The sequence below is a fragment of the Petromyzon marinus genome, chromosome 27 (genome assembly GCF_048934315.1).
Source record: "Petromyzon marinus isolate PM22_M1 ecotype Great Lakes invasive population chromosome 27, UKy_Petmar_22M1.pri1.0, whole genome shotgun sequence".
In the NCBI taxonomy this organism is placed as follows: Eukaryota; Metazoa; Chordata; class Hyperoartia; order Petromyzontiformes; family Petromyzontidae; genus Petromyzon; species Petromyzon marinus.
In genome coordinates, this window is record NC_133693.1 from 820,813 (window position 1) to 892,901 (window position 72,089).

The window sequence follows — 72,089 nt, forward strand, 5'->3', positions numbered from 1 at the left end:
GAGCATTCACGGGTGAGACATTTCTGTAGAGCGGAATTCCCGGCTTCCGGTTCACAAAACGTTCCACATGAACGCGTGGAATTTCCTCACCGTGTTCATCAAATGCAAGCGCGGTCACCACTCGGCGTAGGGAAACGGGGACCCGGGGTTTGTGAGTCATCGATTGGATTCCGAGTTCGTGGGACGCGCGCGTTGCTCCACTCGCTCGCCCACCCATCCCACCACCGGCACCGCGAGGGAGAAAGCACCCCCCAAACCCAACCAACTGGGTAGCGTGTTTTGTGTTTTAGTTTTTTTTTGCATCGGGAAGTCAGCTCCGAAGTGGTCAGTTCCGCACAGTGCTGCTGCTCACAACGCCGCCCTTGAGTCATCGCCGCATTCTGCGCCCCCCACCCCCATGCCCTCAGCTGCTCGTCGGCAGTTCATCTGAACTACAGACACGGGGACACGGTGGGGACGGCGCGGAGAGAGGAGGCGCGGGGAGAGGAGGCAGCAGGCCCCCACGTTGTGAATATGTATTTTGTTAATCTACTGCCGAACAAAGGCCCTCTCGCCACGCGCATGTTTGTTGTCCTTCCTTCGCGCCGTAAGTAGCCTACCGTGCTAATCAGAGGTGCGGGTGAAGGATAACAATACTAAACACAAACATAACTTCTAAAGAAATCAGTTGGTGGAGGTGGAAAGGTATAGACTAGATATAGTTGGTCTCAAATCCACACACAGTATTGGCAGTGGAAACAAACTTCTCGATCGCGAGTGGTCTCTCTCTTATTCCAGAGTCACCCCTGGTAAGAGGGCCCAGGCCGGTGTGGGGATACTCACTAGCCTCCGGCTGGGTGCTGTTCAGCTGGAGATTGTCCCAGTGGATGAGAGGGTCGCCTCAATGAGACTTCGGGTCTCAGGAGGGGAAACTCTGACTGTTGTCTGTGCTTATCCACCAAATAGCAATTCAGAGTATTCGGCATTCTTGGAGACAGTGGGCGCAGTGCTTGACAGAGTGCCGCCTACCGACTCCACAGTCTGACTGGGCGACTTCAATGCTCACGATGGAGATACCTGGAGAGGCGTGATTGGGAGGAATGCCCGCCCCCCCCCCTGATCTGAACCCAAATGGTAAGATGTTATTGGAATTCTGCGCATGTTTCTAAGTGTGGAAGGAAAAAATCGGATGACCCGGAGAAAAATCCACGCGACCACGGGGGGAACATGCAATCTCAACATATACAGGCGTCAGGGTTGGGATCGAACCTACGACCTCCTCCATACCAGGCGAGGGAGTTAACATCTTGTCACAGTGGCGCTCCCAATTGCAGGGCTGCGCCTTGACATTTGCCACGTCCAGACCTGGAAGTAAGTTCGCTCTATGAGGATTGTTCACTTGTAACAGGTTTTACAGTTTTAAACTGGCACATTAAAAAAGAAACACATTAATGCATCGCCATACTTATGCATCTACATGGATGCACATTCCTGTATTGTACTCGTTGGTAAACGTAGTGATACATTTGGCGACTTTGGAAGGTCAACCGAGCGCGACATCTAGCGACTCTAGCGTTGGTGTACGGTGCGACATCTAGCGTTGGTGTACGGTGCTTTTTCAGGAATATTTTGATTTTTTTTTTCCTGGATTTTCTGTTTCCACAGTCACATAGTCACTTTAAGATGTTTTCTTGTTCATGTTTTAGTTTTTTGTTTGTTGCGGTTGCACCCGATTCAAGAGCCGAATGGCTCACAGGGCTATACCAAATAAATGGAACTGAACTGAACTGACTCGTTTGCGTTCGTGGCGACTCCTCAACTTGGCACGCCGCGCCCAGCACCAGTGCGGTTGTTGTTGTTGCTGCTGCTGCGCCAGGCGGCGGCGTGATGCCGGAATCTGGCAGAGCGATCCAATCTCCATGGCTTCGGGAAAGCAAAAAAACCCGAGCGGAACCGGGCGCGGACCATATTAGGGCATGGCCAATGAAACCTCCACAGATATTCCTCGTTTTGCTTTCGAGTAAGAGAAGGAGACTTGAATTTCCAGGACTGGGAAATTTGGTGGGTTGACCCCGCCCCCTCGCAAATCACCCCTTACCCCCCCCCCCCCCCATTGTGCCCCCACCACGGTGGCACAGCCTGAACGAAACTGGTGCCCCCACCGCGTGCACATGCAATGGAAATCGGCGCATGTGCATGCGAATTGCTCGCAGCGCCCTCTACGCAACCTGTGTTGAGATGCTAATCGGGCGATAGAGGAGCAGAAGCAAGCCCCGTTCAGTGACGTTGCCGCGCAGGTTTGAAATCAGCCGCGGGGGTTGGGTGTCGTTTAAATACATAATTACATTTAAATACATTTAAATGAATCGGCTGCGTTGGCAGTCGTGCACAAGTAACATTTTATTTTCTGGGTCTTTCGGTAAATCCACGTAGATAGGTTCAAAGAAATTAACAAAAAATAACAAATTAAAAATGTATTTAATACAACGTAAGTAATTTTCACTATGTGTACGTGTGTTGAACTTCTTTCGCACTGGACCAAATTAGCCACCTTGGAAGATAGACAACAGCATTAAGTGATTGTCCTCGTTCTGTGGTTGCTGCGCTCACACAACACGGTAGCCGTGGAACTGGCTACACAGGATCACCCATCTAACAAACTAAAACAAAACTCAATAATCAGTATCCATAGTTAATTCATAACTGGGTGAAAGCATTTCCAGAAATCGATATACATTACATATATAACATATTATTTTAATCCAATTGGCAACAAGGGAGATTAACTTAATTCCCACTTACAATAACATTAATAATACAATTCCCGGCCACAATCGCTGCGCTAATTTCTGCCCCAACCCTGCCCCACCCCTCCTCCTGCACCACGCGCGCGTACGGGGCGCTGCTGAATATTCACGAGCCAAGGGGGGCGCGCCTCCACACCCTGGTTAAATCCCGCACGCCGGACGCACGCGCAGCGCATTCACGCTCTGCCACCACCACCACCAGCACCACTGTAGTCGACTCTGCAAGCCCCGTCCGCCCTCTGCATATTTCTGTGATCGTGGTCTCGGCGCGATCTCGTGGAATCGGATCGGATCGGATCGCATTGGATCGGGCCAGCATTCTTCGAAGACCCAACTCGGAGCATCGTCAGCTTGCCGTGGGAATTTTTTTGGAGAATTCGTGGCTCGCTGCTGCTACACTCGCCGGTAAGTGATGTGATGGATGTAGTTGCCGATTCTACCGAGGGTTTGATGGCTCCTGAGCCGAGTGATTGTTAAAGGTATGTTCCACGCTGGCCACATGTCTGCAGTGGAAGCGGCGGGCTATGTCCACGGCGAGAGTGAAAGCCCTGCAGCTTCAACGTTGGCATCGCCTGCTGCCGGTGCGTCGGTGTGGAGTGGTGGCACAGTGGTTAACGCACCGCGCTATGAGCTCAGACAGACGACCGATTCCCGGCCACGGTTAACATCACTGGCGAGCGATCGGTCCAAGGTCCCTCACCGCACCCACGGGCATTCTACTACGCACTGACCAGCGTGGTGAAGTATGGTCAAAATATTGAACAATGTTTTACTTCATTACCAGATAAAACTCACTCGGCGAAATCGCTCTTTTTCAGCAGCGACATGGCCACAAATGATAGCTCAACGAAGTGCCTTGTCATGTGGAAATGCATCGTAGTAGCCACATACTCTAAACGCATGGTCATTCTAAATGTGGAGGGGAAAAAGCGGAGGACCCGGAGAAAAAAATCCACGCGACCACGGGTAGAGAGACGCGCGTCAGCGTTTGGCTTTAACCCACGACCTCCCGTATACTGCTGGATGTAATTACCAGCGAAACGTCGTCCTCCAAATTGTAAATGATGTTGATTCACTCTTTAACACACCGGTGGGATAAGGTAGTGAACTATTTGCCTTTTGTAAACGTGAAACATTTTTTACTGTTTGGCCGTGCCGGGTGGTGGAGGGTAACGACACTTTTAAATAACGCGATCTAACCCAAAACCCTTTATTATGCATAATATTGGTCGCGAAAGCCTCCCACGTGTTAAACAGGCGAGGTAGTTGACGTCTCGCCACCGTAACGCCCGAGAGTAGCCGACACGGGGTGGGAAAGATTTTATTATTCATCCAGCAGTGGATTGGCAAAGGCTGCTAATTATTAGTGGACGGTTGCTGCTATTACGGCGCGTTTGAAAATAACGATTTGTCAAACTGTGTATTTACACGGAACGCGTCCTAGAGTTCGTACGCTAAGGAGATGGAGCAATGACATTGGATCACGTGCAGGTGCTGGGTGGGTGGGTTATCGCAGGGCCGTGAGAGGTGGCTGTTGTTTGCACGCATGCTGTATAGTTACGTAACATCAACCATGAGTTATCAACGTGTGGCTCAAGGCCTGCTGCGGAATGTAGCGTGTCTATATCTCTCGCGGTCTCGCAAGGCAACGATCCATCTCGCTCCTGCGCACGATGTGATTTCGTCGCTCCATCTCCGCGGCCGACGGGCGTTGGCTCCGTTAGCTGCCACCCCGCGCTTAGTCTCGACCACGGGGTGGGGGGCATCTTAGCTTCGCCTGCTGCCCCAAACACGCTCCACTTGCTCTGACAATACGACGCCTCGGACTTGCAGAATATGGAAACAAAAATATAGGAAATAACTTTCGAGTTCATTACTTTATATGTAATTCTAGATGTATAAATCGAAGCGGTACCGTCGTCGTGACGAGTGAGAGCAATCTCTGCCAAAGCCACCGGCATGCGTTATTCAGTGGCAACGCATGGCGATGCTGTCCACCAAGCGCCCACTTTTCTCGGCGTGCAATTAAAGTGGGAGTAGAAACATCGGCTAGCGGGTGACGCTTTAAATCCGGCGACCAGGATGGATCTTATGCAATTTGAAGTCTCCGATGAACTCGAATTCCCCCACCACCACCGTCCAGGGGTGCTGGGCGCGAGCGATGGAGCAGGCACTGTCCGCCTAATTGCGTGACGAGCCCCGAATGCCGTGGCGGGGCCTCTGTCACCCTTTGCGCTACTTGGCCCTGGGCCCAGAGGCCTCCAGCGCCCCCTTTTGGGGCGCGCGTCTCTCCTCCACTCTTCTACAAAACTGCGCACCGCTCCCTTCACGGAGCGTTCGCTACATTAAATATCCAGTTGGGATGAGAGATTTTGAGTTAATAATAGTTGGAGACTGCACCAATCTACTATAGGTGCCTGATACAAATTGTAGCGATTTAAGAGCTTTTGTTTCACTGTCAGACGTAAACATTGTATGCAACTTTAAGTCAAGAGTTATCTGGGTGGTCAAAATCTTGTTTTAAATTAAGGGTGTGGGATTTAAAAATGAAAAGTAATTCGCTTCGAAAAATCGATAGAAATTTCGTCTGGATTCTTTCTATGGAATTTCTCCTTGCTCCTTCCCCCATGACCGCTGGGGCATTGAGGAGATTCAGGGATGCACTTTCACTTGGCTCTCAACTTCTGCATTGCGTTCATCTCTAACGTAACTGTCGTTTCTTTCACGTTGTCGTCGCAAGACGCAGATTGCAGCACCGTTCCGCATCCACCCACGGGCCCTGAATCCTCACCCCGCACGGATTTTCCGCCGCCATGGGCTCGGAGCACGTCTATGCTCTGGACCGTGCGCTGGACGTGCAGAAGCTCCTCAACTGTGACGGCGTGGAGCAGGAGGACTGCAGCCTCTACCCCTTCATGGCGCACACCGACACCATCGACACGTGGAAGCGGTTCGAGCTGCTGCCCACACCGCCGCTCTCGCCGGGCTGCACCGACTTCGAGCACGAGCTCGGCTTCCTGTCCACGGACGGCTGGGACCCGGGCTCCGACTTGCTGCCTGGCTCCGACACGCTGGAACTCGTCTCCGAGTTCCTGAGGGAGCAGGAGGAGCAGGAGAGTGCCGAGGACTTCATCAACGACCTGCTCGCGGAAGGGTCCACCGTGGTGCCGGGCCTGCGGCAGGACTGCATGTGGAGCGCGTTCGACGCCAGGGAGCAGGCGGAGAGGGCGACGGCCGCGGCCGTCGAACAGCGGCGGCGGCGGCCGGAGGCGGCACAGCCGCCCAGCCTGGTGCACGAGGAGCCGGCCGTCCCGCCGCCCGACACCGGCCTGGCCGCGCCGGCGACTCCGGCCACGCCGACGACGCCGAGCGGATCCGAGCCGTGCTTCCCCGAGCCGCTGAGCCCCCGCGTGATGGAGCCGCCGATCCCGTCGACGCCGTCGAGGTTCAGCCCCTGCCCAAGCCAGACGGAGACGGAACCCCCCACGGACTCGGGTGAGCACCCCGACGAGGTGCGCGCGGGTTGCCTGAACGATGCGGCGGCGGTGGCGCCAAAGTTGGCTGCGTAGAGGACACGGAGCCTGCGGCAACGCAGAAATGTTTTAAAGATAACACGTTCCAGCCATTCACAACCTGGCGATAATTCAGTTGGTGTCAGTCGTAATGTTATTTTCACCCCGCGGTGGCCAGTGTGGGTTGCTAAAGCGGGGGCGAGTTCTGGTATCACTCATCACCGATGTTAGCGCAGTGGATTAACCGCTCAAATTAACATGAATGTTGTTGTGGTAGAAGCGGCAATGCTCTGCGGTCAGAGACTTTGCCCGGCAGTTTTGTTATTAACTGGCTCCCGTTATCCACTCGGCTATTATCTCGGCAATACCAAACCGGCTGAAATAATTCCTTTGAAGTTGGCTTTGGAGGTTTGCCGTCCCTTGAGCCCCTCCCACCCCCCCCCCGGCGCGGTGAAAACGTAAACTGCTGCCGTCGTTAATTCTGCCGCCGCCGCGGTGGAGGACAAAAGTGCGCAGCAGCCCTTTTACCTAGGGTCGCCGCCACGCGTTGAGGTCATGCGCAGTGCCGCGCTTTACGCCAGCCCTGCGACAGATAAAATGTGGTGCGCGTTCGAGACTGGATGGCAGCCAGAGGGTCCAGCGGGGAGCGCCGAGGGTTCAGCGGCTTGGCCACCGTCCTCTCGCGGACGTCACAGCCCCGGCAATTCCTAGAAAGCAAGGCCTGGCACGGCTTGGTGGGCAGACAAGGGCATGGGTTTTGGGTGTGCCGAGTGGATCCTCCTGGCTGCTGTTGAATCTCGAATACACACTCAAGATTCCACGAGATATTTAGAGAAATTCGTGTGAGGTGCCTGGGGTAATCCGCCAATTATTGTTTACAGCTAAAATTGTACCGGTACGAATCGCAATTCTCTGCTTGGGAATGGTTAACAAAAAGTCCATTAAATTAACGTAGATTTTTCCATTCCGGATTACAAATGTTGCCGAAGCACTTGCCAGACGCGGGCTGGGGCGCCGGCTACACACGAACGCTTGCGTCACGAGGCTCTATAACCGTTTTGGCGGCGCCCTTTTTACATGCGCAGGACACGCTGCTTTACCGCCACACGTGACCGCGCGCCGGCCTCAACCTCCCTCTCTCCGTGGCGCAGAGGAAGAGATCGACGTGGTGACGGTCGACAAGAGGCAGCCCACGCCGTCGAGACGGCGCACGCCGTGCAGCGTCGCCGTCAACACCAACACGGCCGGCACGCGGCCGGCCCGCTGCGAGCCGTGGGGCGCCGTGCGGCACGGCTGCCACATCCCCATCCACCAGCAGCACAACTACGCCGCGCCCAGCCCGCCGAGCCCTCCGCCGGTCAAGCGACCCCGCTGGGGGGCCTCGTCGCCGGCGGCCGCCGCGGCGGCGTCGCGCTTCGCGGCGAAGCCCCGGCCGTCGGCGGAGCGGTGGGGCAGCCGAGGGCCAAGCAGCGCCAGCAGCAGCAGCAGCAGCGGCGGCTCGGACACTGAAGAGAGCGAGCGGCGGCGCACGCACAACATCCTGGAGCGGCAGCGGCGCGACGGCCTGCGCTCGAGCTTCGTCACGCTGCGGGACTCCGTGCCCGAGCTGCGCGCCAACGAGCGCGCTGCCAAGGTGCTCATCCTGCGCAAGGCGGCCGAGCTGGCGCGCTCGCTCGGCACGGACGAGCGGCGGCTGGAGGTGGAGAAGTGCCGGCAGGAAGCGAGGAGGAGGCACCTGCTCTCCATGCTCGACAAGTTGAAGAAGTTCTCCTCGTGATCGTGGCGCACGGACGGTCGGAGAGATGAATGGGATGAACTCTGCAAAAAAATCCCCAATTCTGCGACGCCTTGAGGCGTGCTTGCATTTTCATTTACTTGACCTAAGGTGACAATATTTGCAGGGTGTGTGTACTGCTTTGAGTACGTTTCAATAAGGCCGACGAGTTTAATTTTTTTTTTTTATAATGTATCCTGCACTTTCTTTGTAAGCTGCTGCTTCACACTGATTTCATGCCGGGATACACCTCCGTCGGGGTTGCCTGACATTACATTTTTCACCGATCAAGAGAAGAGGGCGCCCGCCCACCTAGCCGGGCACAGCGCTACGGCGCCGTTGTAACTCCGGCAGGCTGCCCTCCGCACGCTCGCGCCGTGCCCTCGCCTCCGGCAAAACCAAATCCGGTACAGATGCCCTGCTCGCCGTTTTTTTTACCTCTGCACAACTGTCACTTTACACTTTTTTTTTAAATAAACGACAATCATCGGTTTCCTCCTCACTACCCCGCAGCGCAGCCAGCGCAGCGGGACCATCAGGAACTGTTACTGCCTCGGCCGGGCCGCCAACCCGGGCGGGAAAATCAACCCACAATTTTACATTTCCGGTTGCTTTTTTTCACACATTGTTAGGGGTATTTAAAATGCTTTATATTTAAAACAACGTACCAAATGTCGTATGCCGCCTGTATGCTTCATTTGTTTTTATATATAAGAAAAACCTGAGAAATGTACCATTTTTATAGTTCACAAGTTAAAGATTTTTTTTGAGAATTTTTGTTTTTCTTTACTAAACAGCTTTTTTTAAAAAATGACGGGCTGCAGTTTTTGATGAATGAATCCCCCACCCCCCGAAGCGAGGTATGTGGCGTCGCATTGGGCCCGTCTCGTGTGTGCTGTGTACACAATGTATCAATCGCCACTACCACACGGACACTGCCATTTGCATTGTACAATGCAACACAACAATAATAAAACATTTGCTCACATCGAAAGGCAACCGAGAGGAGACGAGCGATGCTCAAATCCACTAAACACCACAGTGCTGCTTTGCCCCCCCCCATCACCTCCGAGAGGCTAGGCTAAATAGGGTCAATGAGCCCCGAAGCCTCACGCACAAGGGGGCCTCGCAACGCGATGTCCTACCCCAGGTTTCTGGGAACCCCTGGGCGGGCCTTGCTTAGATGGCCAGCTGCTGTGGCAACCGCACATTGCTTTCTCGTGAGATCAGCTGCTCCCTTTGCGGCGGCCTGTACACGCTGTGGTGGAACGAGAGGGCGCGGAGAGGGAGAGAGCCGAGGCGGCTCGTTGGTGGCTTGTTGGCACATTGAGCCGATCGCAGGGGAACACTAACTGGTTGTGAAGGTCACTCGTCCGCAAAGCAAGAAAAGTGAGCTGAATAATCGGTGGGCGCGTTGGTAAGACGTGTGGCTTCGTGCGAATACTCAGGGCCAATACTATAGATGCAAGGGCTTCTTTAAGAGCATATTTTATTAAGAACGTATTATGTTTGCAGTTTTATTTTAATAAACCATAAAATCGTCGTTAGATCAATTTGAGCAAACGCACAGTTTTACTTGTCTGTTCATTCACAATTTGCTTCAATAATAATAAAAAAAATTCCTTGTGGCGTGATGAACGTGCTCCCGTGTCGGTTTGCAGTTTGAGAGCGAAACGCGGAAACGGCCGTTTCACGCAGCCACCTCCTTCCCGCCTCATTCCCTTTTTAAGTTGAGTGTTGAAAGGATCCGCATAATCATCGCACACTACAGTACTTGTGCCCAAGTCGTGCAACGCGGAGATCACGTGGCACGCAAGGCTTGACGGGAGTCCTGCTGCTTGAGCAGCACAGCTTCGTGAGTCGTGACATCGACTGCTCCCAGGTCGGGCCACGTCTCGGTGGGATTATTGGCGCGAATACAAAATGCATCTGCATTCCACCTCCTAAAATACGTAACAAATGTATCGGGATGCTTTAAATAGTTTAATTTTTTTCTATAATTCATGCACATTGAGCCCCTTGTTGAGATACAAATCAGTTCTTTTTTCGTGTGGTTTATAAGAGGAACTACTAAAGATTCAGATGTTGTAAGTGATGTCCACTCAATCACAGGCTTTACAGGTGCTAATCGAAGTGTGCGCGTGTTTGGAAAAGACAATGATCCCATGCGCCACCTTCATCATTCCTCCCCCGGCAACACGTGTGGTGTTGCGAGACAGAGGTGTCCTAGGGCTGGTGTGGTTACGCATGGCCAGAACACCACATCCAGTATACCCCTCAATACGACTGTGGCTACTAATTGTATGACACTCAAGTCGAGAAGCGACCCGGGAAATATCCAGTGAGCGCTTTAGCACCGGAGGGCGCACACAGCGACACTGGTTACCACCACTGCCTCACGGACCCGGCTGACCGCGAGTAATATGTGGACCGGTCCTTTACGTCGACTTGTCCTTGAATGATTACCTGGTGCAGTCTGCAAAACCATGAGCACCACTGAGACGCTCCTTGGTCGTTGTCAACACCACTCCCTCTTGCGCTCGCCCCCAACGTTCAATCAAATAAATGCCACACTGGGGGGTAATGTTGTCTCTTGGGCTCCACACAGACTTTTAAACAACTTTTATTGCCGCCAGCAGCAACAGCACTGGAGGCGATTCCGATATAAAATACACGGTCGCCAGCAAATAAATAAACAAACGCTATAAATCCACGCGCTGTGGCGTTAAATACCACGCGCACAACACGAAAAAGAGTCACGTGGTGGTGGTCATCGCGCACGCCACGGTGACGAGCGAGCGCTTCAGAAGGTGAACACGTGGGGACCCACACGGAGGGGAGGGAGACGACGTGAGTTATCATTATTCAAGTGGTGCCACATGCCTGGGATGCACTTCCGTTGTCAAACCGTGCCACCCACCGTTTTCTGATAACAGGTGGGGCTCTTTATTTATTCTCCTCCTGTGGTGTGCGCCTGCTGAAGCTTGCACCGCTGTGAGCGTCAGCCGGAGGTGGCCTCCAATGGGAGAGACCAAAAACACCGACAGCGGCACCCGCTCCTTGGCCGTGCCTCGACACCGCAGTGAAGGCGTCTCGCATTCTTTTCGTTATTTCTTTCACACCCGTTCACTCGTGTGCTGTGTGTGCTGTGCCAAGACGTGGGGGGGGGGGGGGGTGGCTCGTGACTGAGGAGGAGCGTTGTGCCCCGATGGTTCGTGTTCTGCTTCCCCTGTTTGCTGTTTCACATCGGTCATTACTGAAAGTTAAATAACTGCACTCCCTCCCGCATTGCGAAACTGCACGTCTACCGTGCACACGAAACGTTGCCGTTTGTCTACATTCAGCGAATTATTGGTTTTATTATTTTACGACATTACTTTTGCACATCCCGTGCACTTTGTCTGCAACAGCGCAGAAAATTCGATCCTTCTGGATGAGCGACAGAGACAAAGCCCTCCCAGCGGCCCGCTGCCGTCACCCTCGCTCTCGCACACAAAGCGAATCGTCGCTCCCGCACACAAAGCGAATCGTCGCTCCCGCACACAAAGCGAATCGTCGCTCCCGCTCACAAAGCGAATCGTCGCTCTCGCACACAAAGCGAATCGTCGCTCCCGCACACAAAGCGAATCGTCGCTCTCGCACACAAAGCGAATCGTCGCTCCCGCACACAAAGCGAATCGTCGCTCCCGCACACAAAGCGAATCGTCGCTCCACCTCCGCGGTCGCCGTCCGCCCGGACGCTTTCTGCCTCCACGTGCCATCCACGAGGCCACCGGTTCTTCACTTTCACTGTAGCCTGCACCCCTTTGGTTCTTAATCGTAAAAAAAGTATAATATTAACAAATGCATAGGGATTGATGAAACAAAGTAGTTGTACTTGCGTGTCCTTGCTTAATTTGTATTTTCGATTATTTAAAAAACAAAATCTGGAATATCTCGCACCCCCCAAAAGGACGTCTCGCAGCCCCTAGGAGTGCAACGCATCCCAGGTGAAGAAGGGCCACTGCACTCGGGACATTGTCCCCAAGCCCATTTCCTTTTCACGAAGCGATTTACCCATTTACTGATTTCCGCCACGATCGTCACTCGGACATTAAACTCCAAACGTGAACCACTGCGCCCGCCCGCACCGCGCGCGGCTTAGCCGAGTTTTGGGAAAGATCTGCATTGCGTAATCGTTCAAAACGGGAACTGCGCGAGTAAGCTTTAACAGACCTGCCTTTATTAAAATAACCCAAACAATCATCGCCGTATTTCCCCCCGAACGTTGCGTTTTCTTGAGCTGCGCCTTGGCCGAGGGTGTCGTCCACGAGTGGGACGCCGTGCGTCGCTCGACAGGGACGCACGCCGCCTTCGAGTGCTGCCGCTGCGTAGCGGCAGCCCTCTGCGGGGACTTCCTCTCCGCATTTCTCGCCCGCCGCGGTGCCACCTCGGAGCGCCGAAATGGAACCGCCACGGCCCCTTGAGCCGTCGGCTCCAAAAGTTGACCTCTCGGGTACCGCCCCACGGTGGCGAGGCGGACGGCCGGGCAGCGGTGACGCGGCCCGGCGCCGTGGAGGCCACGGCCCTGGTGGATCGCCGATGCCGCGTGCACATTCGGGGCGCTTGCCAGCAGAATGCGGTACAGCAAACGTCAACTCCGTCTGTTACATCTAAACGAGCGAGTGTTGCCCCCATGGCACGTGTGGCTATTCTACCCGCATGCAAAGACTCATTAATCGGCCAAGAACAACTTCCTATGTCGAGGACTGCAGAGCGTTTTGACGGGGAATTGGTGCTCGCTCACAACATGACCGCTGCCTTTCCCACTTTGCGGTTCTCCGTCTGTGAGAGCGAGCGAACACTGCGCGCCACGTGACACGTTGACATGATGGCTCACAAATGATTTTATTGAAACGTTATTTCTCTAGATGACAAACGGTGGTCACCGCCGTAGCCTTTTCTGAGAGTTAAAAAGGATACCGCAGCACTGTGCACTTGGGAGAGAGAACCGTCGGTTTCGAAATTTATTAAGTGAAATGAAACATCTCCAGCACATGCCAAGAAAGAGGAAGTGCGCCTATAAAACAGCTAATATTTACATCCATGGTGAACACTGCCCGTGGTGAACACTGTGAGCCCTGTCCGTGGTGGACGCCGCCAATGCTGGACATCTCACTGCTCACTGTGAAAGCTGCGGAAGGAATTGTCTTCATTTCTTGACAAGTCACCGACAGCGCAAATGGCACACAGTTCGAGGAGAAAATAAAACCATGACGATCGTGTGAATGTAACCTGCAGCATAGACACACATGGGAAACCCTACACCTCATCATGTGCACAGTTGACCTTTGCTTTAATTTCCATGTACGTATTTGAAATCTATAATCCATGTATATTTAACGACACGTCTTTAGAAGCACACATACATGTGTATTTATCTTTACGCGTGCAAACATTTTTAATCACATTCATATCTGACGGAAAAAAATGTATTTATTTCATAGACTAGAACCTGACTTCTAATAAATGTTTATTTTTTGTACCATTCGTGTAAAAGAAAATATGAATAGCCAGTGAACATAACACTGCCCACTGTATTCGTGTGGCAATACAGAAGGCCAGGCAACATACCCTCTGATACTCAATTGGCCTGACCAAGAGGAGGGTTATTATTTTCTTCAGGGATCGTAAAGATTTAGTGTTTACCTGTGGGGTTGGCTATAGAGTATACAAGCAGTGCACCTGCAACACTACTGCGGATAAATGAATTTCTTCAGTAAATGAAGCAGCCAGCAGAGATGGTCCCGAGGTCAGAGCATTGAGCCAGCACCACTGAGATCACGGGTATTGTGTGTACGTACGTTGAACTTCTTTCGCACCGTTCGTAGTCAACCTTGCAAATCGGAGGTGTTGAATCTGGGCAACCACCCCTGACGAAACCGGGTGGCATCTAAGCCCAGTCACCGACGACAAACGAAAACAATCACATTGCATTTGGTTTGGCACTTTATTTGGCTAATTTACAGCTGGTACAAATATATATGTCGGTTTGACTGCCACGTGACAAGCAATTTCACAGCAGAATGTGTGGGAAAGTGCCACCCTGCTTGCGTGGAGGATAAAAAAGTCCCCTTGAAGCAGTGTTCAGAAGTGCTGTGAACATTCTCTTCCATAGCCTCTGAACTGCTCTGTGAGATTTTCAAATATAGATTGTGCGTCTCATGACATGACACAGATAATGCAAATTGGAATACATTGGCGAAAAAAAGAGACCCAGGATGTGAGGCGGACAGCACTGCAACGCGTACTCGAGTGGCTATCGCGTGTGAAGGGCTCTGAGACACTGCGGTTGTGAAGGGCGCCCAATCAGAAAACAAATCATCGCGATTCTTAGATTATTCTCTCGCATTCCTCACCAACACCTCGAAAATGATTCCTATCGTAAGGGTACACATTGACCGCCATTTTATGATTCAATACAAACATTGCATTTTCATTGCTGGGTTTTCCGCACATCGAAATCACAATAAAAGAAAACCTGTCGCGTCATTTGGCGTGGGCCGTTTAAAAAAAAAACGGCCACGCGGTGGCATTTAAAGCGCTGGTGGCGGCGCGCGGTGCCAGGGGACATCCCCCGCCTCCAGGTCGCCGATTAAAGCGCCGGGCGTTTTGTCGCCACGACCCGCACCAGCGGCACAAACGGCAGCGCGCGTTGTGAGTCCGTGCTCTATTATTGACGCGCTCGGCCGGTGCTTCCTGTTGTTACCACCGTGTTCCTGCTTGTTCATGTTCGTGTTGTTGCCACCGATAGGCGAATGTGCGCATTCAGAGCAACGGCCGATTAGTCGCTGCGTCGTAATCTGAGCTCTGCGGTCCCAGTCACTCTCCATGTGGCCATGTACAATGATGATGCGGGCGATGTGGCTATAATCGGCGAGACTAAAAAACAACGCGGTGATCGATAGCGAGATGGGTGCTTTTAGTTCACGTGCAGCGCACGCTAGATGCAGCGGGTAAAGCATTGGGGATGTCGGCAGACAGACGCTCTGTGCGCAAAGTTAAAGGTTTGTAGATTAGATGTTTTTTATTCACTGGTTCGTTAGCAAATAAAATGCGTGAACATTCATCATCCAGCCCAGAAGAATTCCCTCATCAATACACTACACCATAGGGCTCATTGCATCTCCGACCAGCACCACCTAACCAGCGAGCTGGAGCACGTACACCAAGCCCTCAAGGTGAATGGATATTCGGACCGCACAATCCGCAAAGCTGTATCCCCAACCATGGGTAGAGAACCATCTGAGGACCCAATCAAAACCATCACCTTGCCACACATAGCAGGAGTTACCAAAAATATTTCCAAAATCTTGAACAAACACAATATTCAGGTTCGATGCAACACAGTACACAAAATCCGTGACCTAATCCCATCTGTGAAAAATGTGATTCCTGACATGCAGTACCCTGGTGTCTACAAACTAAGTTGTGTCTGCGGTAGCAGTTACATTGGGGAAACGAAACGACATGTCTCGGACCGTGTTTGTGAACACAAGGCAGATTTAAAACATGGCAGAACCAATACCTCTGCCGTGGCTGATCACTGCTTGAACGCGGTGGGCTCGCACGATATTGTTTTTTACGAGACCAAGGTACTCTGCAAACCTTCGGGCTACCATCAAAGATTCGTTCATGAAGCCATCCAGATATATAAACACAGACACAATTTCAACCGAGAAGATGGGTACAAACTGAGCAATCATTGGAATTACGTTATTAACCAGTTTAGGTCATAACTGGCGGTGATGTTCCCTTCCTACCTGCCTATGTAGGTAGTTATTTGCGACTCTGAGTTACATTCACTAACAAAGCGACCGCCGTTGCTTGCTCCGATGTGGCTGTGGTTGTTTCCGAGCTTTTTACGATCTTACATTTACATGCAGTCCTCGATGTGACGGCGCGCTGCGAGCTTACATTGACGTGCTAATCACATTTACACTGTACATTTACATGCAAATTTCTCACTTTAACATCACTTGCCTCCACCCCCCCCACTTTGTTTATGACTCTGGGGCTACGCCAGTCTCTAACCTTTACAAGCAGCCTGCATCAGCAGCTTCCCTCCTGATGAAGATTGCTTGCGTTGCGATCGAAACGTCGTGAACTATGATTTTTTTCTACCTACGTGACTTTACCGAAAGAACCAAAGAGTATGGATTCCTGCAGTCACGAAAGCTTCAAATCAAGAGTCATCAAAGGATTCGCCTGATGGTCGCGTCGTTAATTAACGTGGCCCTGCCAGAAGACGCGGATTGACGTAACTTGCTGCGCTCATCAGACGGAGCGGCAGCTGTCTGTCCCTTTGTATTCAATAAAAATAAATTCACCCGCGCTGAGTGTTCAGCACCCGGTTGCCTTCACGTCACACATCTCACTCTCTTAAACAAAACAAACAAATTTAATTGGCAAGTGAGTGAACGTGGCCCGAGGCTCTTGTCCCAGCAGTGTTGTGGCAGCGCGGGACTCCTCCTTCGCCTCCAGCGCGTATCGTGGCTACCGCTCGCGTCCCCATTTGCAACGTGAGCTCGGCAACCCGCAACTGCTGGCTTGCCCTGATGAAGCTGCTCGCCAGCTGCGCACCACAAGAGTTATAATCTGTGTCTCGCACTCAGCGATGGGGGAGTCTGGTGGAGTTGTCGGTTCAGGCATCGCTTGTGCACAGCCAAGCCGGCGGCGTTGTTTTCCTGCGGTGTGTTACAGACTCGGGGCCAGCAGCCCAGAACTCATTGAACCCTCGCTGCGGAGAGAAGTGGCCCAGTGAAGTGGACTGGAGTTGTTTGTTTCTGTTTTGGTGAAGCTCGCAGCGTGCACGCATTGCTGCGGTTCCTGCAGAGATGTTTGAGGCCGAGTAATTTGATATGAACTTTATGCATTCTCTCGAATAAAATGAGGTGCCAAGACGCCGTATAAGAGCGGAATATTCTCTCGAGCATGCCGGGTGTGTTGACCATGGTGCGCATTGTCACTGCCGTTTGAAGGGCACCTAAAGACGTTCTTGTATCTCGATGATATAGACACGCACACTTTATTGTGCGCTGTATCGTATATACGAGGTTTGTATTCTCGGTTTTGCAGAGTCCTAAGACCTACCGTTTGGAATCCTAAAGTTGACATGTTTCCAATTGTTTCATTGCCTCTCGCATTTTCAGAAATATTTTGGTAGATTGTCAGGATTTCTTGGCAAGTACCCTGTGCATTAAGAGATTACAATGCTGAACCTCTACAAGACCAGCTCGTGTTCTATGTAACATTTCCAAAGCCACGTTTTTGCCCTTGGTAGTTGCAAGCGACTGCATGGTTACTGCACAGTGAATGTCTCCTGCAGCATAATCGCACTTTCGATACTCATTAAGCACTCAGATTTGATGATATAGATCACTTATTGCTACTATTGTTATTTATGACGTTCTATGATCGTCATGCACGGCATAAGTGTTCATTTGTCGGTTCCCTATCCTGTGACTTGTGCCGTTTGTAATGCAACAAACATGATATGTTGATGTATGCTGAACTTAGTTTGCAGCATACGTGGCCAAACGGAGATGAATACAAATGATGGTGTTACCATTGTTACCGAAGATTGTCATTGTGGTGATGAAGGATCCTGATGATGATGTTACCACTCTTATCGAGGATTGTGATGATGAACACAAGGAATGGAGAATGATGATGAAGATTATGCAGTGTCATCAAACTCAGCGGTAAAAGTGGAGTGTTGCCACGTTTCGTTTTAACCTTCGGTACCGCAAGCCAATATTCAAAGTTCGTTATTGTACTTGATACATTTTGTTGGGGCAAAATATAGGATCGTAAACAATTTTTTTTAAAGTTTAGCCGTTATATATATGCGTGTGTTTTAATCAACAGCCTTCCGCTTTAATCGGTAGCGTTGGCAGGTACAATGACGAGGATGATGATGGTGATGACGTGTTAATGGATCGTTTTACTCTCAGGGGAATAACCCCTCACGCCCCCACCTCCTCGGCCTGTTGATGGATTGTTGCTATTGAGAGCTGCGTTTTGACTTAAGATTTATTCACTTCTTGTGTTCTGTTATTCCGGTGAACATGGATTCCCACGCCAGCCGACGCGTGTGTCGTGAGCTTAAATAACATTCATGAATGCATGCCCTGTACCGTGAAATACCCCAAGTGGATGATGCATGCTGCACCCTAAAACAATTGGAAAAAATGCGATACATGTTAATTCGTGTCGTATTAAACGGGCATTCGGGGTGGGAGGGGGGGTACAGTCTCCCGCAGGGCCATCAGGGACGGCGCTTGATCCATCAGCCGTGCACGTCCCCCTCCTGCAGAAGACGCCCCCCGGAGCGGATGGCTATTTCCACTATTTTATTTTTTTCACTTTACCAGGTAAGGCCCCACTGAGCTATACAGCTCTTTTCCAGAAGCGACCTGGCCACAAATGAGAAATCAACCAAGTGACGTATCACGTGGCAATGTAAAGCAGCCAAATCCTCTAAACGCGTTTTGACTCTAAATGTGGAGGGAAAATCAGGAGGGCCCGGAGAAAAATGCACGTGACCACGAGTAGAACATGCAAACTGCAAATATACGGGCGTCAGGGTTGGGATTGAACCTGCGACCGCCTGTATACCAGGCGAGGTAGTTAACATCTCCTAACCACCGTGGATGAGCGAGGAGGCAGCGTCCGCTCCTCACCGTAGACACAGCTCTCGTGTTTTGGCTGTGGCCGGGATGGCTCCACTTGCAGCAGCCGACACTGCCGTCTGGAGGCGGCTCAGGCCTGGCCTACAGATCGCCCGTGGTTCTTCTGGCCCCGAGCGAAGAGTCTCCGCTACTCGAGCTCTCAGCAGTCGCTGATGCCGCTCGCAGTCGTGCGTTGCACAGTTGGAGCCGTGCTCCGAGGAGATGAGCTGAAAGGTTCCCTGGTGGTGAAACTCTGCTGGCCGTAGGCACATGGACGGCTGGGATCTGTGGTCTGGCACGAGCGTTCTGCACAACTCGCCACCATTCATCTGATGTCCCGGGGTGCGATGCCAGCCAAGGGGTAGAGGCTGTCGTTATTGGTTGGGTCGAGACTGCCAGGAATGCCCCTGCAGCATTCGTTTATCACCGCTGGGCCGATCTCTCGTGCACGTATGGATCTCTCCCACGCAGGGCAACGCACATCCCGTGTGCCCTGCGTGGGAGACTTCAGTGTAGCCCAGGACCTGTGCGGTTATCGCTCGCCACTGATGTTCGCCGTGGCCGGGGAGTTGAACCCTTGTCGCCGGATTATTATCTCGGTGCGCTAAACTACAAAGCCACCACTGCCCATACGGTAGGCCAGGCACACCAACACAGCGATCCCACAGACAGTGGCAGAGATGCAGGGGAGGTGGGGGGGGAGTTCTGTCTGCGAGCAGGAACCTTGGGCGGTGAGCAGCACTCTGAGTACGCGAGGATCTGGCGCAATAAAGAACGGACTGCCGCCTTTGTCTCTCCGGTTATGTTTCTAAACACTGCACCAGATAACAATATTTGGCTAAGTCAACCTAGGAGCGACCCAGGCCAGATGTTTATAAACCAGGATTGTGTTGTGAATCCACACACAAGATGTGTGTACGTGGCTGGTATGTGATACTGTATTTCTACAGGCCCTTTAAACACTGCTATCTGTGATATGCACAGCATGGATTGCACTCCAAAGTGTTTTACATAAAACCAAGAGATTGTGTAAACTTTATAGGGTACAGTACATACTTGGGTGTAACATTAGATAAAACAAGTCATGTTCGTCTATGACCTCAGACCTTGCCACTGTGGTAAGGGGAGTGTGGTCCTTGTAAGTCTGACTGTATCGTTAGACGCGCACACACGCACACAGCGCTAAAGCTGTCGTCAGAGGCCTACGTTGACGTTACCCCTTGTTGGTGGGGGAGTTGGTGGACGACGCACATTTGTGAAACCCACAATCTCGCTGGGATGTGAAGTGGCCACGAGAGGACGCTTTAGAAAGTGGATTCTTGATTCCATCTGTGTGGAGATCCCCATGAATGGAATTGGCTAAACATTCAAATGCAAGACCCTGCTGAGAAAGTCCTTGATGAAAATTAATCATTAGTTATTATCATTATAATCAACATCAAATGTGATGAATCCATTATCAGATGTGATGCTGTGTGTGTGTATGCCTCACAGAAGCTGCGTGTCTGATGTCAAAGGTGCCAACGGAATTCAATGTCAGTTGCAGAGCAAACAGAGAGAACATGGGACGTCGACGTGGGTGGCGGTTCGCTGGACAACCATTTGGGTCCACCTCCCCTTGCAGGTGTCGCGTGGATGATGGATCGCTCGCAATGACAACAACAAAATAACCCTCTCGTCATGCCGACTTGTCGCGAGTGGCGTATCGACGCGCACAAAGCTGCCAAGGATCGTTGGCGAGATTTCACATCCATCCCTTTCCTGGGTGACACTGCGCTGTGCTCCCCCCCCCCCTTGCCCCGCTTCTTAAAAGTTTTCACTTTTGGGTGCTTGGCGCACGCAGCTTCGCGTTGCCAATGTGTTGTGCAGATGTTGGGCTCGAGAGAGGATCGGGTGTCTCGGTGGCACTGTGCACGATCGGAAGTGTGTGCCCCGAGGTTCGAGGCTTCTCTTCTGATACTTATTTTCCTCTTTTTCTTCACTGGAAGATGAAAGCTCCAGGCGGCGCACGCATTCTAACATATTAATTTCGGCGTGACCACTTGCTCAACTGATGGTGACGATGAAAATCCCAAACCCAGCTGCAGGTCCCGTCGTGGGATTTCTGCTTTTCAAGCCGTGTTGTTTGTGTTGATCGCCAAGGCAATTGGTTAGAAAGCAGACAGCTGTTTGGAGATATATTTACGCACAGATGCAAATATGTGACCGCAGAAAGTTATTTCTTGACTATGTTTACTCTGCGGGGTAATTTGAGTGTATATATATAAATGTCGTGTTTCATAAGTGGGAGGTTATGAGTAGAGCTGGGATATATGATTATTTAAGTACTTAATTACTTTCACAATTATCAGTTCGAGTACTCAACGAATCGGATAACACGGAAACCGTTTGAGAAGAGTCTCACTACAATTCTCACGTGTGTCGCTGGACGGGAGGTGATGGGCGGGGTTTGGCGACATCATCGGCTTCATTGGCTATGTCACTCTGGGCGTGGCCTGTAGGGGGTTTCCTGCCTTCACGAGGCGGGATGTAAGAGTGGCCACCGTATTGAAAGGACCCAGGGTAATGTACCCTAAAAAGTAGATTATGTTTTATCGATTAATCAAATTGTTTAGATTGTCCCAGCTAGAGTTATTGATTTGAATCTTTAGCGAGATGTCACCCCGGGGCTAGATGCATCCACGTTGAGCTGGTCGACGTTACGAGAGAGGCAAAAGTTATCTGAGACTTGGCAGTGCAAGCAATACCGCACTGTACTTTGCCATATTATTTCACACGTGACCTGCATGTTGGTTTTATTTTATTGGAAATCGGCCCCGAGTGAAACCCTATCTGCAGCAGCAGTGGCGGTTTGACTTTGCGTGCCAATCGCTGCCCCCTCGCCTTCCCGCCACCTCCCGATTGCACAACGGTCAACGGGAGAGCAGCAAGTCAGCACGCGTGACGGGGCAGACGCCACCGTTGCTCTGGTCTGAATGGGTCTTTGAGGCGGCGCGGAACGGCGTTGACACACGCCGGCAGGAACCGCACCGCTGAGATTTCGCTTTGGCGGGGGGAGGGAGAGGGGGGCATCCAAAAATTGACGGCACTCTTTGCACGACGAAGACTTCACGAATTAAACGTTTTTCTTCTGATTTATGGAAGCTGGCATCTTTAAAAGGCCATTTAGAGTTTACGTGAACTCAGTGGCAAGTGCAAAAAAAAGCAGAAACCGGATAATCATCTTGGAAAATTAGTTTCCGGTGGTCTGTTCTGCGAAGGGCTGCACAATTCTACGAAATGCACCGCGTGTGAAGCCGAACGTGGGTGGAACAAGCTTTGCGGAAGTTGTATTGTTCATGGGCTTCTGGGGAGTTCCAAGTGTAGAGAGGGGGCAGTGAGGGAGGTGCAGCTAAAGGCCGGGGGGGGGGTCATGGTTCGCGGTGGGGCCTACACTGCCCCCCCCCAACGCATGCACACCGGGCTGAGCTTACCTGTGATGTAGCGGTCCTTGTGGTAAGAGAGGCACATTGGCACGACACCTGACTCGACTACCCCTGCTCTTTAAAGGGCAGCGGCTTCCAGGTGCCAGCTGAGAACAATTTTCCAATCGCTTTAGGAATTCTATGCGTACGCTAAATTGCAAATGCACGGTTTCAGATTGTGTCAGATTGAAGTGCGCGTGATAATGCATTGAACATATATTTTTTGTCGTTATAAATGGTAAAGGTGCAGCACTGCAATTTCTTACTCACGTCACTGCGGGCAGTAGGGCCTCCACTAGAAGGGAGCTCTGGAAAGCCCATCCAGAAGGTATTGTGACCTACTTTTTCACGCTGGCCTGACGTCTTAGGAGAGGTAGGAGCATCCACATTTTGCTCCCATCGCACGCGACCTGCCGATTGATTGACTGCGGCGAACCCATCTACAGCGCTGGGTGTACAGAGGTGGGATTATTTGATAAATAAATGTGGTGCCTTTGTCTCAACTGCCGTGCTGGGAAAACAAACCGGTGGCCTCTGAGTTCATGACGATAACCATCACACCACGGTAGCATCGAATAATTATTCTTATGATACATTTTACAGCCGGGTAAAATGTTTTAAATGATGTCTTCTTATTTTGCTTATCGCAGCAGTCGCTGTTGTTGGCAAAAACAAAACTGTATCGGTTGTAATAAATACGAACATTTGTTTTATGTTTTCCCATTACAAGAGAAATGCTAAAAGAGTGAGAGCCAATTGTTACATAACCTTGCCTTCTATTTAGCATATTGCCATTGTGCACATGCATGCTGTTTTCCAAAATTCATAGAGATCCTTATTTGTTTTACCGGAGCACAAAGGGCCATTGGCATGTGCGGGCAGACGCCAATGTTTATTGAAAGCACATGATGAGAATTTTCATGGAATAATGCGGTGTTACAATTGGTGATTTAGCACAGCAAAACAGTGAACCCCGCGATGATCCTGCTGTCAGGCGCGTGCCCAATGTCATCGAAATATGGAGGCGCGTGTTTGTACAGCTACTCAGGGCGCACACTGCTCACGGCGATACTAAACATAGCAGCAGCGGCAGAGCACAAGGACGGACAAACACATTGCACAATTAATAGAGGATGCGCGTTGGCATGTTATGAAAATGAACAATAGTTTATTTGTTTGGCAGAGTCAGCCTCTGCCTTGTGACACTGGGGTGTTTGAGTTTATTTGAGTATTTGACGGTTGCTGAGTTCAGGTCCGCAATGCCAGGTGACCAGCATCAAGAGACCCCATTACGGTGTCATAGAAAAGCTTCAATGCGTTGCTTGAGTTGAGCGATGGTATTTTAAGAGCTTGGGAAGAAGAGGTGATGAGAGGGAATTCCAAAGTGGAGCAGTGCGAGGGAAGAAACAGAAGTGTGGTGACATGCAGCGTGGCGAGTGGGTTGGTGAGTGTGTGGAGGAGGTTTGTGAAGGGGGTTCCTGGGCAGTTGGAGACAGTCGCCCTCAAGTAACGATGGAGGGCGGAGCAGAGATGCTCAGAATAACGAGTGGAGTGCTGGGCAGCTAAACACAGCAGGTTGGGAGCACAGGTAGTGCTAGTCACCTCGGTAAGTCAACCCATAACACCTGGGTTTGTCCCGTGAGCTCCTGCAAATGAGCCTTTAAAACTTCACATGACCTCAAAGCGCACCTAGCCTGATACAAGCGTTGTGGCGACGTAACCACCACTTAGTTATGGATGACGGCTTGTTGTTGTTGCGACTTGCAATGTGTGGTGGCAGTTGAACACAGGCGGTGGGGGTGAGACAAAACAGCGAGTCCCGAGACAACGTCTTGTAGATCGAGTCCAGTAGACTAAGTCCTCTAGACTGCCTCCTGTAGACTGAGCCCTGTAGACCGGGTCTTGCAGATCGAGTCTTGTGGACTGTGTTCTTTGGACCGAGTCTTTTAGACCAAGTGCTGTAGAGCAAGACCTGCAGACCGGGTCTTGTAGATCGAGTCTTGCAGACCGGGTCTTGTAGATCGAGTCTTGCAGACCGGGTCTTGTAGATCGAGTCTTGTAGACAGTCCCCCTCATGTCTACCTCGAGTCCTCCTTGTGTCTAACTCGACATTAAAATGGCCGTAATTGATTTGTAAACTGTTACAATCAGCACCGTGGTGTTTACAAATGCGTAAAACCCTCTTCGTCGGACTGTGAAGGCAGAATTCATTGCTTAGGGTCAAGGGTGGCCTCCTGCGGTCTGTGTGTGCGAAACAAATATTCAACAGGCATAAAAAGCTTTTGCTGAAAAGCAATGGCAATCATCTGGAAAGCTGCAGGCAAACTTTAAAAACTTTAACTCTTTCCACCAGATTTGACTTTTACTCGACCATGATGTTGCATTGCAGGGAGGGTTGTCTGGATACGACACTTGTCGGCACTACTGTGTGTTGTCTGGAAGGCTTGCTATCATACTTGGCTGAAAGCGGGATTTTACAGCGTGCATCTCCTTAAAACCTAAAGCGACTTGCAAAGGAGGTTTAAGACAAAAAAATATGGGTGCAGATTTAATCCTCTGTTGACTCGATCTTGCGTAATCAGATGTGCCAATATTTGAGAGGAGCTGTCTTGTGGAAGGACACGTCTTGGTCATGCCAAAGCAAATACACTTTCAGCTAATTATATCCCCTGGAGGGAAGAGGGATGGGCTGTAAATTCTGGTGCCGGTTACATCTTGTTGCCGCTCAGTTCATATGCGTTAAAATTTAATGTCTTCAACCGCATTCAGTGATTAAAGGGTAGACATAAAAAAGCACAAGGGATGGACATAATGTTACATATGATTTAATACGGTAATTTATATGATTATTGCTTTGCTAGATTGTAATACAATTGTTTTGTTATGTTCACTACAGCTGCATTATCATAATTATTACTTGCAGTTCTTTGTCGATTATTTACTGGATGAAGGGCTGCCCTCGCCCTGTCAGTTGTGGCGATTGTTGATGCGACAGCCTGCACTGATCGCTGCTGGCTGTAGGAGGTGGAGGCCCAGGGCCGGTTTGCAGGTCACTCGCCACTCACGTTAGCCCTGGTAGGAAATTGAACTCCGGTTGCCGGATCCACAACAGAGCGCGCTAACTACTTCGCCGCTTCTCCGCTTTCAAATCGGCTTCTGTAACCCCTTCATCTTATAACTCGTGTCGTCGTCGTTATCATCATCAGCAGCAGCCTTGGTCAATGCACTGCCAGATGAAGGCTTCTCGCTACTGCTGCTGCCATCATAATTCAGCGCTGCGGTTGGCTTGGGCCAGGTTGGGCGTGTGACTGACATTGGGTTGGTCGCTTGACACGAGAGCGAGCAGCGGCGGCCGTAGGTAGCGCATGGGACCGCAGATGGATGCGTCATTGATGCATAATTACACCTCAAAATTAAAAAAACTGACGCGCCTTAAACATGCCCAGGCCCGGGCGGCTCCGGTTGCCATCGCTTGCAAAAACCTGTCATTAAAACAGCCTCTTCGGCTCAATTAGCAGCAGCTGACTGCGTTCGTACAACTGGAACACGTGCGTTTACTGTTGCAATTGTGCTCCATCTATTGAGACTTGAAACGGAGTAAGGCGACATAATTACAGCTGTCATTCGCCCTTTTAAAAGGTTGTAATGATCTTTCGTTTCAAATCCGTTACGTACAAGGGTTTGCGCGTGACATGTGAAATATACATAATAAATACAGGTATCAACTGTGTGGGAAACATTTAAAAATGTAAATAAAAAATGCAATATCGTTAATATACTTTTGAGGTTGTATTCGTCTATGGCGAAGGCAGTTCAACAAGTGGACGAATCACCATCTACTTCTATCTGTACAGGGATGGAGTATTGGCCCCTTGCACCTGTGGGGGTATTCTTCTCGTGCCCCGGTTTCCTCCTACGCGGATAATAAACACAAATCATCATTCATCTCTTAAAATAAATAAAACCCAAGTCATGATCCTCCTGAAAAAGTCCTACGACTCGTGGATAAATGCGTGAAAATGTCTTTGTTACAAATTGTTATAACAGTGACGGAAAATGGGAAGCTGTCTTGGTGCTATGCATGGAGGTATTTTCCCCAAACTGTGCGATCATTAAAATCCCAGGGGAAGTCCGTGGGCTGCGCGCGTGGCACCCGCTGGGCCCTCCTCCACCCCGGTGCAGGTGTCCGCTTGGGGCCTCGTGGTGCGGAGTCGCAGGGGTGGGTAAGAGGGCGGAGGGGGGGGCTTTCGAGGGACGTTCGCTGGGGACCCAGGTGGCCTCGCGGTCGCCCAACTCGCCACGCGCGTGTGGAGGTCACCGCTTGATCCCTGCAGCTGCGCCGTGAAGGCGCGCGGCATTGCAGAATTCCCGAAAACGTATTGTTTTAGCCATGTTTGTTGAAGTACAGAGTTAGCTTGATAACTTTAATGTAAATTGTCTTATGGTTGTTATTGTTCGACTTGCATCCCACGGGGATTTTTCCACGCGGCGTTGATGTTGTTTTTTTCCTGCATTTTCTGTTGCGTGTCGTTCTTTGTTCGTTGTTTGTTGCGGTTGCACCCGAATCAAGAACCGCATGGCTCATAGGGCTACACCTCATAAATTAAACTGAAACTGACGTACTACATTTAAAATAATTTTGTTCTAATTCTAGTCGCGTGGTTGGCAAGGGTCCTGGTTGCAAGGCACTGCCCCCCCCCCCTCCTATCCCTGTCCAGTTTCTACCCCGCGCTTTGAAGCGCGGCGCCTGAGCCCCTTCAGCCCATGAGCCACGGTGCAGTTGACCGCCTGCACACTCGATACACTACGCGTCTGTCGTGAATATGCAACCCCGGTTTCTCTTGCAGAACGAAACGACGAATCGCAAGGAACCACAAGGACAGTTCACGCCGAGACGACTGCTGCGAGCAGATCGTGGTCAGGCGCGGCGGAGGGTGAAAAGCGTTGGTAGCGATGAGTCGCAGCAGCGGCGGTGGTGGCGGCGATGGTGGTGGTGGCATCAACGGCTGTCCGCGTTGACGTCTCGATGTCGATTCGCGTCGATGACGCGACTCCTTAGGGACCCATCGACGATAGCCTCGGGCGCAACTGACGCAGCGCTGCACAGCTGTGTGGGTTGGTGCTTACGAGCGTGCCGCTGCATCATACATAAGGCTTCGCTAATCAAAACAATTGAGATGTGTCCAGTGGGCGTACAGTAGGCAAGGTATGTTTTTGCCATGTGGAAGCGTATAGCCGCGCTGCGGGTAACTACAGCAAATGCCAGGGGCGAGGCTCTGCATCTTCTCGTGAGTCGGTATCGCGAGTCAACATTGCAGGAATGACGGCCGCATGATGGAGAAAGCCGCTGACATCACACGCGGAAACGTTTCTGGCCAGGAGCCTCGAGGCGTCTCTCTCCCCGCTGTGTCTTTGGGTCGTGCCACTCGTTTTTCGGCGGGAATGTCCGACGTTTCGCTCCACGTGCTGGAAGGCTCTTATTTAAGTCGGTTGCTGAAGAAGCTCCCCAGCACGTGGAGCGAAACTTCAAGAATTCCCGCCGAACAACACGGGACACAACATGGAAGCGCACCTGAGCGCTGCGGAAGAGCACAATCGCGGACGGCCCTTCTCGACTTACGGGTGGCACCGCTGGGCAGGCGCAGGCTCTGGCATCAATGCCGTGCAGGAGAAATGTTTCAATGTACGAGGCGGCGAAGCGCCCCAATACGCACCATGAAACACAAGCGTGGGGTGGGCGGAGGGGTTGGCAAGGGCGGGGGACGTGGGGACCAGCTGTCTTGATTGGTGGGGGGGGGGGGGTGCCGGGTCATAAAGGTTGAGGAGCACTGCCTTGAGGTGTCGTCGCAAAAAGAGTGGATTGAACTCGCCCGTCTGGATGCAGCTGGCTGGCTCAAGGCATGAATGAGGCCACCTGTCTGCCGCCCCCCTCCACCACGCCGTCGCGCCCTGGAGGCGGCCACTGCTGTGACTCTCACCTGCTGTGACTCTCACCTGCTGTGACTCTCACCTGCTGTGCGCGTCGGCGCCGCGAGGTCCGGACCGTGGGCGGACGCAGCGCACGGCGCGACGCGAGAGATCGCGCCGCTAAGTACCGTACGAGCGTTGCGGTGGCCGCGAGGGTGGCACGGAGGCCATCGATGTCGGCACAGCGCGCGTGGGGCGCTGTGCCGATCGACTCTCTTGTTTTAGAAGTTGCGCCACAAACAAAAATGTAAACTGGACAAAAACCCCGCGCTCTTCCTCATCAGCCCGACCGCATTATAACTGAACGGATTTCACATCCATTAGGATCGTGGTTTGGGAGCGGTGGCGCAGTGGTTTTCACGCCGAGTTGTGAACTCTGCGACTTGAGGCCACGGCTAACATGCGGAGGTAAGCGAAATCTGAACCTATTCTGAGCCCTCCCCCCACTTCGCCAACGAGCACTCGCCAGCGCTGTCAAGTTTGGCCAAACAACTTCCACGACTGACACAGCGTTCATCCAACAGTGTATAGACAAAGGCCTGTAAATTATCATGCACGTAGTTACACACTTAATTATATGTACAATGTGGTGCTGTAAAATGCTGGAAAATGTGTAGTCAAGTGGGCCCATTAGCAGTTTACTGTTGTTAAATATTGAACAGCAAACAATCGTCCTAGAGCCTTTGCCACATGGATTATTTACATTTCGTTTTGCTGTTAAAAGGCACTGTTATCACGTGGAAGGTGGGCTTAGTCAGGCCCTGCGTGTGTACCACCACCAACGCCGTCCCTTAAAACCTCGACTGCTAAACAGATTTTTCCCATTATTAGAGGATGTTTTAAGTTAATTTGGCAAAAGTTGTCCGTGACGGCGGCACACGTGTCCTGCTCGCGATTGTACAGATCTAGCGGCACATCGTCCGGGCCTGCCGCTGTCCCCGAGAGTGACGACGCTAGGGCCTCGCCAAGTTCGTCTAAGTCGCAGTCCGTACGACGCCAAAGGCGTTAACCGGGGCCCACCGCTGGGCACGAACCGCAAACGCGCTGCCGCCCGGCTGCGTAGCGACCGGTCTCAGATGCTGCGAGCGTCTGGGTAGCCGCAGTGACGCCGGCAGTGGCTACCCCCCCCCCACCCCCTCGGGTGTGCGCTACGAGTGAGGAGCGTCGCTGACAGCTCGCGTCAGCTGTATGCAAAACGACGGCAGGAGCAGCAGCAGCAGCAGCACGCGGCCCAGCACACACGTGCTGTTCCGCGCCGAGGAATCTCTCACAATGGGACGCTTGTTCCATTTGCCGGGGCCTTGCACCGCCCCCCCACCCTCCCACTCTTCCCTCTCCCTCCCTACCTCGCTCTCACTCCCCACGATGGCTTCTAACGAAGAGAAAGGTGACGGGGCTGGGGCTTGGTGTTCCTCCCTGCGTGGCGAGGGGAGGGGGCAGGAGGCCGCCCCACGTGGGTGTGCGATGATCTGTCGGGTCGGGTCTGCTGTCGGAACTTGCCCCCGACGTCGGAGGATTAAGTGAGGCGAATGTGAGAGGTTCAAGTTGGTGTCGGCTCGAAATGAAAAGCCGTAGAAAGAAGTGTTTTAGAGGTGCGTCGAAGAGACAGGTCAATGAATAGTGAAACAGCGGCCAGAGCAGGGGTCACCGCCGATGGCGTCATTAAACGTAAAACGAATCAGGCGGACGTGGGGAGAACGAGTCGTGAGAACGGCGGAGTGGAGGCCGGAAGAAAAAGGAAGAGACGGAGATGAAATGAACGATTTCGGAGACCGCTGCTGGACAAGGAGCCACCGGGGAAATGAAGGAATGTTGGGAAATGTGGGAGGCCGTTTTCCCAGGAATTGGAAGTTGCAGACAACGGGAACAACACACTCGAACTCTGTCAACATGGTGCTGCTATAAGCGACGAACGAGGATGAGGCTATTGAGGGCCGGCCGCTAACGCGACGTGGTGGCAGCGCATTACGACGGTCTCTTTTTTTGCTCACCACGCATCCTCACGAAACTCCGCAGCTTCTCCTTCGAGCGTTGTCAGGGTTCACCGATCAATTCTCTTTTTGACATGTGCCGAGCCACATTCAGTTGTCACCGCAAAATGTTCCTGCGCTCGTGCTGTGTAGTTCTCCGATATGGTTATTTGGGTCGTGGAGCTCCCAGCACGTGGAGAGAAACGTCGGAAATCGTGCCGAACAACACGCGGCACACGACCCCGAGAGACGCTGAACGTTTGTTTCAACTGTTGTTTCTGCTTGATGCGGAATGCCAAGTAGACAGAGGTGCCTGCAGGCAATAGAAATCATTAATCTCTCTGGCTTGCACAAACGTTTAAGCAATGTCACCGCCAGCACGTAGCCGGTCGAGTCGGTTCCTTTATCAAGAGCGCCAGCTGAGCATGCATGCCGTTCCGTTTGTTCCGGGGAAGTTTTCGCCTTGCAGTGAGTTCACGAACGGTCTCAATTTCGCCCAGCGATGACCCCGCAGGCAATGAGCGATCTGGATGGAGGTCGTGTGCGAGTGATCCGGACTACGCGGTGAAACGGTCTTTAGTTTTTGTTGTAATCGGACTGATGTTACCCTCGGCGGTCGGTTAATCAGGGCCGCGTTTGATCTGGGTTCGTCCGGATCGGTGGGCAAGCCGGAAAAATATTTCCAAACCCGGCACACCGCATCTGGTATACTTCTCTCGGTGGCTGTGGCTACTACGAGGCAAGTGCCACCTTCTCGGTCTGCCGTTTCTACTCGGCGACCCGGATAAAATTTGGTCATAAATCGCGCCGTGCCGTAAATCAACGGAGTCTCGTGGGCGGGCACGCGGCGCTCGCTGTTCGGGGTTTGCGCCTGGCCAGCGTCGGGCGAATTGCCGGAGGGGGGCGACAACAATGGCAGGAACGCGAACGTGGCTCAGCTGATTTTGTCCGCGCTCGCAGCGTAGAGTTACCTGGAGCAGAGTTACCTGGAGCAAAGTTACTTGCAGCAAAGTTTCCTGGAGCAGAGTTATCTGTAGCATAATTACCTAGAGCAGAATTACCTGGGGCAGAGTTACCTGGAGCAGAGTTACCTGGAGCAGAGTTACCTGGAGCAGAGTTATCTGTAGCATAATTACCTAGAGCAGAGTTACCTGGGGCAGAGTTACCTGGAGCAGAGTTACCTGGGGCAGAGTTTTCTGTAGCATAATTACCTAGAGCAGAGTTAGCTGGAGCAGAGTTACCTGGAGCAGAGTTACCTGGAGCAGAGTTACCTGGAGCAGAGTTACCTGTAGCAGGATTGTTATTTTTATATAAAATAAATAAAAATGCAGTTGTGTGTGTGTCTTATCTGAACCAGTTCAGGGTCTCTCTAGGTCGACTCAGCCCTAAATGAGTACCCGGTGTGATGTGGAAACATCGCTACTAGGAAGATAAAGGCGGCCGGGCGTGGTGCTGGCCATTCACCCCTCGTGTGCTTTTCCGGCCATCGCGGGTGCTCGCTAACAGCACTTGCCCCAACAGTCTGCTAAGGCTATATGGGGGGGGGGGGCGGGGAATCTTTGCCTTTGCGTCTGCCAGGTGATGCGGTACCGTGGCGGGAGCGGCCCCGCCAGGTCCGCACTTGCCGCCGCACGTCCCTGCGTCGCCGCAGGAGTCTTTTAGAAAGCGCGAATCGAACGTGGCCATCGCTCATGGCCGCGGCCGACAGGGGATGACTGATTGCGGTGCCCCGGCTCGTTGCGATGAAAGTGTTTTTTGGCCTCTCCTCGATATGGCAAGCGTCGATAGTGTGCGGACTTGAAGGGCGGCACGGCGATTCTGTGTGCGGTTTGTGATTTGATTTCGCAGCTTGTGTGGAACGGTGGATTGCGCCGCAATGCTATTAATCGTCATGTTTTAACGTTGGCGACAAAGTTTGAAAGCGTTCAAGCTTCAGCTCTGTCCGTCTCCGTAGCAGGGAGGGTACGCTAACTCTGGTAACTATGTTCCAATCATCATCACGAGCCGTGGCCAATTCTGGATGAAGGTCTCCCCCAGCTGCCACCACCTCTCACGATCCTGAAATTTAATAATTCACCTTTCGCTTGTACATCAAACGCTTTGCTCCCTCTATCTCCTCGCATGAAATATGAACGCAATTTTCATGTAAAGTTGTGTTGCCATTGTAAACATACCCTTTTGAAAAACCATCCGAATTAATCAAAGATCTTCAAATCTGGAGAGAAAGAATCAGCGGTAAAAGGCCCTGCGCCTCGGCACGTGGGCCCTGCTGGCCGAGCCGGGCCCTGCTGGCCCAGCCGGGCCCTGCTGGCCCAGCCGGGCCCTGCTGGCCGAGCCGGGCCCTGCTGGCCGAGCCGGGTCCTGCTGGCCGAGCCGGGCCCTCCCGGGTACGGCCGCCCTGCGCCCGTGGTCTCGTCGCGGCCTTGCAGCTTTCCGTGCGCCCGGCGTGAGCGCTCGCTTTCAAGTCGCGAATTAAACACACAGTGGACGAACACGCATGTTGTATGTACGTACTATGTTGTATGTATGTACTATGTTTAACTTATTTCGCACCGTACGTAGCCAACCGTGCTAATGGGAGGTGCGGAAGAAGGACAACAAACTAAACACAATGTTAGAAAGCGTCACATGATGCGCGTGCTTGAGATTGGGTAGCAAGATATGTCTACACTTCGTACATGAGTCTTCACGGCCCACGTGTGTGCGTGTGTCTCTCTCTTTCATTGGTCCCAGGCTCGAGGTGAAAAGTCCACATTATTTTGGGCAGGAGATTTAAATATTTTAAACACACCTGACAATTGTCATTTAACATCCCGTGCTTTTTTAGAAATATGCACTATGTCCTGCATGAGATGGAATCTCAGAGCGGTAATTTATACGTTAGTAAGAAATAATGAATACAATGTAGACCAAAATAGATTTAGTCAAACAATTAAAGTCATTCATAAAGAGAACCTGGCCATGTGCCATTGCCAGAATTGTGACTTATTTCCATTGTGCCAAAGCAAAACCTGAGCGGAACCAACGACCAGGCTTAAGAATGTGAAAGTACAGCATAGTACAATCCAATTTGCATCCTTCAATACGCACGCTCAGAGGGCAAAACACTGAATGTGCTGTAATGCGTCGGCGTGTTGTGGCTTGTAGAAATATATGTGCCCATGTCATCCTCATTACCTTCACCGTGCAAATCCTGCGCCAAGTTAAATACCCGCGGGGCTCTCTGGCTTTGGGCCACGATTGCAAAGCCCGGCAAGGGTTATTTTGGTTTGATGCGGAAAGCGTTAATCGGGGCGAGACGTTACTGGCCGTTGGATTTGTGAATGAGTTTTGCGCTATCCCATCATCTCCATCTGCGCATCCGGCCTATCTGATCGGATGTGATAAGCGCCGGAGGAGGTGCGCGTAACCGCAGCGGGCTGTTCCCCTCTTCCCCATTCATGAGCCGTCTGAGCCACGGGCGCTACACATTTCCGGCTCTCGCTTCACCCTGGGTTCCGACTTCCAGTTTGCGGCATTACCTTTGACGTTTGAACGAAGTGCACCGATCCGCGTGGCTCTGCGTGATGACACCGTGCGAGGTCGCGCCTCCTGTCGTCTACAAATATGACCCCATCATTCTCGCGTCGCTACTTCCACCATGGTTACTGTTGTACAGTCCACTCATTGATTCCTCTGCCCGTGTCCTGGGCTGTGCTGTCGTTAACATTTTGAGTTCAACCATCGAATTGAACATCACGACATCTCTCGCTTTGCGTCTTCCTCTTGCACTGCTCCACTTTGGATTCCCTCCCAGCCCCTCTTGCCCGTAGTTCCTACAACATTGCTCAACTCGAAACACGTGAACTTATATTTATTATACCTGCAAAAGTGCTATTTGTTGCCGGCCGCTTGGTATTCTGGGCCTGTGCTCAGCAACTGTAATTACATACAAACTATTTGTGAAATGTGTTTTATTCAACGCAATGGCTGCTACTGACTCAGTACGTCGCCTGCCACTGTTCGTGAGCTACTGTATATTTAAATATTCTGTCCATCGACATAATCAGCATTTATGTTGCCTTGTTGAAGGAAAATAACGGAGACGTCAAAATGTTGTGGGTGTCTCCCAGCCTCATCTCTGCTATGAAGAACGGCAATTGCCCTAAACGTGGCCCATATTTTATATATATCATTCATTTATGGCCAGAGTGTTATTGACGAACGTGTTGGGTTTTTTATTACTTGTGCACCACTTAAAATGTTGTGGGTGTCTCCGATGAGCACGGTTGTCTACGTACGATGCGAAAGAAATTCAACGTACTGTACGTACTTAATACATACATACGATGAAAAATACCGTGGGGGGGGGGGGGGTGGTGGGGAGGTGTCCGCACCCCCACGACTCGCACCGTTTGGTGCGCCACGCTCACGCACGGCGCGCACTAGGCACGCGAATCCGCCCACAGTGTGGGAAGGGCTCCGTGATAAACCCGCCGACCGCGCAAAAAGCCCCCAAGTTGCTTTAGCTGGCAACCCCCAGTCTCAAACGACATGCAGGCGAAAACCACCTTCGCTGCGCGGGCCCACGGTCAGCGAGACTCTGCGCGTTGCGTCGCCCCGCGTCTCGCGACAAAGTTGGTTCCCTGTGCGTCTCGTCTCCGCGGTGCCGCTGTTTTACTTTGAGCGGCTTGTCCTGAGCGCCCAGTTTCACATTCGGCTGGCGTTTGTGCACGGCCCGTTTCCTGGGTGTGAGTATTTGTGTTTTAACTCAACGAGCTGAGAAGAATGAAGCACTACAACAAGCTAATCTCTTAAACTAATTAATTAAACTAATTAATGTAACTGTAACATCCAAAGAAGCAATGGGAGTGGAAGATTGAAGGACAGAAGCATCTAGTAACAATCTAACTTGTACACTGACAAATCAACATTCCAGTGGTATTATTATAGTGTGAGTCTGTTAAAAATAAGCCCAGCCGATCACAATTATTGGGGCATTTTATCTGCGCGGGATATTTGAGTGTGGTTCGTGTGCTGGAAGGGGATTTTTCGCGTGTGTGTCACCACCTCATTCCTCCCCACCCCCTCCTCCCTCTCCTCATTTGTATTTTACTGCCATCGCCGCGAGCCCCTTCTCTACCCGGCAAGCCCTACTCGACATCTGTGAACCTGACTCACTCAGAGCTGCGTGTGGGACTCACTCAGAGCTGAGTGTGGGACTTACTCAGAGCTGAGTGTGGGACTCACTCAGAGCTGCGTGTGGGACTCACTCAGAGCTGAGTGTGGGACTCACTCAGCTCTGAGAGTGGGACTCACTCAGAGCTGAGTGTGGGACTCACTCAGAGCTGTGTGTGGGACTCACTCAGAGCTGAGTGTGGGACTCACTCAGAGCTGCGTGTGGGACTCACTCAGAGCTGAGTGTGGGACTCACTCAGAGCTGCGTGTGGGACTCACTCAGAGCTGCGTGTGGGACTCACTCAGAGCTGAGTGTGGGACTCACTCAGAGCCGCGTGTTGGACTCACTCAGAGCTGCGTGTGGGACTCACTCAGAGCCGAGTGTGGGACTCACTCAGAGCCGAGTGTGGGACTCACTCAGAGCCGAGTGTGGGACTCACTCAGAGCCGAGTGTGGGACTCACTCAGAGCCGAGTGTGGGACTCACTCAGAGCCGAGTGTGGGACTCACTCAGAGCCGAGTGTGGGACTCACTCAGAGCCGAGTGTGGGACTCACTCAGAGCCGAGTGTGGGACTCACTCAGAGCCGAGTGTGAGACTCGCTCAGAGCCGAGTGTAGGACTCACTCAGAGCCGAGTGTGGGACTCACTCAGAGCTGCGTGTGGGACTCACTCAGAGCTGCGTGTGGGACTCACTCAGAGCTGAGTGTGGGACTCACTCAGAGCTGAGTGTGGGACTCACTCAGAGCTGAGTGTGGGACTCACTCAGAGCCGAGTGTGGGACTCACTCAGAGCCGAGTGTGGGACTCACTCAGAGCTGCGTGTGGGACTCACTCAGAGCTGCGTGTGGGACTCACTCAGAGCTGAGTGTAGGACTCACTTAGAGCCGAGTGTGGGACTCACTCAGAGCTGAGTGTGGGACTCACTCAGAGCTGCGTTTGGGACTTACTCAGAGCTGAGTGTGGGACTTACTCAGAGCTGCGTGTGGGACTCACTCAGAGCTGAGTGTGGGACTCACTCAGAGCTGAGTGTGGGACTCACTCAGAGCTGCGTGCGGACTTTTCTAACGCTTCGGCCCTACCCTGCTCCACGGCTGCCTGCGCTCCCGTCCAGCCCAGCAGCGGCAGAGCCCGACACAACAACAAGCAGCTCGTCCCCGGGGAGTGCTCGCCCGCCCTTCGCACGCTCAGCAAGCTCCCCCGGTGGCTCTTGGCGATGCCCCACGTGTGGGGGGGGGGGGGGGGGGTGCAGATGGTGCATGCGTAATTGAGTGTAGGGGAATACGCATGAAAATGAGTAATTGGGTTTAATGAAGTGATTAAACGATTTGAAAATTATTTTTTTGTAATTACTTGACTGCCGGGTATGATCAAACCACTCTTTTGTTCCAGCAGCGGCAGCAGCGGATTGATTATGGCTGCTTATTATGATGAAGAATATAATGGAGGTGTGTGCGCGCGTGTGTACACGTTTAGTACATGCATGCAAAGACTAAATATTGAATTCAAAGCAGAAGTTTTGGAGAGAAAACAACCCCGTTACAGCATTACTCATAATTAGGTTAAACTAAGAACCGTATTGCACTGGCACTTTGAGGTTAGGAAGTAAGTGTGGCAAGAGAAAGGGGTGAGCAGAGAAGATTGCGAGTGACTGGGGAGGTGAAACTGAGATGAATCTCACGAATAACCCCCAGACCATGAGCACGCGTGGACATCCCTCAGTCGATTTCCTTCCCGGCACGAACGTTAAAGACACCCGGCCAGCTGGGCCAGCGGTCGGGCACGCGGCTCGCAATCAGAAGGTTTACGAGTTTAAATCCTAGTTGGGGGAATGCTTCGGCACATCATCCTACTGGGGCCGATATAATTAGTACAATTTTGTGGAGAAGTCAACAGTCGATTTCCTTCCCGGCACGAACGTTAAAGACACCCGGCCAGCTGGGCCAGCAGTCGGGCACGCGGCTCGCAATCAGAAGGTTTACGAGTTTAAATCCTAGTTGGGGGAATGCTTCGGCACATCATCCTACTGGGGCCGATATAATTAGCACAATTTTGTGGAGAAGTCAACAGTGGTTGTTCTATGGAGCGGCTCACTACTGCCATAGGAACGTGAAATTCCCCCCACTGGGCATTAATAGGGGATGAACACCAACCTCAGTGTTAATTGGAGCAGGAAGTCGCTTTACCCGAGTATTGTTAAAAAGCGAATGTTGAAGAGGATGTGAGAACTGCCGCATGCTGTCCATGTGTCGGGGCACGTGCACGTGGAGGTTAAACTGTCACGCAAAAGGACGCAGTTGTCTGTCGGCAAGCCATCTGTGATGCGCCATGGGTGTGCCGCTCTTTGGGTTAACGATTTAGCTCCGAGAGAAGGTCCCCAGTGCCACTCTGCCCTTGTTGTTGTGTCATCAAATCTCGTCGCAGCACCTCATTGATTCCTTCTCGCTAATCACGAGCTCTGCACACACACGCGCGCGCACGCGCCCTGTCGAGTGCTAATTGGACCCAGCCCCGTGGGGACTTGTTTCAGAGCCATCGTTTAAGATGGGCGTCAGCAAAACGACCACTTTTCTTTGTCTCCCCCCGCCCCCCCATTCGAATTCCGCTGTGGGCTGTCGACGCCGCGTCACGAGACGAGCGGTCCCATTCTGATCTTTAGCAGAAGAGCCTTCAAAGTGACTATGGTCCATGCACTATATGGGACAGTACTTTCCCAGCCGTGCTGCCGCAGAGAGTAGTATTTGTTGCATGATGATGATGATGATAAAAGTGGCATTCCTAATTCTCATTGCATGACCCAATGCAACATGACAACATTTGTTTGCAGAGTCATTTTGGATCTTTGAATCTCGAGCTGTATCTACGGGTCTCGGTGTGAGTCCCCAATGGCCGCATCCGCTCCCTACAGGCGGCTTGAACCTTGGATTTTTTATTTATTATGGGCCAGCGGTGCCAGGTCGGCGCTCTGACCTCCGTGCCATCGGGCTGCTCTGGCAAAAACAGGTCACTTCCAGAGGTATACAAGCATCTGTCCCAGTGCGAATGTCAATCCACGCGCTGGAGCTCCCCTGAGCCCGTGTGCTCACATCGGGACTCCGGCAAGCGCTCATTTCCCACCTGACTTCAAAACCACAACGGAGTTCGTTCGGCCTTCGCCTCGCCCTCAGAGCGCCAGGCTACGGGCAAAGGCGTTGTGCTTCACAGACCAGCCTCAACTTCCAGCAGGGGCGCGATGTTGCCTCGTGGTTCTACCAAACCAAATACGTTTCCGGCACACAATGGCCGAAGATGGCTTTTTTTTATCTTGACTTAAAGCTTTCGTGACTACAGGAATTCATATTTTTTTCGGTAAAGTCACGTAGATAGGTTTAAATGAATTAAATAAAAATAAACTATGACGTTTCGATCACAACACAAGCGATCGTCATCAGGAGGAAAAAGGGGGGGGGGGAGCTGCTGAAGGCAGACTTTTAAAGGTTTGAAATGGGTGTAGCCCAAGGGTCATAAACGACGTGGGCGGGTTAGCGATGTTAATGTGAGAAATGAGCATGTAAATGTGAGAGATTAGCATGTTAATGTGAGAGATTTGCATGTTAATGTGAGAGATTTGCATGTTAATGTGAAAGATTTGCATGTTAATGGGAGATCGGAGAGCGGCCTCTACGTGGAGGTCGGCGCGTGGAGGTGGCTGTGTTGGTGTGATAAAAAATTTTTTGTTACCTGTTAATGTAAAATCGGAGAGCCGAAGTCACGGAGAAAATAACAATTAACATCGGAAGGTGTCTGGATGAGAACATCACAGCCAGTTATGACTTAAACTGGTTGATGACGGCCATGGAGGCCGCTCTCCGATCTCACATTAACATGATAATCTCTCACATTAACATGATAATATCTCACATTAACACGCTAATATCTCACATTAACATGCTAATATTTCACATTAACATGCTAATCTCTCACATTAACATGCTAATATCTCACATTAACATGCTAATCTCTCACATTAACATGCTAATCTCTCACATTAACATGCTAATCTCTCACGTTAACATGCTAATCTCACACATTAACATGCTAATCTCTCACGTTAACATGATAATATCTCACATTAACATGCTAATCTCTCACATTAACATGATAATCTCTCACATTAACATGTTAATCTCTCACGTTAACATGCTAATCTCTCACGTTAACATGCTAATCTCTCACATTAACATGCTAATCCCTCACGGTAACATGATAATATCTCACATTAACATGCTCATCTCTCACGTTAACATGCTAATCTCTCACGTTAACATGCTAATCTCTCACATTAACATGATAATCTCTCACGTTAACATGCTAATCTCTCACGTTAACATGCTAATCTCTCACATTAACATGATAATCTCTCACGTTAACATGCTAATCTCTCACTTTAACATGCTAATCTCTCACGTTAACATCGCTAGCCCCGCCCACTTCGTTTATGACCCTTGGGCTACACCCATTTTAAACCTTTAAAACAGTCTGCCTCAGCAGCTTTGCCCTCTTTTTTCCTCCTGATGACGATCGCTTGTGTTGTGATCGAAACGTCGTAGTATTTTGTTTATTTTATTTTTATTAATTTGAACCTATCTAGGTGACTTCACCGAAAGACCCAAAGAATATGACTTCTTTTACGTTTCGAAATTTCCCCTCTTTACTGTCTCGAAGCCATTGTAGGAGGAGGATATGTTTTTACGCTTTCTCTTTTTCATTAAGTCATCGTTCTTTGACTTGACACGATGTCCCAGAGATCTTCTTCGGATCGCCTTCTGCTAAGTACTCATTCCATGCTGGAATGAGCGGCTTTTGCCAGTGCAGATCCCAAGTTTTGGAACGCTTTGCCTTTGCTTATAAGATAAATAATCGGAATTGGTGGATATATTTAAGTTTGTCGTGAAAACTCACCTCTTTAAACTGTATTTTACCCGCTAGTTTTGGCTGTTTATCCCGGATCTATGGATAAAATGTGCTTTACAAAGCGTTAATTATGATGGTTATTAAGGTGGGTTAATTAGGAATGTTTATCTCCCCTTGCGGTTGATAAAGATAAGTCGGCGTAATTTGGTAGAGCGAACGTGAACCGTGTTCGCTGCGGCCTCGGTGGGGGGGGGGGGGGGGGGGGGGGGTGTGGAGGGATCGGCGCCTGGGAACGAGAGCCGGGGGCGGGCAGCGCGATCGTTCGGTGGCCTCGTTGCCGAGTGGGACCGGGGGCGGTGGGAGGTGTTTCCTGCGCCCCGTGTGTGCGGTGGGCGTGCGTGATTGCCACCGCCACTTCACTTGGCATGGCGCAACGATGTCGCGCGGTAATTCGAGAAGTTCATAAAATAATAAGAATGAAAATCCCTCAATTGGGTGCGCAATTATCTCTGCGACGGGCGAAACGGTCGCAAAGAACGCCACCGCAAACGTCGACGACGCGCAATGCAACTCTTGTAGTCCCACCCACAATTGTTTTCATTGAAGCCTCTGCCGCCCCAATTCTCCTGTCGTGAGACCTGGCAAGCCCTGCAGCCCGACTCTTTTTTCTTCTTTTATTTCACCGCTCTTGCTGAGCACGGGCCAAGATGCCTAAAACGCCAAGGTGGCAGAAATAGAAGGCACTACTTTATCCAAGTTATCATAGATTTTTGATTTAAAGCTTTCGTGACTGCAGTGATTCATATTCTTGGTTCTTTCGGTAAAGTCACGTTGAAGGGAAACAATAAAATAATAAAATATATAAAACAATAGAATTCTCACGACGTTTCGACTGCAACACATGCAGTCATCATCAGGTGTGAAAACCAACGGCAAGAACATTTGAAAGAAGTGGCGGTTTGTATTTATTTATTTTTAAACGTTAGCGCCACGGATAGCGATTTGACAGTTTGTTTAGATGGACGAGTCCATCTATGTTCGGAAAAGAGGAGGGGAGAGACGAAAAATTAATGTATGCTGTCTGAAAGCCACCGTAAGCATGAACAATCAATTAAGACCCGGAATGGTTTATCAAATCCTTCCAATGATTGCTAAGCCATAATCCATCTTCTCGGTTGAAATTGTCTCTGTGTTTGTATGACACAAGGTGAACTCTAGCCGGCATCAGGCCCCACAAGGCTCGTGACACAGCCAACACCCCCCTCCCACCGCTAGCGGTTCGAAAGTAGAGCCCCCCCCCACTGCACCCCCAACCCCTCCCCCATCAACGTTTTCAAACGCTTGTGACCGCGACAGCATCGCATTCAGGAGGGAGGCTGAGCTTTCAACAGGGGTGACCAGGGGAGCTCTCTACCCCCCCTCCCTCCTCCGACCCCTGTAACTCTGCGGGGCGGTGGCATTCCGAAAAATCTGGCAGGGCGCTGGGAGCGGCGCTGCGGTGAGCCGCCTCCCACGCCGTGGCGGCGTGCGCGGACTTGAGCCACCCTCGCGATCGCCGCGTTTCGGTTCCGACGAGCGCCGCCACTCCCTGAGCCGCGGCGCGAGACGAGCGGCGCAGCCGCGAAGTCGGCGGAGCGCCGCTCCTGCGACCCCGAGGGCGCCGGGTTCGATCCGACCACCCCGGCGTGACGGTCGAAACATCTGTCGGTCAATCCTCGCTGCTCTCTTGCTCTTTGTGTCATGGGGTTGCCGTTCAGTGCATTCGCCTATCGCATGCAGCACGTGTGTGTTTACTTTAAGGCAAATGTTAATGGTGTGGTGCCGTTGTGTAATGGTTGGGCAATACTCGTCATGACGATGGGGGGACACTTCTCAGACCTCCCCCAGCCGCATCTGCCCACCGAGCCGTACACATCGGGTTCACGGCAGAGAGCCAATGGGCAGGTCGCGTGTAGTGGGGTAAAGTGTGGGTAAGCCCGTCTCTTCCGAGATGCTTGGCTGGCGTGAAAGAGTCAAACATGGCACAAATCGTCACTGATGTCATCATCGACGTGACAGACCGCCACTCATTATCACCACCACTGTTGTTGAAGACTGCTCATAGTCTTGGTGCAGCAGAAGCCGAGCAGAGCCCTTGGCAGCAGGCTCTGCTGTGTTATTTCCGAAGTAGTAGCGTGCTTCGATGAGGATCTGTCCTTTGCTTTCCCCACCAGTGCCATCGAGAACTGTGCTTTTACAAGGTGTGATCATACTCGCTTCCACTGTTTTAGCAAAAATCGGTGGACGTTACAAGCCGCTGCTTTCAATCGCGATGGGCTGCTATTCAGGCTGCACGCTGGGCTTGAATTACACAACAAAAGCCATTCGATTTGCTTTTTTTTCAATTCACTTTCATGTCTACTTAAGTTGACTAAAACTTTGGACTTGACGGAGCAGAGCCCTTGGCAGTGCAAGTGCACTTGCCACACAAGCACAAAGTTCCACACCGCGACGCCAACTGCTTAACTCAACCTTGGCATGGCACCCCGACATAGCGCGCGTGCCAGGTGCCCGCTCCCAGCAGTCGCGGTCCTGTTGCCCTTTTTTGTTTTTCGATCCACAAGGAGGAACGAATTTCCGTGAAACGGGGAGCGATGCCGCGAAGGTGTCGAGATTACGCGAGTCGTTATCGGGGCATCGTATAGCGGCTAATCAACGCCTCGCTCCGTGTCTCGTTACCGGAGTTTGCGGGATGCGAGTCCCGCGACCGCCCTGGTTAATACTGCGTACGGACGCGTCAACCGTGACATTTTCACGGCGGACGTTACAGCTCTCGATTCCACGCGTGCTGGCATCACGGTTACAATTGCCAACATTTTTATATTGATAGCAAATTATATCATTAAGTAACACCCGCAGAACAACATCGCGATGGAAGTTTATACTCGTCTGTGAAGCCCATCACCCTCCTGGTAGCCTCGCGCTATGAGAGTGCCGCGAATGGCAAACGTACTCAGTGATAGTAGTAATTTCAGCTTCAGTTTATTTATTTTGGTATAGACCTGTGAGCCATTCGGCTCTTGAATCAAAGTAATAGTTAAGGCAGGCGAGTCCCGGTGCGAACACGACTGCACACGCGAATAGAATCACTCTTGCGCAGAGTGAACTATTACTGCTGGAATTTGACACTTTCGCATGCACGGACAATAGCACTGAGTGACTCACATTCTGCTCAAAATATTGGTGGGGTGGTGGGGTGGATAGGTTCAGGTGGGGCCGCTCAGCGTGTGTGGGCGGCTTCGAACGAAGGACGCTCATTCAGGGAATGTATCAATCAGGTTGCCCCATTTTCATCATCATGGAGGCCTCCACAAATCACCACCTTTCACGATCCAGAGATGTAGCACAGCTCTCCACTATCACCCGAACACGAGCTACTTTTATCACTCGCGGCTATCTTTTAGCAGAAGACACACGCGGTCGTGCCCTGGCTGTCTTTAGCCGGGGCGGGGGGGGGACTGAATGCAAAAGTAGGTTACAAGGTGCAGAAACACCGCTTGGTGATCACCTTTACCGGCAGTCACCTACACGTTGATCGTGTCGGAAACCTACGTCCCAAATTGTGGAGCTGCCCAGTGGGAAAATTCAGTTTCCTTCGGGCCGATGTGGCGACGATGTCGATGGAGCGCCCAGCTGGGGGTCTGCATTTCCATGTGATGAACACGCAACCTGTCCATTGACACTGCTCGAGTGGGACAGCCCCTGTCGAACAGAGTCGGGGGGGGGGCGGGGGCCATATTTCGGAGAAAATATTAAAACTCAAAGATGTACCCGTTGCAGAATCCTGCCGTCATTGTGCACGATGGTTATTTCATTCAAATCAGAGGATGAAGTCATTCCTATCCGGGGCCACACGCGCAGCAGCTTAGCGCGCGGCACCGTGAACATAGAGCACTTGGCTGAGAGCGGTCGCCAAAATCTGCGTCGCGCGTCTGCACGCGCTGTCGCGCCGCTGAAACTTGGCTGCGATCCGGCAGCAGGTGTGCGTCCTGGCGACCCACGTCTTTGCGGTGCGCCGATATATTCGCAGCTGCTCCCGTAATCGACACAAATATTCATCAGTGAAAAAAGGGTTGTTGTGGTTTCTTTTTGTCGCACGCGCCCGGCAGTGACGCTTGCGGCCGCCGCAGCAGCGCGCATCGGCATCAGCAGCTGAACGCGACGTCGACCTCGTCGCACTGAAGAAGCGACGGATGGGTCGGGACCTCTCGCTCAGGTGACGCCGACGCGGGAGCCGCGCCACGGCGTGCCGACGCGTCTGTGCATTTACGCTAGCGCCCACTTTGCAGCCGGGCGTCGGTGGCTCTGTACGTGTGGCCTCGAATACAACACGACGCAGGCAGCTAGGTCTGATGACGACGATGATGGTGATTAGGGTGTTCCAATGGCGAGGACATTTGCAAATGCAATTCCTGATGTTTTGCTGAAAATCGCCTCCCCCCCCCCACCTCTCCCCCCAACTCCACCCTGTGGAATCGTGAAGTGAGATTGCGTCGGAGGGCATGAGTCACGGAGCTCTCATCTTACATGCATCGCGAAAGGCTGGTCCTGGCCTCCTGCCATTGGCAACATTCTCTGACATAATCGATGGCTCCGGATACCCAGAGACACGGGCTGTTTATTTAAGATTGGCACCGATGCTCAGTCAAGCAGGTGGCGGCGGTTGTTTTGTTTTTGCGTGGGATGAATGAAGAAGGAAGTGTGTCGTCGCACGTCCGGCTCTCTGGCGATTGACGAGGAACATCCACGGAGAGTGACTTTCCGATTTCAACTTCAATGTGTGCACTTAACGTTACGCGGTGATAGAACGGGACTGCTGATATGTCACGTGGCCCTCATGGCCCCAAGGGCTGATTCATTAAAATGTCAACATTGAGGAACAATAATAGGGATTAATATAAGCGAGAAAAAGACGGACGCAGCTGACAATAGGCAGCAGCAGCAACACATCTGATGAGTGTGGCCTCATCACGTCCACACCGTCCTCCATAACTTGCTGGCACTTTTGCTTGCAGAAGGCGTCCATTTGGAAACAATATTGTACTGGGATGAGACCTGACTCGGGCCTGTGATCGATGTATCCCACTCTGAACCACGCGCACTTCATGTCTTCACAGAGGAGCCGAGAATACTTGCTGTGCGTGAGGGACTGGAACATCCAGACATTGTCCACCCGTTGCAAGAGACTGACTTCCCGGTGATCCAAAACAACGCGATCTGATGCTACTTTCTGGACGAATTCTTTCCACATGTGAAAGTAGTAAACACCCAATGGCTGAGACCTTGGCTTCTGATGGCGCTGATGTGGTCGTCCAATGTGTAAATTCGCCATCCAAAAGCGTCATCTCGTTGTTGAGGGGGTTGGTCACCGTGGTAAATCGAACAACGCCGGTTCCACAACGCGTGGTGGGGTGTTGCGGCTTGAGGGGTGATTCCTCTCTCGCTGTACCTGACAGAGGCCACGAGGGCCACGTGACATCTCACCTGTCCTGCTCTATCGCCCGGCACCGTCCACATGCACATTTGACTTGAAATCGAAGCGCCACGCTCCGTGAATGTTCCTTGGGAGACGTAGGCGGATATGTGAAATGGTCGGATATGTGAACAAGAAATACATACAATGGCAGTTTTGCCATCATGCACAAATGCTGCACTGGGTGTGAAAGGTTAATTGGTCGGGGCAGATATGCGACGGGCCGATATGTGACATTGTACTGTGTACTGTGGTCAGGGCTGTCCATAGGGGGGTGGGGGCCCGGATAATATCACGCCGCGTGGGCCCCCTGTAAGTATTACATTGGACACCGTGACGTCGACGCGCGGCCCCCCCAAAGCGCGGAGCCCGGGGCAATCGCTCCGATTCTCCGTGCCCTAGGAACGTGTGTGACTGTGCTTTGGATAGGATCGCCATGACACATTTTGCACATTTATTTTGTTTAAAAAAAAAAGTTGGATCTCAGTTTCCCTGCTGATGATTTACTTTTGGAATGCGGGGCGTTGTACTGCGTGAGAGATGGGAAGTTATGCCGCAGCCTTTGTCCGTTGAGTTTTTCTCATGTGATACCATAATAATCACTCACGCTTTCTCCGTGAGCAATCACGGCCACTGTAGCCACTGAATAACAAGGGCATTCTACATTGCTCTCTTTGTAAAGGACACAGCTTTCATATGGAGGAATGTCCCGTTCCCTATTCAGTCGTGGACATTGTCACAACACAGTGTTATGCGAGTGTTACAAAGCAGCTGGGAGCTTTGCAATTTTCATTTCACTGGACGAACAGAAAGGAAGGTCAGCGCGCCGCTCGATTCCAATGGGACTGGAGCAGTGATCACCTCCGAGCAGTGGTGGCGCAGATCACGTGGAGGACATTCCACATTCCTGTGGCGGGGACAATGTATCGCTCGCACCATGCCTGGACACCTCCACCCCGTGCTGATGTTTACAAACACCATCAGGTACTCATTTAAGGCTTAGTGAACCTAGGGGACGGGGGTGGCCAGGACCAGTTCATGCATTCACCGTTCAATGAGCTTCCTTATTGCCCCTGCGGCTGAACACTCGCACATGCTCCGAACTCGTTTCAACTGCCGCTGTGCATTAATGTGATGTCCCAGTCTCTTATTGCTCATCAAAGCTGGTTTGTGATGGCCATATAAAGAGGGCTGGCTCCTTGCCCTGTGCGAGGAATTCTGGGTCGACCACAACCTGCTGTGTGAATATGGCAAGGCTCATGGGAATTGCGAAACAGGTCCCCTCAAGTCAATCCATTGCTGCTGCTCGCGCTCTGCGGGTGCACGCGAGCAACGAACCTCCGACTGCCCGCGTCAATAAACGGAGAAAAGGCAAAAGTGCAGCCCTGCAATTGCTCACTCGCGCCGCTGCATGCGGAACAGGAGAGAGCTCTAGAGCCCTTCCAGAGGGTATTTGGCCTACTCTTAAATGCTGGTCAGTCATCTTGGAAGAGGCGTTAATACTCACACTCTACCCCACCACACACGACTTGTCAATCGACTAAATGTGCTGCACCCATTTATACAGCTGGGGTGGACGCAGGCGATGGTGGGGGGGGGGGGACAACCTGCACGGTCCATACAACAGAGGTGCTGGAGATGGAATTGAACCCGTGACCTCTGGATTCAAAGTCCAGCGTGCTGACCATTACACACCACTGTGGCAGCATCTCTCCGCCATCGCATCGGGCGGTTATTTCCCCCTGTGTTTAAAACGTTGGAACATTTGCTTCAACCGTCACCCTGAGTCTTGTGTTTGAGGAAGCGCGTGACTCGGAGCGCGCCACGCAGCCTTGATGCGAGCCTGCGAGCCTCTCGCGACGCGTCGCTCGCGCGTGCTGCGGCTGCTGAGTGCGCGGTGGCAGGGCACGGGAAGCCGCGCTCCGTGTGCTGCGCGCACGCGCTCAGCTGCAGGCGCATTGCGGCTCCTGCGCGCGACGGCTTCGCACTATCGGGGGGAGTGACGAGAGAGTAGAATTATTACGTCGTCAGTCACTACCGCCACCACCGCCACCCCCCCCCTCCTCCTCCAGCCACGCCGTGTCGTGTAGAGGGTTGAAAACAGCAGGTGCTCCGCTTGTTTGTTTTGTGTTTGCCGCTCTCTCTCTCTCTCTCCGTCCCTCTCCGACGACGAGAGCGCACGCTGCTGCGCCGTGATGGCGCGGGTCACCAATTAGAGGACACGTGTTGGGGCAAATGGACAGCGTGCTGGCCAGGTCTGGGGTGGCTGTTAAGTGCATTTGCCAGATTGGGCAAGAGAGAGACAGAAATAGATTTAAACATCTATGATTCGTTTCTGATTTTAAACAATACAGAGATGAACAAAACAGTCTAAAACGGTGATCGTAATGACGCAAGCACTGTTAGAACTGCAGCGTGTTCCCCAGCGGTGATGTAGGAAGATGAGAAAAGGCAAAAGGGGGTGAGAGAGAAAAGAGGAAGAACAAGACGGGATAGAACAATTGGTGGAAGGAGGGGTGTCGGTGATGAGGAAGGAGTCTGACCATATACGAATATACAAGGTGCGACCAAGCCTTCCCATCTACCACTAAAGCAAGAGCGATAGGACCCAGAGGAGATCATGTGATTGTAAAACCCATAATATAGAGCATAAATAAGAAGTCCTGCAAGCGGGGTGTTCATATTGTTATTGAAATCAGTTTCGAAAACTATTCATTAACACAGCGTTTTTATTTGAGCCAACAATGATTGGGACGATGACAATCCTCGCGTGTGACGATGGCTCCCCTTGCTACTCCGGAGAGCCGAGCGTGACCGTGACGAGGTGACCGAGTCTGAACGAAGACGCGCACAGCCATACTCGAGTCGCGTCATTAGAGAACCGCAGAGCAGCGAGGGAGACCGGACATGGGAATTGGTTCGACGTGCAAATGTTGTGAAGAGATTCACTGAGCCCATTCACTGGCTGGGCCGGTCATATTTTTTTTGGGTTGGTGGGGTGCAAAATAGCGTGCCACTCACACGAACATTCAACAAAGGAGTGGACTACAATGTCTATGAAGTCCACGGTCCACTGCTCTATAATGTCCACTGCTCATGTAGATAATGACTGCGTGGAATCCACAGCGCTCGGACTCGATTCAGATTCCACTGATTGCAGTTGAGCTCACTAAGATTACGACTAAACTTAAACAATAAATGAGCACTGCTGATAAAGAAGAAGAAGACTAGTTGTGTTTCTAGAGTCTTAAACACATCCATTGCGAAATGCCACAATTCCGCGTGCGCTGTAGCGTGTAACTGCATCCATGGCATGCCATTGACTGCTGTGTTCACACGCCAACTCCCTAGCAGCGCTCGCTCTCTGCTCTGCTGGGCGATATCACGATCCACGCGAGGCACCGTGGATTAGCGGTGCCCTTTGCTTAGATTACAGGGGGCCCTTTGCGTCGCCGCTGTTGCTGCTGCTGCAGTTCCTTACAAACAAAGATACATTCTCTTGTGCTTCTTGTTTTTTTTTTTCGGTGGCCTCACGAAAGAAAATGTTGCCGTTTCAACAGCAGCGGCGTTGTTATAGTATCTGCAGCGGGTTTTTATTGTGGCCCTCACAGTGTGACGCCCCGTCACGCACACTTCTCGGTGGCCGTGCGACACGTGGGGCCTGCGAAACGGATGTGCGATGAGTGCCACGGCCAATGTTGGCAACAACAAAAAAAATGTTCCCGCGATTGTGCAACTCATCTCTCGCGCCGCACGAAAGCCTCGTGCCCAACCCAGCTCGATGATTAACATCTCTCTGTTTGCTCTGCGAGCCTTCCCTGTAAGCTGTGCGCACATTCCGCGCTCTCGCCCGTGGAGGAATGTAGCCCGAGAGATCGGAAATGTTACGCAGATTAAAGCGAATGGAAATTACAACATAGTAAGACAGTGTATATATATGCTGTATATATTCCTCATCATCATCATCAGTCGTGATCAATGAAGGGCTGAATGAAGTGCGTCACCACCGCTCGCAGGCTGCATGGTGGATGTAGTCTCGGGCGCCGTCCGTCCGAGCGACGTGTGTTGCCCAGGCGCGCTGTGCTTGTCTTGACAGCCGACGGGATGTGTCTCACTTGCGTTTGTTCTTCAATGCATGAGAGGCATATGGAGCGGAAACACAATGGTTGACAGAGCACATGGAACGACAGCTGAAGAGTGCACGAGATGCATGAAGAGTTGCATGCTGGGACTGCACGTAGAGTACAGCTAAGGAAACAACCAAGGTTGTTTGGAGCTTTGGTATTTTCTGACCCGCTTTCAAAAGCTCGCTGCTTGTTCATTATTGCAGAACTATTATTTTGAGTCTTCTTGTTCATCACTTTGACAACTGTTTGACTGGTGGCATCTGATTGCGGTCGGTGTTAAATACATAAATTATCTCCGTGAACGAATTCGTACAAAGCGCTGGATTCACGATCGGTGCATCCGCACCAACTGCGGGTTGTGTTGTAACGCCGGGCTAGGGCCTCACATCGCCGTCGTACCAATTGCACGGGGGGAGGGGGGGGAGCCTTGAAAATTGATGAAGATGGCAGCTCTCATCATCAGCAGCAGCAGGCGGCATCGTGGGCGAAGCTCCGCTGGGTCGACGGCTTCCTTCTCTGCCACACCGCGAGCCCGGCGCTGGCAAGTGGCCGCGCCTCAATTCAGAGGCACCGTGTGGGTTTAGCGACGATTGGCTCTTCAATACTCTCCGTTTCACTTCATGACAGATCAGCAGAAGGATTATAATCCCCAGTGAGAGGGCAGATTACTTTTCTGTTGATGGGTGGGGGTAGCTGACACTGGGAGTCGGTGCAGGAGTTAATGACATCGCTGTGACCTTGCAGGGGGGGGGGGGGGGGGCAGGAATTGGATGAAGCCTGCAAAGCAGCCTCCGTACCGGAGAATATAGGTTGCATGCGATACGGTGGCATGCAACTGAATTATTTCTATGTTGACGTCTCTCCAACCAGTTGCGAGCAGTTGCGCAAGCGGTTGCGATCAGTCGAGAACGGACTGCGCTCAAGCATCGCGACGCGTTTCATCACCATGCATGTTTGAGGACTGTGGTTTAATTCCCCCCGTCGCGCAACTGCTCGCTCAGATGTGAACAAAGCAGGGGCGGCGATCTCAGTAGCGGACTTCCGGGAGCAATTTGGTCGCGCGCTCGGACCACTCGAGACGCCACACAATGGGGGAATGGAGATCGTATTCTCTCATTACCTTTACCAATCAATAACGAGTGTAAAGGAGGCCCTGGGTGTGCAATGTACGAGTCCTTTTGTCTCTCGTGCCGTTGCGCATTCCCGCATTGTGAGCTCATGCCAAGCGGGAGGCGCCCCGTCAGCGCTACCGCCTTCTTCCCCATGGGAACTGTACAATCTCATCGCTGCCTCGCTCATGAATTTTAACTCTCGCTCTTCCCAATCTCATCGCTGCCTCCCTCTACCCCCACCTCTCCTAATTCTCTGATCGGAGGCAAGCACCTGGTGATTCGTTACAGGTTTGACGGAGTGTTGTCATCAATAAGCAATCTTCGTTTGATTTATTAATTTGCTCTCAATGCTCTTGTAGTAATTAAAACTTGTATTATTTACAAGCAGCAGCAATGATATATTGTTTAGATCAATTACGTAATAATAAGTATTATTTATAGAACTGCGTCCATCCACTGTTTGATGAAGGCTGAGTGCGCTATTTATTATTTTTACCATCCACGTACTTCACCACACCGGTAAGTGGGCGGTTGTGAAGCGGGGGTGGACAATTCAGATATCGCTCGCCCACTAATTGTTGTTCGCCGTGGCCGGGAGTTGAACTCATGTTACCGGGCTCATAGTGCAATCTGCTAACCACTTTGCCACCATTCCACCCCTTGCAGTCTCAATGAAAAATCATAAACCACACCGTTGGTAATAAATCATGAATGTTTATTATGCTTTAATTGTAAAAAAAAAATGACTCAAAATGCCAGGCACCGGCGTTACATAAAACCACCGGCGGGAACGATCCCGAGGAGCGTGCGAATGTGGAATTTCCCGCGGCGGGGCGGGCACGGCGAGGTTCGTGGCGGGGCAGGAGGCAGATTCGCCGTCGGCGTCCGCGAGGAGTGGGCGGGGAGCGCGCGGCGAGTCCCTCCGGGAACGCTCTCGGGGTTTTTTTTCTCCTCCTGCTGGTGCAGAGCGCCCGAGACGCATTGCTCGTAAATCTTAGTCAGGTTTGGCGTGGCTCACCAACCTGTCTCCGTTCCCATGCGAATCAATGAACACGCTGGGGGAAGCGGAAGGGAGGGGGGGGGGGATGGGTGGCCGAGTGAACGCTTATTTAGATGGAGTGCTCTTGCCAATAACATCTGGTAGCCCAGCAGCATTTGTTTGATAAGTCTGACTCTTGCTTATGAGACTCAGAAGGTCGAATCCGGTTCCGGCGTTTGCTCGTTTAACCAAATGCTGCTGGATAAGATTGGTCTGGGAAGGTAATCGCCGACAATAGACTGAAGCCTGCTCACATTTACGTGGAGAGACAGAATTCTACGTGGGGTTTTTTTCTTCCTAACTTAATGTCGTGCGGAATTTGTTACCGTGCTACGATGACTCTTCTCATTAAATTATGCAGCAGTTGAATAGATTGTTATTCATTTATGGCTTACGAACATCACATTCTGCCACCGACTGGAAATCGAATCGCAGTTTGTAATACGTGCAGGCGATTATGTACAGTGAGGGAAAAAAGTATTTGATCCCCTGCTGATTTTGTACGTTTGCCCACTGACAAAGAAATGATCAGTCTATAATTTTAATGGTACGTTTATTTGAACAGTGAGAGACAGAATAACACCAAGAAAATCCAGAAAAACGCATGTCAAAAATGTTATAAATTGATTTGCATTTTAATGAGGGAAATAAGTATTTGACCCCCTCTCAATCAGAAAGATTTCTGGCTCCCAGGTGTCTTTTGTACGGGTAACGAGCTGAGATTAGGAGCACATTTGTTAAAGGGAGTGCTCATAATCTCAGCTTGTTACCTGTATAAAAGACACCTGTCCACAGAAGCAATCAATCAATCAGATTCCAAACTCTCCACCATGGCCAAGAACAAAGAGCTCTCCAAGGATGTCCGGGACAAGATTGTAGACCTACACAAGGCTGGAATGGGCTACAAGACCATTGCCAAGCAGCTTGGTGAGAAGGTGACAACAGTTGGTGCGATTATTCGCAAATGGAGGAAACACAAAAGAACTGCCAATCTCCCTCGGCCTGGGGCTCCATGCAAGATCTCACCTCGTGGAGTTGCAATGATCATGAGAACGGTGAGGAATCAGCCCAGAACTACACGTGAGGATCTTGTCAATGATCTCAAGGCAGCTGGGACCATAGTCACCGAGAAAACGTTTGGTAACACACTACGCCGTGAAGGACTGATATCCTGCAGCGCCCGCAAGGTCCCCCTGCTCAAGAAAGCACATATACATGCCCGTCTGAAGTTTGCCAATGAACATCTGAATGATTCAGAGGACAAATGGGTGAAAGTGTTGTGGTCAGATGAGACCAAAATGGAGCTCTTTGGCATCAACTCAACTCGCCGTGTTTGGAGAAGGAATGCTGCCTATGACCCCAAGAACACCATCCCCACCGTCAAACATGGAGGTGGAAACATTATGCTTTGGAGGTGTTTTTCTGCTACGGGGACAGGACAACTTCATCGCATCAAAGGGACGATGGACGGGCTCATGTACCGTCAAATCTTGGGTGAGAACCTCCTTCCCTCAGCCAGGGCATTGAAAATGGGTCGTGGATGGGTATTCCAGCATGACAATGACCCAAAACACACGGCCAAGGCAACAAAGGAGTAGATTTCGATTTAAAGCTTTCGTGACTGCAAGGATTCATCTTCTTTAGTTCTTTCGGTAAAGTCACGTAGATTGAGAATAATATAATAAATTGATAAAATAAAATAACACAATAAAATTCTCACGACGTTTCGGCCACAACACAAGCGGCCTTCATCAGGTGAAGGGACGAGACTGTCTGGAGGACAGCACTGGAGTGAAAAAGCCACGCTCAGATCGCGACCTTTAAGCTGTGTGAGAAGAAACAAAGCGCCTTGACAAAGGAATTAGCATAGAATTTAGCATTGAAATGGCTGAGTGATTAGCTTGTGACTGGTCACAGAAATGGCTATGTTAAAGTTAAAGCATACACATCCGCAGAGGCACCACTTGACAAAGGAATTAGCATAGAATTTAGCATTGAAATAGCTGAGTGATTAGCTTGTAACTGGTCGCAGAAATAGCTATGTTAAAGTCAGAGCATACACATTCACAGAGGCACCTAGTACAAATAAAACAGGAGAATTTAGCATTGAAATAACTAGGCGAATTTAGCATTGAAATAACTGAGTGATTAGCTTGTGACTGGTCACAGAAATGGCTATGTTGAAGTCAAGGCCTACACATCTGAGCTATTCACAGTAACTGGGTATACACTACAATATATAATGAATACTATATAGTGAACCAATAAAAAACTAAAATATAAATTACCTCAGTGTTGTCAATAACATGTTGTCAATAACATTGAGGTAATTTATATTTTAGTTTTTTATTGGTTCACTATATATTTATTTGATCAATTTATTATTTTATTCTCATTCTACGTGACTTTACCGAAAGAACCAAAGAAGAACAAAGGAGTAGCTCAAGAAGAAGCACATTAAGGTCCTGGAGTGGCCTAGCCAGTCTCCAGACCTTAATCCCATAGAAAATCTGTGGAGGGAGTTGAAGGTTCGATTTGCCAAACGTCAGCCTCGAAACCTTAATGACTTGGAGAAGATCTGCAAAGAGGAGTGGGACAAAATCCCTCCTGAGATGTGTGCAAACCTGGTGGCCAACTACAAGAAACGTCTGACCTCTGTGATTACCAACAAGGGTTTTGCCACCAAGTACTAAGTCATATTTTGCAGAGGGGTCAAATACTTATTTTCCTCATTAAAATGCAAATCAATTTATAACATTTTTGACATGCGTTTTTCATCTGGATTTTTTTGTTGTTATTCTGTCTCTCACTGTTCAAATAAACCTACCATTAAAATTATAGACTGACCATTTCTTTGTCAGTGGGCAAACGTACAAAATCACCAGGGGATCAAATACTTTTTCCCTCACTGTAAGCTTGGCGGTGGTGTATTAGCCATTGAATGCAGCGGTCAATGTGGGCATGGCGAGAGTACAGTTGAGACGCTGGGGAGAGGTTGTGTGTCGGTGCGTTTGCTTTGCGGAGAGGGAGATATGTTTACTGATGAGTTACGTGCCAATTTTAGTGTTGAAGGGAATAAGGTAGGTGATTCTAAGCGGCGTGAAGTGATGGGATGAATTTATTTTCTCTGATTACATAACATTCATAAAAAAGTAATCATGCCCTTCAGTGCTTGACTTATAGTTACTTGAATGAGTAGATATTAATATATAAAGACAAAGATCCTCCCCATAGCCTCTTCAAGCTGCTGTGGGAAAGTGATGTGATTGAGCACCTATGAAGGCCAGTACGGCGCACGCGGGGTGGTGTTGTTCTCGTCAGCAGTCAGGCTTGTGAAACAAATACTGCTGGTTTACATGATTTTATTGGCAAGAGCACTCAATTTCAAATATGGGAACCCATTTAACGCAAAAAAGAAATACTCAAAACAACTCTTTGGTTTTTTCGGTAAAGTCATGTAGAAATAAGAAATAATAAAATTACATAATAGCATACGACGTTTCGATTGCAACACAAGCAATCATCATCAGGTACAGAAGAGCTAAATTTAAGAGAGAGAGGAAACACATAACCGCAGACATACACACAGACACCCAAGCAGAGGGAATCAACACAGACACAACAGGGGATACAGACAGAGACGGAGGAGCACACCAAATCAAACAGGGCTTAGCAAAATTTGGAAACCATATAAAGCAACACAGACGGTCGGTCAAAACACAATTAACGCATGGTCTGGTTGAATACGTTATTTCAAAGATTGCTAAATTGTAAGTTAAGTGTGAAACTTAAGAGAGTGTTAGAATACAGACCGCATACACATATATAGACATCTAAGTTGCTTGGGTGTCTGCGGTTATGTGTTTCCTCTCTCTCTTAAATTTAGCTGTTCTGTACCTGATGATGATTGCTTGTGTTGCAATCGAAACGTCGTATGCTATTATGTAATTTTATTATTTCTTATTTCTACGTGACTTTACCGAAAAAAACAAAGAGTAATTCTTGCAGTCACGAAAGCGCCAAAATCAAGTTTCAAAACAACTCATTACGCCTTGCCGTGAAGATTATGGATGCACTCGTATATGAGTAGGACCGCGGTGTTTCTACAAATAAATAACGTTTTGTCCATCAGCCGATTGCCTTTGCAGAGCAAAGTGATATTTGTGCGCGTGGTCGAGTCGGCCGGGCTGCCCGCAGGTGCCTGGAGGCCCGAGGCGCGATGTTCGTCAGCGACTGGAGAAAGGCCATGCCCGTCGTGGGGCCTCTTGAGTGTGAGGCCCGAGGTAACGTGTCCCGTGTCTGTGTGAGTCCCGAGGTAACGTGTCTGTGTCTGTGTGAGTCCCGAGGTAACGTGTCTGTGTGAGGCCCGAGGTAACGTGTCCCGTGTCTGTGTGAGTCCCGAGGTAACGTGTCTGTGTCTGTGTGAGGCCCGAGGTAACGTGTCCCGTGTCTGTGTGAGGCCCGAGGTAACGTGTCTGTGTGAGGCCCGAGGTAACGTGTCCCGTGTCTGTGTGAGGCCCGAGGTAACGTGTCTGTGTGAGGCCCGAGGTAACGTGTCCCGTGTCTGTGTGAGGACCGAGGTAACGTGTCTGTGTGAGGCCCGAGGTAACGTGTCCCGTGTCTGTGTGAGGCCCGAGGTAACGTGTCCCGTGTCTGTGTGAGTCCCGAGGTAACGTGTCTCGTGTCTGTGTGAGGCCCGAGGTAACGTGTCCCGTGTCTGTGTCAGGACCGAGGTAACGTGCCCCATTTTTCCACCCAGCATGTCAGAGTTTCCCAGCAGGAGCGACGTGCGTGGCCTTCTGCCTTCCAATGGAAACATGAGTCACCAATTAGGCGAATCAGGCGCGTGAGCCACGGCAAATTAGTTGATTTATTTTGAAGTGTTCTACCAGTCTGCCGTGACAGAAGGGCGCCGACTGTTTACTAGAAATGCTTTCACTGCCTCCACTAACGCCGGTTCGCTGGCTTCGTTTATTCCAGACTAAGCCCAAAGCTCCTTTAAACCGTGAAAAAAAAGCCGAAGAATAAATAAGGGCTGAATAATACTGGCTTGTGTTTTTATTGGTACTTTTAAATAATATATAAATTAATGAATTAGCCACGCACACAGCAAGCAGGGTCCTATAGATAAAGCGTATTTGGAGACTTGTAGGGTTTGTTTGACAAAATTAAAGATTATCACTGCTCTTGAATTGTCACCATCATGAGATGAAGTCGGTGGCAAGGTCGGTGGGGGAGTGTTTGCCCCACAACGTGGCGCTGGTCTGCGAGAGATCAGAGGAGTTAGCACACTCGGGATTAATCAATGTTCGCATTAAAATAAAATGAAAACACAAAGATACAAATATTGTTCATCAAACTCGATTGGAGTGGTTAATTTATTGCACAACGCCTGATGACAGAGAGTTGTGTGGTCGTTAGTGACGGGGATGGAAAGGGGGGTCCAGCTTTGAGAGAAATGGGCCCCCTTGTGTCCCCTCAGCCCCGTGTTCTCTCCCCTCACCCCCGTGTCTCTCCCCCGTCACACAGCTCCCGTTGACTCTGCAGCCTGTCCTGTCCCATGAGCCATTGTGGCTGCTTGTCACGTCTGCTGTTTTAGTCATCTGCGTAGTCTTTATTTATTTATTATATGCTCTCCCGCACAAAAAATGAAAATGGAGGAACTCACGAATAATTTTGTATATTTCTGGATTTTGCATCACGGTGCATTCGTGGAAACCAAACTGCTGAGGTCTCGAGTTGGGGCTTGGCACACAATGCGACGTGGGTCTCTGCTGCGTGGGAGAGGAAAAACCCTCAAGGTCTCATGAGCGGAATTTCAAGCCATCGCTTTTACCGTATTCTCTGGACTATAAAGCGCACCCGAAACTTGCGCCCGGTGTCAATGTGATACCAATCTAGTCCCGCACACACGCACGCATATCAGAATATTAGATGCCCCCCCCCCCCCAACCTCTGCTTTCACACACAGAGAAAATGTGCGTTATATTATCCAAAGAAGACGGTAAAAGTAGTAATAATGTTGATACATTGTTTTATTACACTGTATAAAAGTGCTGTGTTCCACTGTGCAGATTAGACGTCTTTTGAAGGAAATCTCAAAGGTAACTCTACAATATCCGCTTCCGTGGGCCGTTTCTTAACATGAAGGTACAAATGTATCTGCGAGGGAGCCCAATGGATTCTTCGGCTCGTGACGTCGCGATACCGACAGCACAAGTTCGATCAAATTTGTTGAAGGCAAAAAATAATTCACCGAAAAAATATTTTCGTATTTGAACCGTAGACACCGGGTTAAATGTCATGCGGCCAACTTAATTGTTTCTCGCGTTCGATGCGTTAATATATTTGTTTTCATACAAATAGTATCCAGACCTCGCGATGCAAAAAACTGAAAACCAAATGTGAGTTTTTGACCTGAGACTTTGTTGGTCGGCGCACGTGATCAAGAGCGCTGCGGTGGCTCCCGTCTCGCCGCCGCGTTGTCAGGCGCCATCTCGCTGCGGTCACTCAGTCGCAGACGCTACCGAGACGGTGGAACAAATACTAAGTAACGGCAAAGGTGCAGCCCTGTAATTGCTCGCTCGCGCCACTGCTGGCGGAAGGGCCTCCACTCGTGGCAGCTTTAGAGAGCCCCTCTAGGCAGGCCATTATGGTCAACCCTACCACGTGGGGCAGATGTCCCATAAGAGGTTGGTGTACCCACACTTTACCCCACCGCACACGACCTACCCACTGGCCAACCGCGGTGTGCCCATTCTTACGGCCGGTTGGACAGCGATCGGTATATTTGAGAAGCGTGCACAGTCGTTTCAACTGCCACGCCGAGAGATCGAATCCAACTTGCGGTCTCCGGATCGCAAGCCCAGCGTGCTCAGCTTTACCACGCGGCAGCGTCGTCTGGAAGTAGAGTCTCCGCCAACTTCCTCTGGCCCTTCCGTGTGGCCCTTTTGCCTGTCGCTGTGGTCGCGGAGGCTCCAGGCGTTGTCCAGCATTGCCGCGCGAGATTCTGGGCGGAGAGCGACGGAAGGGCCCCATGCGTTCTCGCGCTCGGCCTCATCGAGCTCGCACCCACGCCACGCATGGACGCGGTCACAGAGACGCATTGAAGATCCTCCCTCGGGAGGCGGAGTGCCTTTGAGCAGCGCGGTGGGGATGGCTGTGGTGCATTGGGGCTTTGTGTTGTTGGAAATATTACATTTTACTCTCTTATCCGGATTAGACGACACGCTTCCCCCCCCCCCCCCCCCCAAATGTATTTTAAAGATAAAGTTGGAGGTACGTCTTATAATCTGGTAGTTGCGTGCGTGGCCAGATTTGTCTGACTTCGTTGACCCGATGCCCAGGTTTTGGATTCGTCTTACTTTCAGGAGCGTCTTGGAATCCGGACGACATGGGATATGTGTGCAAGGCTGATGGGGTAAAGGGTTGAAAAACACATAAATACCCTAATAACATGCGGTGTATGTATGTTGAACTTCTCTCGCACCACACGTAGCCAACCGTGCTAATCTGAGGTGTAATAATGGAACAAGTAAACGATCAATACTTTACTTCCTACTTGTATCATCACTGGACTGTTCCGGTTCGAATTGAGAACTGGTGGAAAGTTTCATGGAATGTTTCATGCCACCTGTGATGCTGCCCTGGTGTAATAATGATCACTTCACTTGCAATCCAGACGTAGCCGGTTCGATCTGCCAGTGGGACAGTTGAAACCGGAGCAAGTTTATGAAGCCTCTCCCTCTCCCACCCCCTGCCACCTGTCTACCCAGCAGGATAAATCGGTGCAACCAAAGTGATTCGATCGGCAAGTGACAAGTAGTGGGGTAAAGTGTGGCTATATCCACCTATTGAAATGTCTGAGCAGCGTGAAAGAGGTCAGTTACCATAAAAAAGCCTCGAGATTTCCCTCCAGTGGAGGCCTTTCGAGCAGCAGTGTAAGGGATGACAGGGCTTTCCCTTAGTTTATAAGTGGTTCACAATTTCTACACATTAAGTATCAAACAAACCCTAAGAGAGTGAACAATAGACGTCTATAGGTAACTATTCACGTGCAAATAAAAAAAAACTGAATTATGAAACGTACAAAAAACATTCTTATCAAGTCCCATGGTGTAAACACTAACCTCCAACTCTTATTCATTTAATCTCTCATTTAGCCTTTCGATTTACGTGCATAGAAGGCCCATTGCCTGAAACGTCATCTTAAGGGCACAGTGTTATTGACGAGCGTGTTGAGTTGTTTTGTTATCTGTGCTCGTGCACCAATGCCAACGCAGCAACAGTAGCAGCAGTAGCATCACCAATTGTGTTTGAATATAATGCTTGCATCCATTGAAATTACGTAAAAATCTAAATTAAATGTATTGGAGGGATGTTTTTTTTTACATGACAAACCTTAATGTCGTTTTTTATTTTGTTTATGCAAAAACTGACCCTGACCGTAAGTGAGTAAGTGACACAGGACCCTCTTCTTGCACAAGTGCGGCCGTTCACAGCCAATCTCCCGCACCTGTGCCCTTACACAACGGCTGTCGGCATGGGATAGGGCAAAGTGCGCGATTATGAATGAAGCTGGTTTATCAGGGAGTCGGGGGTTATTCATCACTTCGCTTACGCTGGCAGTGAGGATGCAATAAACACACCCTGGAACGGAAATGCAATAAAAATGGATCAATGCCCCCAAATTACAGGGGTGGCTCCCGTTGTGCAAATATTATATTTTTTATTGCCCCGATGGCCTCCAAATACCCACGCTGTTTTCTTTTGCCCATTGGAGGATATTTGCACTTCTAGAAAACGTGTGTGTGTTGCTGACTCATTTGGTGAAACGGCTTTTAGAAAACGAGACATTTATCCACGGGTTCAGGCTGTGTTGGTTTTTTTTTGGGTGCAACAGTTAAGCCACAGGAAAGGGAAACGGGAGAGGCGACCAAAAAGGGGCACCCGCTCTGGGACAATCGATGCCACGAACAACAACGGCTGTGAACCTTTCGCTGGGGGACAGTTTACAAACGCATTATTAACGCGATGCAATTGAACAACAATCGCTCAACAACATCATCATCAGCAACCAGCGTGGGTGAAGTATGGTCAAAACAACCCCCATGTCTGACCGAGGTTGGGGAAGCCTTCATCCAGAAGATTGGCAAAGGATAATAATTATTCTTCTTGTCATGAGTAGAGAACCCATTCATTGCTCTGCACTGAAAAGCAAGGCACAGCTGTCATCTTCCAAGCTGTTCTCACAAGCCTCCTATACTCAGAGCACTACAAGTAATCCGCTTTATGTAATAATACAATGAAATGTTAAGATATGTATAGTGTTTTTTTTATTTTCCAGGATTTAAGTAATATTCTGCCAAAATCAAAGCATTAATAGTACAAATTGAAAAGTTAGAGCAATTCAAAATGAACCGTGCCAGTCTTTTGTATTTGTTACTCCCACCGCTTTGTTGTTGTTGTCTGTCTTCCAAACTTCTTCCGTCATCCGAGCTCAATGTTTATCACACCGAAAGTTCCGTGCAGCCAGTTACCCAGCTAGTTTCGGTGCCAACGTTCCGCAGTGGCCACTCATAATCGAGGCAAGGATGACGTGAAGAGTCCAGCCAGCAACCAGCCAAGAAACTCGAGGCATTATTTATATTTAATAGGTATCATTACACAATTTAGTTATATAATTATGTTCAGCAACTAGTTGTAATTAAGTATTCTTCTGAATAACTAGATAATGAAAAGAGTTACAGGCAAACGTATTTTATCCACTACGCTCATGCCCGTATTACAATCCGCAGGCACCATTGGGACCATGAAATCTCCCATTATCTGGGGCCCTATTCTTCCTATGACTGCGGGGAGAGATGTTTAATTAGAATAATCCAGCAAAGGATATGGCGTGAGCACATTCTGAGAGGTGAAAGCTCTCCATGAATGAAGTTCCTGAAGGATGTTGGGAAAGAAGCCAAGAGGCAGAAGAAGTTGAGTTACTGATAACTGGAAAACAGTAGGATCCGCTTATGGATTCGCCATGCCGCCACGAATAAAAGGGGAGCTCTGTACACATTCCATTTACAATACAAGTGCCTTGAGCGATGGTGCAATGCGCGGTTGCGTAACACGGGCTTGGTGCGAAGGGGGGCTGGCGTAACATACATGGCCGCTGGAACAGCTGCGTGCATGTGGGGACAAAGGGGCTCCTTTCTGAGCGCGTGGGGCAGAAATCTCCCAGTTGGAGCTCCCGGGAGTCGAGATTTTTCCCGGCCGGGACGCGATGAGCAAGGGGCTGCCTCGCTCCACGATCGATCACCATTGATCATCGCGTGCGCGGGACAATAAAGTGACGCGTCGCCCAATTGGTCACAAGAACGCCGAGATGAGTTCTGCGGCCCTGTGCCACTGGGACTGGAGATCACGTGTTCCTCCTGAGCCAGGCTGCAGTCTGCTCCGTTGTCACAGTGTCCTTTATTCAACCAGGATATGAAACACAGGCCCACTGAGACATAAGACGCGTACCTTTTTTGCAAGGATGACCTCGGTTACATCGAGTTATTTTGAACCCTCGAAATATTTAATGACATTCAGGATTTAACAAATCTATACTATATTTTACAATAATTAAATAAGCATTTGGACGAGGCTTAGCTAAGAAGGCGAATTGCACTTACAATATAGACATATAACTACATTTCTGGAAGAAAAGTGCATTTACTGGTGTCTGTAATAAACGAACTTTGCGCTGTAATGTTATGGGCACGTTATTTTTAATTTTTTAAATTCCACTGTCGCCTATGTCCACTCAGCAGTGAGTGGCACGCTATTTGGGTACGCCACATACACGGCTTCACCACCGTCAGTGGGTCTGTAGGTAGCGTGTGTCGGGGTAAAGTGTCGGTACTTCCACCTCCTCCAAGTCGTCTGACCAAATACCGCCTGGAGGGGCTCTCTAGAGCGCCCTCTAGTGGAGGCCCTCTCGCCAATCGTGGCGCGAGAGAGCGATTACAGGGCTGCTCCCTTACCTTCGTTCACGGTCGGTCGATGTGGTGAGCTACTTTTTAAGTTTACTATGTTGCAGATTATTGTATTATTTTAAATATTTTTTTAATATTTAATAATCGACATCTGATGCGATGCACATATGTAGTAATGATAATTATATATAAAGTGTTTGGAATGGACACACAAATGTACGTCACATTTTGTACGATGTATATAAGGGAAGATGATATATTTTCACAGTCTGCATGAATCTGTAATGTACGGTCTGCCGCAAAAAAAATATGCAATCTATACCAGGAATTATATGTTGCCGTTAGAAACCTTTTGGCACGAGTTATTTTGTTGCGTACGTTTAATATATATCACTCCACATTGTACAAATCCTGATCATGTGAGAGCATGCGAGTCTGTGCTGCTAATCTGAACATGGTGCTGCCATTTACATGCATGTAAATAAGTGGCAGTAGCATGTCAACAAGCCTGACTCTGCTGATGAGACCCAGAATGTCGAAACTGGTTCAGAGATTGCTCGTTTAAGCCAATACAGCTTGATTGATAATGGTCTTAAGACAAAAGACAGTTTTACTTATGTACATTTATTTAACATAAAATATTACATATTATTACATAACCATAACGAGGTAGGCCGTGTTCCATGCAGGGTGCTAACCATGTACCTGGCTAAGGCTCAAGTGGCCGGCGCCACGTCAAGTTGCGTGCCTTCCCCATGTCAGGTGAACATATTCTCCAACCCGTACCGACCAGCGCAGTGAAATCATTGGTCACAAATGTAGATGATTTTACTTTGTTATTACTCACCGAAGCGGAGGTGAGTAATTGGATAAAAATTTGCAGTGCATCACAAATTTTGCAGTTACAAGAAGACTGAGTAACGGGTGAGCGGGGTTTTTTCCAACCGTGGGTTGACACGCGACTCCCGCTGGTCAGGCAGCGCTCTGCCCTTAAACCCCAACTTTTAGACCATTTCAGTTCCACCGCGAGAAAGGACCCCACAGCGGCTGCTGCTCAGCAAGAGTAACGCATTCCTGGGCGGCTCCATGCGAAACTTTTAGAATTGATCCGGAGAACCCGCGACTTCTCCCAGCATCCAGGAGGCAGGAAGCTGCCGTGGGTGTGACGGTGAGCAGCGCGCTGGACTTGAAATCCAGAGGCCGCTCGTTCAATCTCCCGGAGCGGCAGCTGAAGCAATGGCAGGTCCTTAAATGCCCCCACCCCTGTCCACGCAGGAGTACGAATGGGCACATAACAGCTGGTCCATCAGCAAGATGTGCCTAGTGGGATGAAGTGCGGGCACTCCCACTTCTCCCGAGACGTCTGGACATCGTCAGAGTCCGTGAAGTAACCTCTTGGAGAGCCCTCCTTAGGTACTTCTAGTTGGAGACACTTTCACCGGCAGTGGCATGAGCAGGGCATTTCAGGGCCGCACCTTTAGCTTTTGACATTACAGCACTGAAGAGGCACTTTGTGTCTATCCTACCCACCATAGCCTTTAGTCTGCTCGCCCCACAATGGAAGAATGTGCAGATAGTGGCATTAATAAATTCATCAACAAGGCCAGAAAAATAGTGTAGATCACAAAACTTGTGGTCCTGTGTAATAAAAAAATATCTTCAAATCCCATTACCATGTCTCTCTCTCCGATGTGTTTGTATGTATGTTGAACTTCTTTCGCACCATAGGTAGCCAACCATGCCAATCGGAGAAGTGGGGTGCACGACAACAAACGACAACAAACTAAACACGCAAAGCACTTCGGGCCGGGCCGCGTGTCGTTCAACACGACGTCCGGTGTTCCGCTCAACACGCTGGACCCTTCATTCGGAAAATGTATTGATAACTCAGGAACTGAACTCAGTTCCTGAAAACGCTCCCCATCACGTGCGGCGAACAACAACACAAGCCAAAAATACACAGATCCGTGAGCTGGACGGCACAGCCGCAAACACCCACGCAGCATTAGCGCGTCTCTCACCTTGGGCTGCTGTGATCTCTGACCAGGCCTGCCTGCTAAGTGCGCGCCTCTCCCAACAGAGACCCCTGGGATGAACGTTGTTTGAGCTCCACCGTGCTGGATCGCTGCCACCGAGGCAGAGATGCTGTGCCACGGCAGGTTATTTATGTTTAAGTTACTTGGCCAGACGGGCTTAGTCGTGGGCGCGACTGTAAATTGCTTCTGTATTTGAAAGGACAAAGCAGACTGAAAGGATGTGGATAAAAATAGCCACATTTGAGGTGCGGGGCAGCTTTAATGGTTAAACAGAGGGAGGAAAAGGTGGAAAAACACCGCCGTGTCGACAGGTTTCATATTTTTTGCAAGGAGAGCTGTTAAAATGCACATTGTTTTTGGTTTCAGACTAATTTATCCTCGAATAGATTTTGTTTACAAGGGAGCTGCTAAACATCAGCCAAGCATTGACTCAATAAACTACAGAAAACAATGAAAGTTACAAAAAAAAATGCTGGCACAAGGACGTCCCGTCGAGGGAGCTCGAGAAATCCTCTCTGGGACGGCATTTTGGCCACGTGCCGTGGTCGTGGTTGTCCGAGGAGCCACACTTTGTGAGACCGCCCACCGTGTTCTGCCCATGGACTGCTGTCTTGACTGCTGGGTGGATTTGTTTCCCTCCGGGATTCTCCGGCTATTGCATCCACATTTATAAGCACGCGTTTAGAGTATTTGGCCGCTATACATTTCCACGCGATATTCCATCTCGTTGAGTTGTCATTTGTGGCCAGGTCGCTTCTGAAAAAAAATCTATATAGCTCAGTGGGCTTAACCTGGTGTCATTTTATAATGCAGCATTAAATGCAGGACTTAGCTAAAAGGAGAAATTACTGTCAGACAGGTAAGCAAATACGTGTATTCTATAATTACAGCTCTTTGTCAATCCGCTACTGGTTAAAACCCTTCCCATACTGTTTCGGTCATGGAACGTGCTTTGTATCATACTTACCTATGCTGGGCAGTGCAGGTTGAACTCGAGTCTCCAGGTGTATGGCGCCACCACTGTGCTGCCACTCCATTCCGGTAAATAAATGCATTCCAGCACCATTAATCACTAAATAAATAAGCTTAAGATATGTCAGAAACCTGTATGACCAGGTGAGCGGCTTATTGTAACAAATTGGTATTTTGCAATTTAACAAAACACAACAGATTGTACAAACTAAGCCCCCGTAAGCCCTTCGTGTCTATTAATTACATCGAGGGACAGACAGATGAGCACACGGATGAGGGAATTTGCGTGAGACGTTACCGAGTGATATGAATAATTGGCACGACACATCGCGAAGAGGGGTAATGGTGGTGGAGAATAACGACACGAGTGGTAGCCAAGGCAGGGACCATGCGTGGCAGGGCTGCGCAGCGGTGACACGCGTGCCTCGCAGCCACAGGGGCTCGAGGTTGATTCCTTACGCGGGCGTCTTTCTCAGTGTCGTTTGCATGTCCTCACTCCTGTTCTGCATAGATTTCCTCCGGGTTCTCTGCTCTCTTTCCGTAACTAAACCCTCCCCCCCCCCAATTTAGTGTAACTGGTATTGGCAAAACATGTCACTGTTGAAAAATTATCCAATTAGGATTATACATAGCAAAACTTGTCAGGATCCTTCCTCAAAAAGAGTAAATGATGCGTCCGATGAGATGTGCAGTGTGGAGATGGAGCCATGAAATCAAATCATGTGCAGGTGCTGCATTGTAGACCTCTGAGATAATTCGGCAGCTTGGAAAGGCCTTCATCCAGCTGTGCACTGATCATGGCTGATGATGATGATAACAACCCCTTGGCGACTCTTTCGAATGCAACTTCGTAGGACACAGCATCAGAGCTCTTTGTACGGACGGACTTAGCCCCCCTACCGTGCGGAATTTCCACCACTGACCCACAATCACAAATTGGAGGTGACCACTGCTCCATCGGGAGCCACTTTGACCCGAGCAGGAACATTGTGAGGCATGGCCCCAGGCTTCCTCTTCCTCTGGAGGAGTGTGGGCGCTCCCGTCACCGAGAGTGGAAATCTGTCACGACCACACGGAAATAACGCGCGGAATTGTGTCCCCTACACGTTCCGAATAAATTGTGTCCCCTACACGTTCCAAAGGAATTGTGTCCCCTACACGTTCCAAAGGAATTGTGTCCCCTACACGTTCCGAATAAATTGTGTCCCCCACACGTTCTAAATGAATTGTGTCCCCCACACGTTCTGAATTAATTGTCTCCCACACGTTCCAAATGAATTGTGTCCCCTACACGTTCCGAATAAATTGTGTCCCCCACAAGTTCCGAATAAATTGTGTCCCCTACACATTCCGAATGAATTGTGTCCCCTACACGTTCCGAATAAATTGTGTCCCCTACACGTTCTGAATGAATTGTGTCCCCCACACGTTTAGAATGAATTGTGTCCCCACACGTTCCGAATGAATTGTGTCCCCCACACGTTCTGAATGAATTGTGTCCCCCACACGTTCCGAATGAATTGTGTCCCCTACACGTTCCGAATAAATGGTGTCCCCTACACGTTATGAATGAATTGTGTCCCCTACACGTTCTGAATGAATTGTGTCCCCTACACGTTCTGAATGAATTGTGTCCCCTACACATTCTGAATGAATTGTGTCCCCTACACGTTCTGAATGAATTGTGTCCCCTACACGTTGTGAATGAATTGTGTCCTCCACACGTTCCGAAGGAGGTGCCGCGGCGTTACGGCCACGCACGGCACCTCGGCTGGCCCCACCGTTTCCACTTCACGCGCCGCCGGCGTGCTGCCCGCCAGCCGCGTCGCGGTGGCGTTGTTTAACAGAGCAGACAAAGACTCCCACCCCCACCCCCCCGTGTAACCTTACCAGACTGTTGGGGCAAGTGCTGTTAGCGAGGACCTCTGAAGGCTGGAACGGTACACGAAGGGGTGGGTGGCCAGCACCCCGCCCGGCCGCATTTGCCTCCCTGGTGGCGATGTTTACACACCGCACCAGGTACTCATTTGAGGCTGAGCAGACCTAGGCGAGGCCCGGGACCGGTTCAGATAATTGTCACTGGTGTTGACAGTGATCGGGATTCGAACTCGATGCCGAGTTCGCAGCGCTCCCCGCTGAACCCTGCACCACCGCTCCCCGCTGACCGCTGCACCACCGCTCCCCGCTGACCGCTGCACCACCGCTCCCCGCTGCACCACCGCTCCCCGCTGCACCACCGCTCCCCGCTGACCGCTGCACCACCGCTCCCCGCTGACCGCTGCACCACCGCTCCCCGCTGCACCACCGCTCCCCGCTGACCGCTGCACCACCGCTCCCCGCTGCACCACCGCTCCCCGCTGCACCACCGCTCCCCGCTGACCGCTGCACCACCGCTCCCCGCTGACCGCTGCACCACCGCTCCCCGCTGCACCACCGCTCCCCGCTGACCGCTGCACCACCGCTCCCCGCTGCACCACCGCTCCCCGCTGCACCACCGCTCCCCGCTGACCGCTGCACCACCGCTCCCCGCTGACCGCTGCACCACCGCTCCCCGCTGCACCACCGCTCCCCGCTGACCGCTGCACCACCGCTCCCCGCTGCACCACCGCTCCCCGCTGCACCACCGCTCCCCGCTGACCGCTGCACCACCGCTCCCTGCTGACCGCTGCACCACCGCTCCCCGCTGACCGCTGCACCACCGCTCCCCGCTGCACCACCGCTCCCCGCTGCACCACCGCTCCCCGCTGAACCCTGCACCACCGCTCCCCGCTGCACCACCGCTCCCCGCTGCACCACCGCTCCCCGCTGACCGCTGCACCACCGCTCCCCGCTGACCGCTGCACCACCGCTCCCCGCTGCACCACCGCTCCCCGCTGACCGCTGCACCACCGCTCCCCGCTGCACCACCGCTCCCCGCTGCACCACCGCTCCCCGCTGACCGCTGCACCACCGCTCCCTGCTGACCGCTGCACCACCGCTCCCCGCTGACCGCTGCACCACCGCTCCCCGCTGCACCACCGCTCCCCGCTGCACCACCGCTCCCCGCTGAACCCTGCACCACCGCTCCCCGCTGACCGCTGCACCACCGCTCCCCGCTGACCGCTGCACCACCGCTCCCCGCACGCACACTTTGGGAACGAGCGCGACACGGCCAAAGTCAATTCAAACATAACTTAAACAAATGTTCGATGCTCAAGAGGACGAGTGACGATCCCATTGTAACCGGTCGCTCTTTGTGCACGCAGTCTTATAGACTGTGGAGTTTCTCTTGGGATGTCGGGCTCTAGAATTAGTACCATCAATAGACCATAACATAAGGGAATACTTTGTTATTTCCAAAACAGCGTATAAACCATTCTTAACGCTGTGCTACTGAGGAAAAGTCCCCCATTGGAATAACATTGATAGGCCAAGAGTGTTAGGTTGCACACACTGTCGTACTGTCCAAATCAGTGTTATTAATGTACCAAAAATGTTCTTAAGTTGTCTTCCTTCCTCTGCTTAAGAGGCTTGGCCTTTTAAATGTAAAACCCCGCCGGCGAGCTACGTTCACGTGTCACGGCACAAACGTCGCCGTGCTGGTAGATGGGCCGTAAATGACGAAAACCTGCGTCGTAAATCGAACCGTGGTGGCGTTATATAGACGCCGTAAAATGGGTGTCGCAAATCTAACTGTCGTAAATCTGAGCGTAATGTTTCCTAAACTTTAAATAAAATTTTTACTGACATTGAAAAATAAATAAAATCAATACCGAATTGAATGTAACTGCTTCACAAATGTTACGTGCTTAAAAGAAAAAAGGGCTTTAAAAAAATCTGGACGGAGTAACAAACTCACACTTGCTCCATTATAGTATGGTGACGATGATCAGCCCAATATTATAAATTAGTTTTTCAGCGGTGTACGTGGGTACGCAACAGTCGATCGGGAAGGTTGCTTGTGTTGTGGCCAGAAAAGGAAGAGTAGGCCAAAACACCTTCTCTAGAGGGGCTTTCTCGGGCTCCTTCTAGTGGAGGCCCATCCGCCAGCAGTGGCGTGGCAATGCATTGCAGGGCGTTACTAACAAAAGGTTCGTTTTATTGTATGGGACTCTTGTCTCCTGCGGTTACTAAACGGAAAAATAACTCGAGGGCGTTTAATCTGCATCCTACAGTTTACGCCTTGTGTGGCCCAACTCGCGGTGCCTTTCCTTGATAGCAGAGTTATAATTGGCCTTGCTGCTGATGTGTTTCGTGCTGTATGCGCTATCCTCATCGCTATCTGGGTTGAGGGGAGGAAGTGGCGTGTGCTAGCCATCGGCCGCATTGTTTGTGACGACTTCCTGAGACTTCATGTTGATGTACAAATACGAATAATAACAATACGAATAATGCCATTTTATTTACCCGACAAAAGCCCTGCAGCGTTTGGAAACATTCTCAGGCGGGTCCTTGCTGCTGCACAGAGAAGTTTGGTCAATTCCATTCGTTTGGCTTCGTGTGCGAGGAAGCCGATGGAATTCTCTGGGTATCCACCAAACTTTGGAGAGGGCTAACGGTCAACGTTTCGCACAGTTAGATTCAAGAATCCACTGCTGAACTGCCATCTCCTGGCCATGTATGTGTGTACGGGGCACAGTCATCTCAGTCAGTTCACCCATAACACCCGGCTCTTGTCAGGTGACCTGCCGGCGAGCCTTCGACACTTCTCGTGTTGACCTCAAAGTGCACCTAGCCTGGCACAAGCGCTGCGATGACATCACCCTTGACTTAGTTGCCATTGGCAGCCGCCGTTATCACTGCCTGTTCGTGTGAACAGCTGCATAGTAAATCAGCGACTACATCCACGGGAACTGTTACCCAGACTGGTGCTGCTGCCACAGCGGGTCGGATTAATAGTTCAGCCATGGAGCTGGTAACGCAAGTGAGGAGTTAATCGCAACATATTATCTGCTCAATATCCCTCCTTAACGAAGAACACATAGTCCCCTGCGTCATCCACAATGTATCTCTTGCAGGCATGTAGGCATGTAATGTACAGTGAGGGAAAAAAGTATTTGATCCCCTGCTGATTTTGTACGTTTGCCCACTGACAAAGAAATTATCAGTCTATAATTTTAATGGTAGGTTTATTTGAACAGTGAGAGACAGAATAACACCAAGAAAATCCAGAAAAACGCATGTCAAAAATTTTATAAATTGATTTGCATTTTAATGAGGGAAATAATTATTTTACCCCCTCTCAATCAGAAAGATTTCTGGTTCCCAGGTGTCTTATATACAGGTAACGAGCTGAGATTAGGAGCACACTCTTAAATGGAGTGCTCATAATCTCAGCTTGTTACCTGTATAAAAGACACCTGTCCACAGAAGCAATCAATCAATCAGATTCCAAACTCTCCACCATGGCCAAGACCAAAAGAGCTCTCCAAGGATGTCAGGGACAGGATTGTAGACCTACACAAGGCTGGAATGGGCTACAAGACCATTGCCAAGTAGCTTGGTGAGGTGACAACAGTTGGTGAGATTATTCGCAAATGGAAGAAACACAAAAGAACTGTCAATCTCCCTTGGCCTGGGGCTCCATGCAAGATCTCACCTCGTGGAGTTGCAATGATCATGAGAACGGTGAGGAATCAGCCCAGAACTACACGTGAGGATCTTGTCAATGATCTCAAGGCAGCTGGGACCATAGTCACCAAGAAAACAATTGGTAACACACTACGCCATGAAGGACTGAAATCCTGCAGCGCGCGCAAGGTCCCCCTGCTCAAGAAAGCACATATACATGCCCATCTGAAGTTTGCCAATGGACATCTGATGGTTCAGAGGACAACTGGGTGAAAGTGTTGTGGTCAGATGAAACCAAAATGGAGCTCTTTTGTATCAACTCAACTCGCCGTGTTTGGAGGAGGAGGAATGCTGCCTATGACCCCAAGAACACCATCCCCACCGTCAAACATGGAGGTGGAAACATTATGCTTTGGGGGTGTTTTTCTGCTAAGGGGACAGGACAACTTCACTGCATCAAAGGGACGATCGACGGGGCCATGTACCGTCAAATATTGGGTGAGAACCTCCTTCCCTCAGCCAGGGTATTGAAAATGGGTC

At 50.7% G+C, this 72,089-nt stretch overlaps 1 protein-coding gene across 3 annotated transcripts; it reads left to right on the plus strand.

Moving 5' to 3' along the window:
- The first annotated feature begins 2,614 nt into the window (after window positions 1–2,614).
- Window positions 2,615–9,706, plus strand: LOC116946679 (N-myc proto-oncogene protein-like). Of its 3 annotated transcripts, none has more exons than XM_032961870.2 (3): window positions 2,615–3,191; window positions 5,533–6,281; window positions 7,384–9,706. In XM_032961870.2, exons 2-3 carry the CDS (start codon window positions 5,600–5,602, stop codon window positions 8,073–8,075), a joined length of 1,374 nt encoding a protein of 457 aa, XP_032817761.1. In that variant the 5' UTR covers window positions 2,615–3,191; window positions 5,533–5,599; the 3' UTR covers window positions 8,076–9,706. The 3 variants fall into 3 exon arrangements, with proteins under 3 accessions (XP_032817761.1, XP_032817760.1, XP_032817762.1); XM_032961869.2 differs by having other exon boundaries at window positions 2,617–3,191; window positions 5,527–6,281; XM_032961871.2 differs by having other exon boundaries at window positions 2,617–3,191; window positions 5,527–6,281; window positions 7,450–9,706.
- The last annotated feature ends 62,383 nt before the right edge of the window (window positions 9,707–72,089 follow it).

What these genes read in the sequence shown, in the direction of transcription:
- LOC116946679 (XM_032961870.2), top strand. Translation starts at nt 5,600, where the DNA reads ATGGGCTCGGAGCACGTCTATGCTCTGGACCGTGCGCTGGACGTGCAG. An exon ending in GGAACCCCCCACGGACTCGG is followed by an intron (nt 6,282 to 7,383) that starts GTGAGCACCCCG and finishes TTACATGCGCAG; the next exon opens with GACACGCTGCTTTACCGCCA.